Raw genomic sequence first — 72,089 nt, 5'->3', positions numbered from 1 at the left:
ACATTCTTATTAGCAGTCCATTCGCTTGTGTGCTTTCATAGTCATAATTCATAAAATGGGCAGTGTGGTGGTGAGAGAAGAGAGGCCCCCAGATTCAAACTCTGCCGCCCCTTCTCTAGAAATCTGAACTACTCAGACTCTCTGAGCCTCAGTCATTTCTGCTTTAAAATGATGATAATGATGGCACCTACCTCATAGAGTTCTTAGAAGGAATGAATGAGACCATGTATACTGTAGGCTTCTGTTATCTGGCATGTTGTAAGTGCTCAAGAATTGTTAACTGTTAATATTTAATCATTCTTTCAACAAATGTTTGCTTAGCCTCACCTGTACTCCACTGGATTCGTGGAAATGTTTTGGATGACCTAGGAAAGAGATAAGATAACATTCGGAAGTCAAAGATTTTAGCTACAAAAACCCCTAGCCGTGAAACGTGTTGATGGGTAAGAATTTTTGAGAGAGAGGATTGCATAACTTGTCTAAGTACGGATATAGATCAGGAGAAAGGGAATGGATGCATGGTCCACTGGGGAAAAAAAGCATTCAGAAGCAAGGCCTTCCCACTATGGATTGCAAATTGTATCTCTTTTAGCTGCCTGTGATAACAAAACAAAACAAAATAAAAAAAATTAGCACTTCTCTGCTACTCAGGGTTAAAATGGGATTTCCGTCTAGAAAGCAAATGGTTACACCTTGTCTCTGGGGAATTGGCTAAAGCTGAGTTGAATGAGTTGGAAAGAATTTGGGCCATAAAACAAGGTGCCTGAATTAGCAGATCACCCTGTGTCTCTAAGATGACATTTTGAACCACTTTTTATGCAATTAAAAAAAAAAAAAAAAGGAAAAGCATTAAATAAAGGCCAAGGAGCCAATCAAAATCTTTTAAAACTCCAAACGAGACATTCTACTAAGTATTATTTAAAATAAATTGGAATTTGAAACTGAAATTACTGTATAAGCAGCTGTTATTCATGCAGCGTGTGCTGAATACTAAACTCTGCATCAAGAGCTTGATATGTCATTTTTTCTTTTTATTAATATTTTTGTTAAAAAAAAACAGATTTAGGTTCATAGCATAATTGAGAAGAAAGTATAGAGATTTCCCATATACTTCCTACCCCAACATATACACGGCCTCCCCCATTATCATCAACACTCACCAGAATGATACATTTTCTACCAAGGATGAACCTACACTGATATTTTATAATCATCCAAAGTTCATAGTTCACCTTAGAGTTTGCTCTTAGAATTATGCTTTCTATGAGTTTGGACAAATATATAATGATATCTGTCATTATGATATCATCTACAGCATTTTCACTGTCCCCAAAATTCTCTGTGTTCCCCGTATTCATTCTCCTCCGTCCCTGGTAACCACTGATCCTTTTATTGTCTCTATAGTTTTGTTTTTTTCCAGAACGTCATATAGCTGGAATCATACAGTATGTTGCCTTTTCAGATTGGCTTCTCTCACTTAGTAACATGCGTTTAATTTCCTCCATGTCTTTTCATGACTTCATAGCTCATTTCTTTTGAGCACCAAATAATAAATAGTCCATTGTCTGGATGGACTCCACTTTGTTTATGCATTCACCTACTGAAGGACATCGGGTTGCTTCTAAGTTCTGGCAACTCTGAATAAAGCAGCTATAAACATCGTGTTCAGTTATTTTGTGTGTGGACATACATTTTCAACTCCTTTGGATAAATACCAGGAAGCTTGATTACCATGATTTCATTTTAATCCTTTCAGCAGCTCTGTGGTATGATCGTCTTGATCTCCATAGTATGGATGAGAAAACTGGAGTTCAGAGAAGTCATGATTTACCTAAAGACACACAGTTAAGAGTTGGAGTCAGACTAGACGAGAGAGGTTCTTTGTCGTCGAAGTGATACACTGAGAGTCAGAAGCCAGTCCTACTCCCAAGCTTTGCCCAGACACTTGGGATGTTCTGGATCTTCTAACTCAGCCTGTCTTCTGCAAAATAACAATATGTATTCAACTGCCTCACAATGTCTTTGTCAAATGCAATCCTGGGCAGAAAAACACTTTGAATTTCTCTGGTTTCCAGTTATCACTGTGGACAAATCACTTGGCCTGTCCGGGCTTCACAGTTGCATCTGTGCAGTAAGAGCATTGGGCCAGCTACGTGGAACTCCTTTCCAGCTTGGGTAGTGTAGGGTTTTGCATCTTCACACCCCTTCCAGTTGCTCAGTGGTGAACCGGAGACACTGACTATTAGAGGGGAGGGTGGGAAAACTGTAAATGCTTCCGCTGGAGCTTTGGGGTTGAATAATGTGGGCAATTCCAAAGACTCATTATCTTACTCCCTAACGTTTTGCTTCCAAACGACTTTAGTTCTTGAGGAAGGGGGGTTGGGATTACATATTGGAACTAGTTCCACTGGGGAAGACGAAGGGTATTTGGAGTTTTAAATTTAGAACCTCAGTGACCAAATGCTACTCAGAGCTTGTCCCTGGGGCACCCAAGTCTCCATTGAGCACTGTACGGTGTTTGGCAGGGAGCATGTTTTTAAGAAGGGACTGGGTGGTGGGGAATAACATAGAAAGGAGTAGGGGCAAGACACTACAGTTACCAGGTTGGGCTTGGGGGCCAACGGCCTGGTTCTAATCTGTGCTTTCTCACTCCGTAGTTATGTGACCCTAAGCTCTCCACACCTGGCTCTGCATACAGTGAGAATGCTAACATCCTCCTCCTAACTGGGTGTCTTAGAAAAGAGGTGTCAAACCTGCAGTCTGGTGCCTAGTTAACTGTCGTCCAGTTCATACTCTACAGAGGATGATCTGGCTGAGATGCAGATGTAGTATTTAGCAGTTATCTACCGCTGCATAACAAGCCACTCCCTAAAAAAAGTTAGAAAAAAAGTAACTTTACAGTGGAGAAACGTGGCAGCCGCTGGTCTGAGTGTTAAGGTTAGCATCACCTGGAGTCACCAAAGAAAGCTGCAAAGAATTGCTTGACTTGCTGTGGACACTGAGTAAGAATTAAATGTTTATGTTAAACCACTGAGATTCCAAAGTTTATTTATTTCTACAGCATAGCTGAGCCTATCCTGACTAATAAAAACCAGTGTTTCTCCTTCAGTTGACTTCCTAGAGTGGTTGCTGGCTGAGATGTATTTAAATAAGATTGTCATTGTGTATACGTACCTACCTTCTGATTCCTGGTTTTTAGGCTTTGCCTTGCAATACTTTGAAGCAACAGAGCTGGCTTGGATCCCAGCTCTGATTCACTGGGCAACCTTGGGCAAGTGGCTTCACATCTCTGAATCTCAGTTACTTCATGGAAAAAAGTCGAAAATGATTGGGCTTCTTGGGAGGTTCCTCCACTTATCGTCTATGTAACTTGCAGCAATGTCCTCATCTATAGAAAAAAGATAATAATTTTTTTCTTTCAAAGTTGTCCTAAGGATTAAATTAGAAAATGTAAAGAACCTAGCCCTATACCTGGCCCAGAGCAGGCGCTTCGTGTACTTGATTCTTTTTCCGTCTTTCTCTCTCATTGAGCTCTCCTAATTTTTTCTTTCATTCTCTGTTTTATTCATTTGTTTGTTCATTTTCTGCTTTCTCAATTCATACTCAGGTACAGAAAATTTCTTCTTTTTGAAGAAAACGCTGACTCTTTTGTGCTTGGCTTGGTGTCACTGGTAAAGAGTAAACCTTCCAAAATAACTTGGAGCGAATGTGTGTGTTCAAACAATTCACACCTTAGTTATGGAAAGGAAATGGCTGCTGGAAGAGGAGGGCAAAGTTGAGTCCACACCTGAAGGACTCACTTAATACGCTGATAAAGACGGAAGGACCTAATCATTCGTCTTGAAGAAAACCGAAACAGTCGCACTGATAAACGGACCAACTGAGAACAATGAAAATCTCTGCCACTTATCTGCATCCAGACAAGAACGCCTTCCGTGAGTTTGAAGGTGAGAAGTCGCTTAAGCAGAAAGTCAGAGTGCAGGGTTCTTTGAGAAAGAGAACATTTATAACACGGTTTCTCCCCACGCTCCTCTATATACAGAAGCAGGTCATCTACCGAACCCAGAGTTTAAGGTGGGAGTCCTCTGTCTGTGTGCCAGGTGGGGTGGGGACAAGAATGATATAAAACAACCTCAGATCATGACAAATTTGGTTTATGTACAGATTCTTTCTTTTCTTTCCTTTTTCATTACTTCTACTTGAACTTTGTGGTTTTCCTTGGAGAGATTGGCGCCTCAGAAGGAGGGTAAAAAGAACCAATTGACTGTTCTCAAAACAAAACAAAACTCAACAAAGGGCCTTTCTTCCTCAAGGACTATTCCCATGGAAAGCAAAAAGTGAGCCCACTTGGAATTACCTGACTGCAAAACAATGCCACTTTTATTAAAGGGAGTTAGTTTTTCACTCACCCAATTTAAACATGGCTCCACAGAAATTGCTAAAGTCTTCGAAAAGGATATGGTCCTCAGACTAGAGACCAAGGCAGAGAAATTTAAGGCTGAAAGGAATACTTTTTTGAACAAACCAAAATCGTGGCTTTAAAAGGGGGCTACTCTTCTCAAATTATGTTCATAGTAAGATACATTGTTTAGCTATCCAGCGGTGAGGAGCGGGACCGTGTCCCACAGACTTTTCTCTAGTGTTCTGGAAGGGAGTAGTTGCTTCGGTTCTCAGGATATTTTAAACCAGCCAATACTTTTTTTAAAAGCCCATCTAGGTTTGTTTTTGGGTTCTGTACAGTGTGTATTTAATAAAACACATTTGTGTTGGGATGAGCGCACTTGCCAGCTTTCCCTCTGAAAAATGTACATCTCCCTCGGACTCATGGTGAGTAAAGAAATACATTGTCCCATCTGTGTGAAGAGGGATATTTTTATTTTTTTAAAAAATTTTTCTCTAATTAATTCAAGTAGGAAAAATCTGTTATAACTTGTTCCTAGCTCTTTCATTTTTGTATTTCAGGAAATTCTCCCCTCCCTTCCCTCCAGAGCATGATCATTCAAGGGGGGCATGGAAGGCTCAGCTCATAGAGCTAGGGTTAACAAAGCTGCCAGCTAAGCTTGTCCGCTCTTCTGAGGGTTCATACTATCTCTTGTTTTCATTTAGACACGTCTCTTTAGTGACAAAACAGCAGGATAGGTCTTGGTGTGGGTTTTGACTTAGTCGCGTAGGATACACACATTTTTTAAACAAAAGAAATATCTAGAATTTGAAGAAATCCAGCTTATTTTTAAAAAGATCCAAATGGACAGTGGGCGTTTCAGGGACAAACACTGGGTCTTGGTCACCATTTTATCTTCCATACCAAGCACAGGAGGGTTCAGTTAATGACCGTTGAAGGGATGGAGACTAGCTAATGTCACCTCACGTGTACCTTACATACTCAACGATGTGTGAGGCGGATCCACTCAGCATGAAGAAGGGTGCCGACAGCAGCATAGTTCTTCCTTCTCCCTTGCCTCAAGATGAACACAAAGGGCATTTTTATTTCGAAAGAATCGTATCAGTCATCCTCATGGGGAAAGGACCAGGAGAAATAACCAGCAAGGGCGCGGACGATTTTTGAGACGTTTGCAGCCATGTTCTCTGCACTACAAGCACTTAGCAGTTATCGCATTTTTTAATAAACTGAAGGTAAAAACCTTTCCTCATGCAGAACGATTACAGTTCGCCGAAGGCCCAGATGATGGTTAACATATTTTAACAATAAAGTGTTCTTTAATTAAGGCATGCACGTTGTTTGTAGAGACAACACTAATGCACACTCAATGGACTATAGTTTAGTGTAAACCTAACTTGTATCCGCTGGGAAACCGAAAATTCATTCGACTTGCTTTATCGCGATATTCCCTTTATTACTGTGGTCTGGAACAGAACTGGCGATACCGCCGCCGAGTACCTGTATGCGTTCTGGTTCCAACACTCGGAATGTTCCATCCGGCCTCCCTCGCACCTCAGAAGCCAGCGGATCTGGTTACTACAGATTTGCATTTCTCGAGAGCTCCAGCCTAACTGACACCCCTTTATTCGTCTCCTGCCCTGTACATTGCCTCACACAGTTCAATGGCGTTAATCAGTAATCCTCCCCCTTATGCAAAAGGTATGTCTATTCTCCTGGCATCTATACCAAGCAAAATGTTTGGCAGGGGCGGCACAGGGATGGATAAGACACGGTTTTTAGCCCTCAGGACACTCGCGAAGTGAAAGCGAGAGAGACACGTGTAGGAGCTGTTACAGCGCAAAACGGGAAGCTCCCTGAGTGGGGGTTAGCACAGAGCGCAGGGCGGCAGAAGGTGTCGGTGACTGACCTGGGCCTTGGTGCCTCTTTCCTTGTTGTGTTGCTTTGGTCACAGGGGGAAGGACGTCGTAAACAAGTATCAATGAGAAGATGTGTGGAGAAGGTTATTCGACGTGTGGACGCTCTGTGTCCTCTGCCCCAGGAGGAGTTGTCCACCCGGCCTCAGAGCCAGGAATGACTCTGCCTTCCTGAGGAGCGGTTCATTGTGGCCTTGGCTGGGACAGGATCAGGTGTCTTTTTCCATATCAGCGGCTGGTGAGTTTAGAGTACAGTGGGGTCCCCTCCTGCAGCACCTGCCGGTAACTGAATTATGCAGAGAGCCGCGGACATAGTCTCATTCTGTTGTCAGTGCCCATCCTTTTGAAAGTTCTCTTTCTTTCCTAGTGCCTTTTATGTCATTTCTGTTCTAATTAAAAAAAAAAAAATTCTTTGGACATTTCTGGTCTAAGGCAGACAAAACGGTGTAATGATAATCATACCACCCCTCACCTCCTCAGGAGGATACCACTGAGCTGACAGTGACAGAGGAGCAGAAAATCGGATGGTGGAGACGGGGGTTTCAGCAGAATAAACAGTATGGAAAAACGAAAGTCTGTGAAATGGGCACGAGTTTTGGCTTCTGCTTCAGGCGTATAAAGGCGATTCACGTAAGAACACATCCCCCCCGCCCCCGCACACACACACCCTTAACGCTGAATTTTTGTTCTACCCAGTGCATTCTGGGTGTTTCTAATGTATTCTCTTAGGTTGTGCCAATAGGACTCGAGGGAGGCAATCAGAAAGAAGCTTCATTTGGTCTGTGTCCCCCTCCTTTTAAGTCCTCTCGGGGAGGGGGGCCTACGAATCCCCACGGCCGTAGGAAGAAACTGAGGCAGGACCCAGGATTTTTCTGCTCCCTCTTCATCCTGTCAGCAAAAACGGCGTGTCAGTGAAGGAACGGAGGTGCCTCAGCCAGCATCGTTCTAAGCCGTGCAGATCTGGGACTGGCCTACGTGATTGCTAGAATACTGCAGAAGTGCCAGCGTGGCTTCTGAGCCTAGGTATTGCGGCTCTGGCCCCTTGATTTGCTCTTTGTGGGAGGAAGCCAGGAGCCATGCGGTCAGGACCCTCAGGAAGCCCTCTGCAGATGACATAGGGAAGAACCAGCCAAAACCCAGCACCGGCTTGGCAGTTGTGTGGCTGAGCCACCTTGGAGCGGGTCCTCCAGCCCCAGTCGAGGCTTCGGATGATGCAACCCTGGGTGGCATTTGCCCACAGGGTCATCAGAGCTCCAGCCAGAGCTGGCCAGCCAGGCTTTTCCAGAATTTCTCACACACAGAAAAACAAGTGATCATGTATTACTATTGTTATTTGAGCCATTAAACCATGTTATGCAGCAATGTATAACTAATAACAGAACAGTAATAGAAAGAAAGCTCTCCTTTGGGTGGGGGAACAGCTTTCGTCAAAGACATCTTTTTCTGGCACCCTCTCTGTCTCCATATCACCTATGGGCCAGAGGTGCTCATCTCTGGGAAAGAGACTTTTTATGGGATCATTTTAGGTCCTGACCAAGACCAACTAACCCTGGGAGAGAAAAGCTGCAGTTTTCTGGGTGGTAGTAAGCCTTTTAAAACACTCGATTTTGTCTGAGAGATTAAAAAACTTAACATACAGACCTTTGCCACTTATTTTGAATTTCCTTTGCAACTTGTTTGAAGACCTTATTTTAGAACACGCCACAGCTTTCATTTGTACCTCCAGTTATATTTTCTTTACCCAACTTGAAAATCAGTGGGACCAATGTCCCATCAGGACATTCTCCTTCTCTATGTCCTCAGCGATACCATCTCTGTGAATCGCTTTTGGAAAAAGTTCTGCGGAACTTAATTGATTTAGTGTAACAACATCCGTGCCACAGCCAGGCTGGGTAGCCATGGCCTTGGAAAAACGAGAAGTCCAAAACAGTAGGAATATTCATTATAAAATACAAGGCTGGAGAGCTGCCCAGGTTCTGGGAAAAACCTTTCAGCCAAAGAACTCAAATCCCTGTTCGGATTTGCATGAGTAAAATTCCAAAAAGTCTTTTCTCAGAGAAAGAGGGAGAGAAGGCGGGGGAGAGAGAAAGAGCCAGTCGCTTCTGTAGTTCTGACCTGATTCTGCTAATAAGGAATTTATTATGAAGGACTAGATAATTGGTTTAGCAACTAATCACAGACTTCTGTCCACCCAATGAGGACCTGGGCTTTATGGGAGCATTTGGGGAGCTGAAGTTCCAGTTATCATGCTTCTTCTATGTGACTCAGTGTAACATGTGTGACCTCTCTGAGCCTCAGTTTCTTCCTCTGTGTGAATCTGAGAATATCTGTTGACCAGAGAGAAACTATCACAGGGCTTTGAAGTGTTGTAAATGCTTTACTTATCTGAGGTTTCATTATTATTTTGTCTTTTATATTTAGAATCGTTTTCTGGAAGAGGGGAGAAAACCAGCTTCTATGACATTATAAAAACATTAAAAGTCAAATAAAAAACAAGCTAATGCATGATAACTGTTAAGTAGATTTCTGTTAATTGAATCATATTTCCCCATTGATTTGCATAAAGAATAGTGATTGGTTTCCATGGGGGAAAGGGTTTACAACGAAGCAAAATCACACTCAGAAGTGTAGGAGATATTTAATCAGTTATTTAAAATACCAAGAATTGGTCGGAAACGGAAGTTGAACATGAGTGCGAACATACTGGATTCTTTGAAGAAAGGTTCGTGAGTGGGGGGAGCTGCATGTTTAGTTTGGGTGCCCTTAGATAACCAGGAGAGTCTCCTAACTCCGAAGGAAGTAGAATCCTCCTCTTTATCCAGGAAAATAGATTTTCTTGGGTAAACGAGATAAATAGACATGTTTAAGTCAGGGTTTGGCTAGGAGAATAGAAACTACCCTGGAGATTCCAGGGAATAAGGGTTTTCCTGAATGAAATTGGGGGCATGTAGGCCTGCTGAACAGCTGGAGGAGGGAAGATTAGGGATACTGCCCTGGCCGGTCTCAGCTCGAACACCCAAACACGTTCTCATGAGCTCTAATTCTCAAGAATGTCTGGGAAGCTCCCACCCTAAGTGAGACTAAGGCGGGAAAGCGGAAGGTTCTCAGGAACCCTCTGGGAAGCTGCTGTGAATGTCACAGGCCTGGCTGCTACCGCCTCCAAAGCAAATAGCCCGACCTGTGCTTTCCAGGTCTAGCCTGGTCCTCTCATTGGCCGGCTCTCGCTGGGAAGTTCTCTCATTAGCTGCCTCTCCCTGGGAAGTCTTCCCATTGGCCAGCTATCACTGGGACCCCTGCCAGGAAGGGTGATTGTAGGAAATGCACCCCGCTTCTTTTGGGCAAAGCAGAAGAGAACTGAGAAGTGAGGGGTGATGCCGAGTCAGTGGAGAGTCCAGTGCAAGTAAGAGGTCATTAAGGCACTCCTGGGTGGGTGCTACCCCTTGTGCCAGCGGGACCCATGTCATCTCAGTGAGTCCACCAGCAGTTTTAGGAAGAAGATAGTATTCATTTTATACCCTTCTAATTTTTTTTTTTTAATAAATGATAAAGTGAGGCTCAGAAAAAGTAAATAACTGGCCTAGGGTCCTACAACTGGTATTTAGCCATCATGATTCAAACTTGGGTCTGTACAAGGGAAAATCCCTTATATAAGGGAAAATCTGGTATGTTATACATCTAGAATCGCGGTTCAAACTTGAGCCGTATCAGAATCACATGGAGGAATCAACCCGCCCCCAGAATTTCTGAGTCAGCAGGTCTGGGGTGGGGCCTGAGATCTGCATGTCACACAAGTTCTCAGGTGATGCCACTGCTGCTGGCCCAGGGTGCCTCCAGAGCAGGGAGGTGACCCTGTTCCTTATCTCAACCTCCTGCTGCTCGGGGCCAAGTAGAGCCTACGAAATACCAGATTTGCCTGAATTACTTTTCTGTCCTTGCATATGGTTCCAATTCAATAGCGTCAGGGACACACTTGGTTCTGCGTGTACGTGTGTGAATTGGTGAGTGTGTGTATTTTAGCCACATAGCAGGTCCTCTCGGCTGAATGAAAATGGACGGCTCCTGGTTTTGAGTGCTGCCTGCCTCATCTGGGAACCAAGGAGGTGCCTGGTTCTATGCGTATTTTCCTGATTGAGCCGGAATACCAAATGAAACTTTCGAGCTGATGACTTATTTATTATTTCATTGTGAGTTTTTAAAAATCAGCATTTGATAAGTAAATGGCCCAAATCTTACTCTGGCATTCATGGAAGGAGCATTAATCTTGGCGAATTATTTGCTTATTCATTGAATATGTAATTTAATTCTATAGAAATCGCATGGCAATTTAGCATGCATTAATGAGCGAGTACTGTCTCATAGCTTAATGAACCTGCCATCTTTTTTTTTTTTTTTTTTGTAAGTAGGGGAAACATTTAAAGTATTAACAATTTACTGGGAAGAAGACTGTTCAGAAATTGAATAGACTTAACGGAACTTTATGAGCCCTTTCAGGTACAGACACTCAGATTGCCAAAGGCCAGGTCAATAGCGGAGGTGGGGGTGGGGGGGGCAGCTGCTTTCCTCTTCAAAAGAGAGTCAGAAAGAACTGGGCGTGGAACCAAGCAACGCTTCCAACTAGCTAGAGGATGCTGGGCTGTCACGTCACCTCTGGGGTCCTCACCTATCAAATAGGGCATTCTAATACTTACCTTACAGGCTCACAGGGAAGGTTAAATGAGGTAATAGAAATGTTCCGAAGTGTAGGTGACTCTCAACAAATGATTATGGTTATTATAGTGTTATAACGCTGCTATTTACCTTAGAAGATATTTCCCCTCTTTCCTTCCTTTCCTTCCTTATTTTCTTCCTGCTTCTCTGACCCTCCTGCCTTCCTTCTATCCTGCCTCCCGTTTGTTGAGCGCCTATTATGTGCCAAGCACTGTGCTAGCTCCTCGGGATACGGTAGTAGGTGTGATGGACCAACCCCATCTTCACTCTCGGAACTCCGGTGAGAACGAGGATGGGGTGGGGGAGAATATGCATGAAGAACTTTGCTTAAATGATTACAATACAAAAAAGGTTAACTTCTGTAAGAATGGCAAGGACAATCGTTATGGGGATTAGGAGACGACTTCTAGTTGGGAGGAAGGACAGAACTTGCGGAGGAAGTGGCATTTGATTTTCTTGATAATAATGTAGGCAATGCTGTCGGCATCTCACCCAGATCCCCTTTCCCGGGCCAGGCTCCGGGCTGGTGCACCCTTCCTTGTGCAATTGCCCTCTGTCCATGAGTGCTGCCCTCCCTGAGTTACCGGGGAGGTCACATTTCCTCCGCAGGTGGCTCTGCTTCTTCCTCATGGGTGGCTCACCCTCCAGGTGGCCGGCGGTGCCTTGCCTCAAACTGGGACGGTTCCGTGATGCCATTCACATCCCAGGGCTCCCCATCGCATCAGGCCGAGACGAGATTTCTGCGGACGACGTCACCCCGTTGCGCGGCTGTCCCTCTGCCTTCTCTCTCCTCCCTTCTCCCTGCGGGTTTCCCTCCAAACCGCTTACGCAAGCATCTCCGTGTTGTAGCAACTTCTAGGGATTCAGGCTTAAGACAAAAAAACAACAGCAATGACGACAGTATCGCTCCCGATAACTCGATACCGGGAGTGTCGCAAGTGCTCATTTATTTAATTCTTATAAAACCCTGCGGGCTGTTGTCTCCACTTTGCAGATGAGGAGACCTAAGGTTCGAGATGGGGGAGGCGGTCTGGCCCAGTGCACACAGTTGCTGAGCTGGGTGTCAACGCCTGGAAGTTTGTCCTTGGGTCCCTCCTGCAAAGTGCTTCTCGGCCAGCCGTCTCCACACAGCCCCAGGCCTGTTAGCCTCGGCAGAAGAGCTTTGTCTGTCGCTGTCGGGAGGGTGCAGCGTGGGCACTTGGGAAGGCTGAATTCAGACCTGCCCCTGTGCCTTACTGGCTCTGTGACAGCCCCTCCCTGAGCCTTAGGGTTTGTTTGTTTGTTTGTTTGTTTACCTGTGGTGTTGTCTTGAGCATTTTGTGGGAACGGGCATTCCTTGCCCCCTGCTGGGCATCCAGCGGGTGGTCAGTTCGTGGCTCCTGTAAATTGGGACCACTCTGATGGTGGGGCAGAGAGGCTGGCCCTAAGTGTGGGGGCGTCAGGGGCACTGGCGGCTGGGGCACAGGCTCTGGTTCTGGAACAGGGGCGGCTTGGCAATCGAGCCTCGTTTATTCTCTCTGCTGTGAGAGAATGAGTTGACGCCGCCCGGGGCCGGGGCCGGGGCGCTATCTCGATGTCCCTCAGTCTCCACCGCGTGGTTTCTCTCCCAGGGTCCGAGGTGGCTGCCTGGGAGCCAACAGAAGGGGCAGGGAGACGGGCCTCCCCTGTCCGTAAGGACGCTTCCCGGAGTGTGTGCTCTTCGCACTCACGTTCCTTTGGGCAGAACCTAGTTTATATCTGCATCTTGCTGCCCGGGAACCTGGAACGCTGGGCTTTTGTTATCGAAAGAAATGGGGCAAGTAGCTGTCCGCTTCAGTGGACACGCTCTGGGACACCGATGTGGTCCCAGCTGGGAAGTTTTTATGTACACACGTATGTGCGAGCCACACGTATGAATCGCCTTCTGTGATTTTCGCAGCTGCCCCGTGAGAGGCACCGTTAGCACCATGACCCCCGTGCAGGTGAGGTAGCTCGCGGGCAGAGCTCGGATCTGATCCCAGGCCGGCCAGCGCTGCGGGCCTCACACCTAACCACTGAGCTGTACTGCAGGTCCAGAGCGGGTAGACGTGGTCAAAACTCACGCATTCGCCGTTTACTAACCACGTGGGCTTCAACGAGCTACTCCGCCTCAGAAGGTCTCAGCGTTCCTGTCTGTAAAATGGGGCCGACACACGTCCTTGACTGAATGAACGGTCTCATGACAACATGGGATAGTCCTTTGTAAACTGGCAAATGCTGGAAGAACGACGAACTTGATATCTCTTAGTGACGTCAGGACTCTGAGTTCCAACGGGGCTGGGGAGAGAGATGTTGGGATGACCTGACCACCAGCTTCCAAAACACGAGGTTGTATGCACGAAATGCTATTCTTGGGGTGATCCTTGGAACGTAGCCTGTACCCCCCATTATTTCAATCTCCTAATGCTGTGGGGGGAGGTGGGTGTGTAACCATGCTCGGTGGGATGACTCTGACTCTCTGTCCCTCTCGGCAGGAATAGCGTAGCAGACGGAGGAAATAAAAAGAAAAAGAGGCGACTATTTGCTGCGTGATAAGATCTGCTCTGTCCCTTGGAAGAGCCGGGTCCTGGAGCCACCTCGGGGAAGCTTCGCCGCTAAGCCTTGCCACAGTGCCATCGTGCACTTCCCTCAGGCACAGAAGGAAAGCCTTTGTCACTCTTCGCTCAGGACAGATACAAGACTCAAGCCGGCCGAAGATGGAGGTGGGTGTCGGCGCAGCTTACAAGCATCGTTTGAGGGCCCGGTACACAGTGGGGTCTCAGGGGCTAATTGGAGTGAATAAGTGAGCAGCTATAGGCTCGTGTGTCCCAAAGATTTCTCTACAGCTGCTGTGAAGTGGTCTGTGCTGGCTGGGTCGATGGGTCGATCGGGCCTTTTATATGCCAGCCGGGCTCTCTGCACGTATGTTTAGGGTCAGATCCAGGGCAGAAAAAGGTTTGGGCAAAAGGAATTCATTTAGAACCTTCCGGTGCTGATGCCGCCTGTATGAGGGGGTTGTTCATTATTTATAGATCACATGATTGTGTTTTGTGCAGTAACCTTACTTGGGCATATAAATAAGCAGAGGATAAGAGGGGAAAACAAAATGCATTGGTTTTTTTTTTTTTTTTCCTCCTCAGATGAAAGGTAGATGAAGCGATTTTATATTTGAGGTTGCCTGGATGGCATATTACCCAGACAGCAGGAATTAGAATAGATTTAATCTTCTAATCCATACTAATGGGGACATTATAAAAACACTGTTTATTAAATTTATCTTTCTGACGTTTTTAATATATCCCACTGCGGTCTGGCAGCGTGTAAGTGCTGGCGAATGGTAACAGTGAGCATTTATGAGACGTTTCTTGTCATTGTGCCTGGCACTGTGCTGTGTCCCACATGATCTCTCATTCAGTCCTCACTGCAAAAACATGGGGGAAGAGGCTCGATAATTTGCTGAGGCTGCTTTGGCTGATAAGGAGGAATGTTGGGGATTGGCCCTGAGTTGTCCTCTGTGAATTCATGCCCTCGACCATCACACTGTACGAAAGACGGGGATGCTTGCAGCGATGTGATGTGGTTTACGCTGTGGCATGCTGTGAGTGAGGGTGTGGCCGGTGAGGAGTGGACAGCCCAAGCCCCTCAGCCCCGGCCGACTGTTGCTGTGCTTGAATATAGGCCCCAACATCTCAGACCTTCCAATGCATCGGGAGAAGCCAGAAACTGCATTTTATTATAAAATCTCCTAATTTTCAAACCTAAACCTCTGTGTCCAAGTGCTCTTAACTGCCCCCCCCCCCCACCACCCGCATTTGCAATCTCTTGCTCAAGAGGAGCTTATGAGTCTGGGGAAAACTTAGCTTTCCTCATGTGCTAGCCAAAAATCTTTGTCCTCTGCCTCCAGGTTAGCCTGGGTTCCCTGTGATTGGTGCAATGATTAACCGCCTCTGGTTTTCTAAATGGTGGCGATTGACACCCAAGCTCCACTCACCACCTGTGAGAAGAAAGGAAGTCAGTATTAATCCATATGCAGCATTCCAGAGCCCCTCAGCAAAGCCGCTTGTAGCCTAACACCCTTACACGGAGGCGTCCAAGCAAACTCGCAGGATGCAAGGGGGTTAAGTCCCAAGGACAGTGAGCCCCGTGTGCCTTTCTGCAGGACGGTGCTCATAGGAAGGCTTCAGGGCTGGCACTCAGTGTGAGTTTTTGAGATACTGGTATGTGTCCATGGGAATGTTTCTGTCCTAGAGTGAGAAGCCAGCGAGTTCATTCTGACCTAGGAAATTAGCACCATCGTGAGCCCATTTCCCAGATGAGGAAACTGACTTGTCCAAGGCCTCGTGGCCACTGAGAAGAAGGACAAGGATCTCTTTCAGGCCCCCCACATTCCTATCCACCTTTGTGTGTTTTCCTTCTTTGCATCAAAAAAAGAGAAAGCAGTGGGGTATCCGAGTTTTTATTCGAAACAGCCATAACAATCAGATCGAAAGGCGGCTAGTCCAGGGAACTTGTGAAACTATTTGCAAAGAACACGGTTGTTGTTCCCACCCCCTTCTCCCTCCCCGCCCCTCCCCCCCCCCGCCTTGTCATGAAGTGTTTTCCCTTCCTCTCATTCCAACTCCAAGTCACCTCCTTGGTGACACTACTGACAGGGACCTAGTTATGAAAGGAATTTCGAGGACATCCCATACGTCAGAGTTAATCACCTACTTTGCACCGAGCTTGTGAATTATAATCAGGTGAGTCAGAATTCTTTCCTCGTTGGGCCACATACCTCGATCCGTGGTGGAAGGCGACTCCAAGCTGAGGAAACGCTACGGGTTTTAGAGCCCAGGAAATGTGGGTCTCGATTTGGATTCAGCCACTAACTTGCTGTGTGACCTTGGATGAATCGTATAACCCGTCTGACCTCAGACTCCTCTTCTGTTACGTGGGGACAAGGGTACTTAATTCGCGGTGTCCCCGGTGCTTCACGCGGTGCCTGGTACAGTTGGCGCTCAACGAAGCCTTGTGGAACGAATGGACAAACGGATGGATGAGTGACCGGTTAGGAAAGGCTGCAGAGCAGATGGGACCTGGAGCGTTCCTGGAGACAAAAAAGAGGGAGGGAAATGACCTGCAGCAACGCGATGGCAAGAACGTCAGATTTAGGGGACAGTTGAAAGGCCAATGCGGCTTCTCCTGGAGGAGCAGGTGGCCCAGGAGGGGCCGCCACTGAATTCCTCATCCTGATTCAATTTCCTCTGAGACCCAAAACCCCTAGGTGCTGACGGTAACAGGCCTTTTCATCTCCCATCTCAAATTGCTTTGCAAGTGTTAATTAATTCGCCAAACTCCCAGAGAGGTAAGTATTATTTATCTGCCTTTTGTAGGTGAGGAAACTCAGACACAAAGAGAAGTGGTTTGCCCAGGGCGATGCCTAGTTGGGAGCCTTCCCGCTCTGGTCTCGGAACTGCCAAAATTCAGCAGGAAAACACCATCGGATCCCTTTCCTGCCAAAATTCAGCAGGAAAACACCATCGGATCCCTTTGCTTCTCTGCCTCCTACACCTTCGCACGTACAAGAAACAGAACTAGGACCGGAAACGTGAAAGTCATCATCAAATACTATCTCTTATTTTAATTTTTTAGAGGACCTCCAATACGTTCTCCAATGTCCTCCTCCCTGCATAGTTGTCTAGGATTTGTGGGCAGCGTGGATGGGGGATTGTTCCGTGGCGTGTTGTCCTCATGTAATTCAGATTTAAAAGGTGTGCTTTATATCTCTCGTCAGTAAAATAAGAATCTTTCCTCAGTGTGTTGTTGGGAGGATTAAAGGAGCACATATATAGCAGGCGTAGATCTATTGGAAGCGCTTGGTAAGAGGTGGTCACGATGATGATTTGCATGAAGCCAGCAGAATACCCATCCTGATCTTTCAAGTGGCTCCTGGATATTTCCACTCAAGTGTCCTGGTATTACCTTGGTTTATTTATGTGACCACACTTTATCATCTTGGAGGCACTGTGCTAGATTTTCGGAATACAGCAATGCGCAGGGCACGCAAGGGCTCTGGTCTCTGGTTCCACTCTGTCTTATTGTTCAGTTTAGGAGCCAGATGTTAAAAAAAAAAAAAAAGAATCTGATAGTGTAATAGTCACGCTGAGGCAGGCGCTAGCTGCAAGAGATCTGTCTGCGATGCTCTGTGAGGGTTTAGGAGAAGGGCTTCCAAGTCACCGAGGACAAAGAGGCCACCTCGGGGGAAGTGATGCTCTCGCTGGGATCTGGAGGCTGATGGACATAAGCAGGAGAAGGAGAGAGGAAAGAGGCTACAGATGTGCAGAAACGCACCGGACTCAAGAGATACAAAAGCATTCATCCGACGGCCATGACCGAGTGTCTCGTTAGACGGGATGTCAGCCCTTGGGAGGAGAGAGAGGCTCAGGTGCGAAACTAGCCTGGAGGAGCGGGATTCAGGCTGTGCGAACTCAGTTCTCACACTGCAGTCCAGTTTGATAAGGAACATAGAGAAGGAGCTAGAATTGTTCAGAGACCTCCGTGCGTGGCTCTGCCTGGAGACGTCGAGGGAGGCTTCCCAAAGCTGGCACGGGAGCTGGGATTTCTTTCACTAGTCAGTGAAAATCATTGAGTTTCTACAAGGTACCAAGCAACAGACTTCGCCCTGGGGTAAGGGAGGGAGCAGGAGATGGTCCTTGTCCTAAAGGAGGTCACAGTGGAATAGGAGAGAAGAAGGGTCACATGTGTGTGTGTGGGGGGGGGGGCGGACAAAAAGAGTGTGATCTGGTTTTCCTGTCTGCCGTAGGGGCATGATGGAGGAGGGGCAGCCAGCAGGCGCAAGCTGATGTAACTGAGCCGTGAAGACAGTCGTGCTCTCCAGCTACCTAATGATAGCGAATGGCGCCTTGCGTTGGTTTAGCATGGCACAGTTTAGAAGGCATGCGCATTAATTGAGTCATCGGACAGTCACAACGGCTCAGCAAGGAGAGAGGAGGGGTATCATCACCCCCATTTTATAAACAATGACCTTGAAGCTCAGGAAAGGGAAATTAAATGAACAATTTGATTTTTTGTAGATATAGTGCCCCTTGTTAACAGTGCATCGGAGGACTTGGGTAGTGTACTCATCCGTTATGAATGTGCTTCCTGTGAGTTGTTTTACCTGAATCTCGACCCTCCCTGGGGTTCCTGAAAGTTCACGGCTGAAGATGAGATTCTGGCGCACACACCAGACCGTCCATAGGAGCTGCCCAGACCTCTCTCCAGTTCACCTGCCACAGGTGGTGTTTACCTGTTTCCACAGTTACTATCTGAAGAATAATGAAGCTGAATTTCTTTGCAAAACGTACTCCACATTGGGGGACCATCTCTGAGATCATGTAAGTTGGCACACTTCTGAGAGTGAAAGGGTATTGTGATTCATAACCACGTTAGGACAACAGGCGTGAGCTGGGACTGTCCCTGGCAAGCTGGGACATCTGGTCACTCTACCTATGAGTCATCCATCTCACTAATTGGATTCAGATTCTTTCCTCTGTTCTCACTTTTTCTGACTCATTTACTAAGTTAATTATTGGACAATCATTGGTGAATGTCCCAGCCCTGGGCTGCCGGGGACAAAGTATCCTGGCCTCTTCTCAGGAGAAGCACTCAGTGGACATTGACCAACTGCCTTGGACACGCGGACAGGAAACATCCGGCAGGTTCGTGTGGTGTCTTCACATGAGTTAATGAGTAAATCAAAGGCACCGTTCCCAGAGGGCAGAGGCCATGCCCGCTGCGCCTACCGCAGCACGGGGCACCTGCGCATGCGCCCAGGAAGCTCCGCAAATCCTGCCGGGCAGGGCCTCTCAAAGCGGAAGAGGGACCAGTCCCTCCCCGAATACAGCAGTGCTCAGCTCAGGATTCCCGGCGGCCCCCCCCCCGCCCCCCCCCCCCCCCCCCGGGCTCTCAAACGCCTTTCTGCCTTGTCTTTCCTTTGGTTTCTTATGTCTTGAAACACTTATCACAGAGCCACTAATTATTCGTGGTTTAAGGCTTGTTGGACTGGAAGGTGGGAGTTTATCCTCGGTGACCAGCAGAGGCCTGGCTCGGGCAAGGCTTTGCAATATTTGCTTGCTGACCGGTTGATTTAAAGTCCAAGGCATAGACTGCCTCTAATGAGGACCTTGGAGAATAATGAGCCTCCTGGGAGAATAATGGGGTGCAAGAGGAACTGGAAAGGGGCTTATGGATCAGGCGCTGATGAACAAAAATTACTTACTTGAGTGAGATATCCAAAAGGACAGTCTGGCTAAGGAGAAGGAATGAAATGCCACTTCTAGGGGTCCTTCTTCAGGTCCCCAGGTGGAGGGGCAGCCCTTCTGCATTATCCAGAGGTGGGCATGCCTTGACACTAGCTGAGCAGAGAGATGGGATAAGGAGCAGGATTTCCTGCCTGGACTGAATGGAGGCCTTGCTTCCAGGATTCCAGATGTCCAGGTGTGGCCAGGGGCCAGGTGCGTGGTGTCAGCCCAGCTGGCATGAGGTGGCATTCCCAATACACTCACTCATCGGAAAACCCCAAGTTGGCATTTCCCCACCTTTTCGATTCTGGGACAGGTGTTGCTTGCTGGATGTGCTGCAGGAGCATACCTGCTAAGTGGTCCCGGAGGGTACTTGACTGGGGGGATCTTTGAAGAAGGCTCTTGACTCTGGTAGTGAGCGAAGGGGGTGAAGACAAGGGCTGGGCTCCTCTGGGCCAGAGAAGGAGAGGCCGAAGCTCCAGTGAGGGTCTGACCCCCGTGGGTATTCATTTCACAGGCCGCCTCTGCTGCGATGCTCAACCTAAATGGAACCTGGGGCCCAAATGTCAGGTTCAAATCCCACCTCTACTTCCTGCCGGCCCTGTGGCCGAGGGCAAATGCATTACCATTTCTTTCTCAGTTTTCTCATCTGCAAAACGAAGATGAAATAGTGACCACCTGACAGGGTTCTTGTGCGGGGTAACTAATATAAGATGTGTTAAGCCCTGAGAGAATTTTCTGGCACAAAGTGTTAGCTAAAGGTAGTTTTCCAACATGCTCTATGCTCTTGTATTCCTTTACTCTTAACCTTTCCCCAGTTCCTATCTGCCTTAACCTTACTTCTCCTTCTAGGCATGGGCTAACCACCTCATTCATTCATTCATTCATTCATCTGTTCAGCAAACCTCATTGGGTACCTACCACTTGCCAGAAATTGGTCAGAGTATTCTGTAACGAACAGGCCAAGTTCTTGTCTGCAAGAAGTCTACAGTCCATTGGGATAGATCAAACAGGGCCCTGGCCTCTTCACGTGGGGCCCCTCCTCCTGCTGAGACCCAGGGATTCCTCGATCCAGGGCTGCCGCACCCTGAAATGTGTCTGGCACTGTATGGACCACGTGCGCATCGGCCATCCTAGCCCTAGCTGGTCCCCATAAATACCCGCGAAGTGAATAGCAGTGAGCAGTGTTTATGGGCTGCTTACCAGATGCTAAGCCCTCCTCTAAGAACTCTCCATTATTAACCATTCATCCTTCTCAACCACACTGTATAGGTGACTGTTAACACCTCTATTTTGTAGACAAAGAAACAGAGATGCAGAGAGGTTACGCTACTTGCCTGAGATCACATAGCTAGAGAGTGGAAGTCCTGGATGGGAGCATTCTCCAGTCTTCCCAATTCTGTAAGCCTGTAGCTTTGTTTTCTAGGTTTCTCGTTTGTTTTAGGTGTTTGTGGTTCATTTTTGCCACGCCCCTCTTTGCTAAGGTGAGAGGAATTCAGCCTGGGGTGGGAGTACTGACAGGTGGCCCAGGCAACCTGGAAAGATCCTGAGGGTGGGGGTGGGTGTCTGGATGCCCTTTCTCAGGTTTGAAAAACCTAGGGCTTGACAGGATTCAGGAATTACCTGCATTTTGCTGTTGCTGGCTCAGGGAATTAGGCTGGCACACTCTGGGGACTTGCAAAGCGTACTTGTGTCCGCGCGAATATTTGGGAAGGAGGTTAGTGAGGGACGAGTCCTAGGAGGCCAGGCTTGCAGAGACCCCGCTATCAACAGAAGCCCCCGGGTTTGCAGAAACCCCCAAGTGTAAACGCTCCCTTCCCCTGTCTTCCCCTTTCTGCACATACCTGTCACTCTCTCCCCACATTGAGGTCTGCTCTGAAGGCAGGGACCAGATCTTGTTCATCTTCACACGCTCCAACCCCACCAAGCACCTACACAATGCTCAGACAGAGTAGGTGTTGCAAACATATTAATTAAAATAAAAGTGCTGCGCACCATGTGGCTCTCGGGGACACTCCCTTGTGGCCGGGGTGTTCTGCCTAGCTGTGTAAGCTTCGCTGCTCCTTTTGCCTCTCTGGGCCTCCGTTTCCTCCTGACGTGAGGATTAAATGAGATAATAAGGGATTTAGAACAGTGCCAGGCACGCGGTAGGTATTCCGCTGGTGTTAACTCTTCTTAAGGTTATTAACACACAGTTAACATCTCCAGACTATTTGCCATATGTGCGGGGAGCCTGCAGTTGAAGAATCCTGGATTTGAATCCTGTCTCCTTCCTGGTCTCAGGTGAGTCGCTACACCTCTGTAAGCCTTGATTTCTACGTCTGTAAAGTGGGGATAAAGTTTCGACCTTACAGGGTGCTGGAGATCTGCATGTAAAGTCCTTAGTTTAGATGGGACACGTGGTAAGTGGTCAGGGAACCCCGGTTGCCTTGGTGATGCCCGCAGCAGTGATGATTCTGCTGGTGAGAGTTTGCATACGACGCCAATTTTAAAGTGAGAAACAGGCAGCGAAGAGGTCTGTGGTTCGTTTGAGGGCTGCCATCCTCCGGGAGAGCTACGCTTTCTTATTGTCTTAAGCGGCTTAAAAATAAATTGTAAAAGAACCTGTGTTGGGTCATCCATCTTGCCCTCCTACCCCGTCTCATCCCGCATCCTCTTGGCTCCTTTAAAAAAGGCTTCTTGTCCTGTGCAAGCATCTGTGCCTTTGGACATCTTGGTTCTGAAAGGCGATGTTCTCAGAATCGTGAAGCATCTCCTTTCTTCATCCTCCAATGGAAGCTCCAGACTGCACTGGGCTCCTGTCAGCCTGTCATTGGTCAGCCTGTCATTTCAAGACTGATCTGTCTGTCTTATGGGGGTCTCCTTTTGACCTCGCCCTTCGGGGAGACGTAAGCCTGAGAGGAAGAGCAGAGGCCAGCATTGCCGCATTTTTATTTGTGCGGTGGCAAGGCCTGGTGCAATAAAACCCAGGCTAAAGGGACGAAAAATCACCTTTTCTCTCTCTCTGCCAGGCCTTCCCCCAGGCCATCCAAGCTGCAGAGCCTACCCTTGGACCATTTGCATCGCTAGCTTTGGCACTTTATGAGGGTGACAGCCCCGCACAGTTGAGCTGCAGGCCCTCCCCGGGTTTGAATAAAAAACTGCAAGCCATAATACACATAAAATCCTAATGTGCCTTCAAAATTACCTCATCTTTTATTTAGAGGTTATTCCGCCCTTGTCTTCCTTTATCGCTCTTTATATGACTGAAGTGGGTGAGCAGCACCAAATGAGGCCATCTCGGTGGCTGAGCAGCGGGAGTGTTTATGGCCCAACTTTGGCAAGGCAGCGAGGCCCCCAGAGTCCCTTCAGTCCGGTCCCCGCCCCCTCTCTGAAGCCATGTGGATGCTGCTGCTTCCCAACCCGGCCCGTTTTTACACTGTCCTTCCAAACATGGATTTTTATTGTATTGCTAAGCGAAAGGGAGGTGCCTTTCAGAGAAGCTGTGATTTCTGAGTGGGCTGCAAATGCCACCCTGGCCAAGGCTGAGGCTTTGACACTCGCAGTGCACGGCTTCGGCTCAGCATTTCCTACGAAGGTCCTTGTTCTCTGAGCTCAGGATCCTTGACATTTAAAGGCCAAGACGAGCTGTGATTTACTCTTACGCTCAGTTTGGAGGAGGGGGCGGGGGGAAATGGAGAGATCACTTTTTTTGCAGGCTAACGCAGGGGTTTTCAGGCTTTAGCATTACGTGAGAATCGCCTGCAGGACTTTTTGAAACATGGGGTTCGGGGGCCCCACCCCTAGAGGTTCTGATTCTGCTGGTCTGGGGTGGGGTCTGGGATTCTGCATTTCTAAGGAATTCCTTGGTGCTGCGGATGCTGTGGCTCCATGGGCCAAACTTGGAGAATCACAGGGCTAAAGAAGTCAGTGAATTGAGGTGAGGATGTGTGTGTGTGTGTGAGGGAGAGACAGAGAGAGACTTGACGAAGACCACGCCCTCCAACACACACGCAGTGACTTTTGCTTTCAGAGGGAAGTTTCCTAGCTAGCGTGAAGAGGGGCTTAAATCACAGTGAATTAGAGTCTAGATTTAGAACTACGAGGCCCTGGAACGTAGAACTAATGCAGCTCAAAGAGTTTCCCGCGGCAGAGATTTAAAGGGCCAGCTACAGCGGGCTTTGGGAATGCCCAGAGACTGGTCCTGCTGGGAAGCAGCCTGTGGCCTCCATCTTTCACGAGTCTTGGAAATTGTAAGTATCTCCAAGGACAAAGTGGCCAGTGCTCTTTAAGTAGTGTAGTGTAGTGGTTATGAGCCCAGAGTCTGGGGTCAGACGTGTGAGAGTTTACCTTTTTGATCTTGGGCATGTTAGTAAACCTCTCTGAGTCTCGATTTCTTCAGCTGTAGAATGGGATAAAATGAGTATCAACCTCAGAGGGTGTTGTAAGGATTAAACGAAATAACACATGTAAAATCTCCCATCACAGTGCCTGGATGTGGCCAGTCTCAACAAAGTATTATTTTAAGTGTGTTCTCTTTTCCGAGAATCTTCTAGCATTTTCTTAGATTTGATGAGCATCTACTGAATACTTGCTATGTATTAAGATTTTTTATACTTATCATTTCATGTAATCATCCAAAATTGTTGAAAGAGGTGTACCATCCTAACTTAGAAACGAGAAAACAGCTACTCGGAAGGTTACAAAAATCGTCCTGCTTATTTAGAAGTCATGAGGCTCACCAGTGGTATGCCCGAGATTATACCTAGCCAGACTGGCTCCGTTCCCCCCACGACCCAGGTGGAGCTGGAGTTTGCTCTCGGCTCTGCTGTTAGAGAGCCGGCCCTCTCTGGTCCTCTAAGGGCCTGGCTGGTGTTTTGCAAAGATTTTCATCGGACCTAATCAGGTTCCCCTCATGTCATGAATTCAACAATTTAGCAATCATCGATCGAGTGTCTGCTATGTATCCAGCACTATTCTAACCACTCGAGATGGTGCAGCGAACCCAACAGTGGAAAGTGACGTCCCTCCCGAGTTTTTGTTCTACTTGGAGGGATGGCGGTGGATGTGGTAGTCACAAGCATATAAGCAAGTCTTTCAGGTAAAGGAAATGGCAGGACAAAGGTCCTGAGTTGAAGGAATGCTTAGAATGTTCCAGGAACAGCCGGGAAGCCGATGGCAGGAGCGGAGTGGACAGGAGGAGGAAGGGCAGGGGGCGGAGCATGTAGGACCTCACGGGTCATGGCACAGAGTTTGGCCTCTGCTCTTAAAGGAAAAGCCGTTTTTCTTGGCGCAGGTTCCACCGGGCGACCATCCTGGGATGAGGATCTGAGTGTGTTGCGTGGGAAGTGATTCCAGGGGCCACCGAAAGAGGAACGGAGAAGCGAGACAGAAAAGAGAAAGAAACCGGCCCAAGGGACGTCATCGGACTGGTTACCAGAGCGAGCCGCCGGAGCTCAGCCCTGCTGGGGCTGGAGGAGCCTTTGGCGCTATCGTGATCCACCAGCGCCCCAAGTGCTGATGGCGGGGGCCATGCCGGGGGCATTAGTCATCTGGCACATTCCGTTTGCCCCATACTTGGCTCTGTGAGCTTTTTCAGCCGGAAACGAGGCTCCGAGAGTTGCAGGTAAATGGCCTTTGGCTTGGACAACTGAATGCACGAGGGACACCGAGGCTTTTATGACCCTGCTGGGGAGTGACGTGGCCCGACGATATGCGCATGCGCACTGTAGTCCCGATCTGGTTTTTAAAAATTACGTGTAGGTACCGAAAAAAGGCATGACGAAAACGAGGCTTAACGCTGTGTCATTTTCTTTTTTTGTGTGTGTGTTGTCGCGTGCATTCCTTTTATAACGGCAAAGAAGGGCATTTTTTTTTTTTAGGAAACTAACCATTTCTGCTAAGCATTGAGTGAAGGGCACTCGACCAAAGCTTTGAGGTGAGCCGAGGGTGTGTGGCTCTCGCAGGAAGGCAGTCTGCAGTGCGGGGTTTGCGAAGGATGCGTCCCAGAGTGATGACCAGGCATCTTTGTGAAATATTTATGTTTTCTTCTCTGCTCAGGTCTCTGTTGGCAAAAAAAAAAAAAAAAAAAAAAAAAAAAAAAAAAAAAAAAAGCTGAAGGTAGAGAAATTTCCCAGAGAATCTAGTTCTAAGTTGCAAAATTCTCCTATCCAAGCCCGCAACACACACAACTGCCTGAGAACTTTTTGCAAATTTGGCCTCCTTTTTCTCTGTCTCTGTCTCTTTCTCTCTCCCTCCTTTCCTTCCTTTTTACTTCTACCTCCCCACATACCTCCTTCTCCCTCTCCCTCCTTTCTGCCTTCCCCCTGTTTCTTCTCTCTTCCACATCTATGTTTTAATCTTTCTTTCTTTCTCTTCATTCATTCAACAAATATTCACTGGGAGTCCACCATTTGCCAAGAAATATGTTAGATTATGGAGATACCGTTCATTAATTCATTCACTCATCATTCATTTGGAAAATATGGAGTCCCTATGACGTGCCAGACACTGTTTCGAGCGTGGAATGTGCTGTAATGAGCACAACAAACGAAAGCCCTTACTCTCTTAAAATTTATACTCCATAGGGGAGAGACGGACAATAGACGAGACAGATAAATAAAAGGCGTAGTACATTAGATGGTGGCGAAGTCAACGGAGAAAGACGAGGTAGAGAAAGAGCGTAGGAAGCACTTCTGTCTCCTTTTTAACTTCAAGTGGGCTGGTCAGGGAAGGTCTCACTGGACGAGAAGCAGCGTTTGAACGAAGACGGCGTGGGAGGTAGCCATATGGATAACTGGGAGAAGGGCGTATTTGAAGAAGCCGGCAACGCTGGTGCAAAGGCCCTGAGGTGGGAATGTGCGCGACATGTTTACGTAACGGTGAGGAGGCTGATGTAGCTGGGGGGACAGGAGGTAGGGTCGGAGAGCTACGGGTGGGTGGGGGCGGGGGGCTGGGCGCATTTCACAGGGCCTCATAGACCAAGGTGAGGACTTGGACTTGCCATGTGAGTGAGGCGGGGACCAAGGGAGGCTTTTGAGCAAGAGAGGGGCGCGATCCGGTTCGTAGTGCACCCACTGCTTCCCGGCTGTGGCGAGCCTTCGTAAGTAAGGATTCAGCCCTCGAGGAGCTCGTAGCCTCGTGGGTGAGAAAACCCTTCAAACTCTTCCGAGGTAGAAATAAAATGCTGTGCCAGCGTCAGGCCTGGGGACAGAGGGCATGAAGAAGAGCATTTGTGCCTGGGTCGGGCGTCAGGAAGCGCTTCACAGGGGTGGTGTCCGTGGAGCTGACGCCTGAAAGCTGCGTGGACCATGCTCCCCGAGGCGTGGGGAGAGAGGCAGGAGGCCGAGCACAGCAGAGGCGTGGCGGCTGGAGGGACCTCTGCTCCTCCGGGAACCGCAGGCGGTTTTCAGCAGGGCGAGAACGAAAAAAAGTATGAAGTAGTGAGTGGCAAGGGAGAACCAGGAGCGGGGAGAGTCACAAGGGGAGAGAAAGCCAGAAGCCACGTCTGGAAAGTCTTGTCAGCTCCGGGAGACGCCAGAAAAGAAGCAAAGGGGGTCCCCGGGGGGTGTCAAGCAGAGGACGGCCGTGACCGGATTATGTCCGGAGCCGCAGCGCGGACACAGGTGAATCTGCACAGCCTTTGTCTTTCAAGCTGCTGCCCCATATTCTGCCGGGAAACGGTCTGAGGAGTGTGATTTTGCCGGAGTGTGGTGGTATCTCAGCTACACTCCACCCTCGTGAGCAGAACGCAGTGACTGATGGCTCGAGAATGGCCTCTCATCAGGTGCCAAGAGATAGGTGGCTTCTCCAGCCCAGCCGAAGACCCGGGAATTTCACGAGCAAATCTCCATGCCCAGGACCTGGAGAGAAAGGGAAGGTGGATTCTGCCGTTTACCTTGATCCCCCGGCGCCTGCCCCCAGGAGCAGGAAACTGGGGCTTCCAGGGAACATCTCGCTTAAGAGAGTCTCATTGCATGGGTGGCCTGGGACAAGCCCAAGGACCCTGGGGGCAGGCGCCGAGTGTGGGCAATGAGCAGTACCAACTAGGAGGCTGTATCTAACGGTGCCTGTGCTCTGTGACATTGAGCAGTGCTGTAATAATAGCAGTAAAGCAGGGGAAGGGGTCACAGGGTGATGGAGGGTGCCATTTCAGGTAGAAGGCCAGGAAGCCCACGGTGACCTGAGGAAGAGAAGAAAAGTGACAGGCAGGTGTCAAAGGGCAGAGGGAGCAGCAGGGGAAGGCGGCCAGGTGGGAACACACCTGGTAGGTTTCAGAGCCGGGCAGTGGGGCTGGCAGGGGTGTGGGGAGTGGAGGAAGATGGGGCAGGTACGCGAATGGCCTAAGGCACGTTCACACAGGGCCTTGGGGGTCATCGGAGGGACTCGGGTTATTGTGCCAAGTGTGGAAGATTTTGAACTGGAGCGATGAGACTGGATGTGTGTCATGAGGGGTCATACCGGCCTCTGTATGGGGAACAGAGTGGGGAGCAAGGCCAGAATCATGGAGACCAGGAGGTGGCTCTGTAGAGTCTTGGGGGCCTTGCATGCTAGCAGGTGGGGTGGAGGGGGGTGAGCGGGCCAGACTGCGGCTCTGTTTTGAAGGTGATCCTAAGGTCTATGAGGTGGTGCTGTGTCCTCCCACCTGGATTTACTGCATTCATTCCATGAGGATACAGAAAAGAGGCCACGTGATTCCTGTCCCCATATTCCCTGGGGGGAGGGGGGAGGGATACACACAGCAAAACAGACCAAAATATGGCAGAACCGGAGGGTACGTCATGAGGAAAGGCCGGGGATGACCTCACACGGCAGACAGCTTTTAGTCCGAGTCTCGAGGAGGGCGCGGGAGTCTGCTAAGTGGGCAGGAAGCACGGGACGGAGGGTGTCCTGGCAGAGTGGCCCCCACTGGCCTGCTGGGGGGATCAGAGAGGACCCGTCCCGACCACAGCTCCCCACGGCATCAGCGTTCTCGCCGGCGCCCAGAAGAATTGGTTTGATGGATAAAACATGGTTTGATGGATAAAACACGGCATGGTGTGTTCGAGAAACTGCAAGTTGATTTGTCGCCTGGATCCTAAAATGTGACGAGGGCGTGGCACTGTGCCTCTAAATTCTCTGTATTCCAGGGGACTCAGGGGTAACTGAGGTGACCAGTCGGCGCGGCTCGCAGCATAAGGTTGGGAAGAGCCAGCAGCACACACCACAGAGCGGGATGCTGCTCAGAGGTGATGGGGTCGCCGCTTCCCACTCACTCGAGGTTCTACCTTTGAACTTGGAGGCGAGCCCGGGGAGACCAAGAGTGGGCATGGCAGGGTTGTGTTCGCTTCGCTAATGCATTCTGACTAGTGCAGACAGGGAGGACCCGAAGGTGAGTGAGAGGTTCCAAAGAACCTTCCAGAGAGTTCACGCGGGGGCGCTGAGGAGGATGGAGAGGATGATGTAAGACTCGTTGAGGGAGAAGGCGGCTGAAAGGTGCAGACACCCACTCCTCCTTCGTAAAACCTTTGGGATGCATCCTCGATTCTAGTCTCTGCCGACTCCTCCCGGGCCCTCAGGAGGGGAGGCTCTCCAACACGCAGGAAAATTCAGACACGTGGAGAATGGAGAAAGGACGGGACGCACAGTGGCTCCCCAGCACCGTCTCCCGGGCACATTCAGGCCGGCTTTCTTGGCAGCGGGCATAGGAATTGGCCCCGGGCGAGTTCCCCAGGTAAAAGGTGCCACCTGGGCGTGGGCCTGTTTCCTTGTGAAGGCTCCTGCTCGCCCTCGGGCTCCTGCTCGCCGCTGCTGAGTAATCTGCAGGCTGCAATCTGTTGGCGCAGAGCGCTTGCAACACCGAGTGTGAGGCTCGTCCCGGGTAAACAGCCCGTGTGCGCGCCCAGAGAGGCGCTGACGTCTGCTTTTGGGGAGCCTCCCTCCCCGCTGGCCTTAGGGCCCTGCCTCTCTGTCTTACTCTCTTAGGCTGCCCTGTCCTTCCCTGGGAACCAGGTCAGGGGCCCTGCTGGCAGGTGTCACAGGGCATGAATCAGGACCCTGTAGGAGGAGACGGAAAATCTGGGCTGAGGCCTAGCAGGAGGGTTAATTGGATGATTTATTTGGTCAATAGCCCATCTATTAATCTCTCCTTAGAGGATTAGGGACTTGCACATATGATGGGTCATCTCTTCGTGGGAGAAGTTTAGGTAGCTGGAAACTACATTTTGGTCGAGAATGACTCATTTTTTTTCCTCCATGCCTTTAGCGGAGGATTTAATTTCCTATAGGTGGATGACTTTAGAGTGGAGAAAGCTGACCATCATTTTGGCTGGTGGCTCAGCAAAGCAGTTTATCCCTTTGGCTTGCGATTTTCAGGGCGGAAGGACTTTCGGAGGCAAATTTCCTTATGCTGAAGCCCAGGTCAAGGCTTTCAAATGTTTCGTGTCCGAGACCTGACAACCTGTGAACTGGACTCATGTCCACATGATTCGACGGACCCTCACTGGGCGTTGTCGGCATGTGCCGGTCAGAGTGGTAAATCCCGAGGGTTGGCCAGGGCAGACGGTCCTTGCCTGGGGAGTCAGCTCACGGTCCCATGTTGGACTTACACACAAGCAAGCAAACAGAAATGGCGGTGCAGCATGGTATGCTGAAGGAAGAGGGTGAAAAGGAATCTATGCTTCGGATAAGGCAGAGAATCAAGGAAGGCCGCCCAGGGGATGCGAAATGTCAGATGAGTCTGGAACGGTAAAAATAAATGTAAATGAATGTTCTCCAAGTGCGGTTTCTCTTGTGTCCTCGGAGTTGGCCTCTTGTCATGCCGGTTTGGAGTACAAATGGTTAATTCATTCGTAACACTTAATAAAAAGGAGAAAGCATTTGCTGGCATTGCAAGTGAATTTACCCCAGACTTCATAGTAATTTCCCCTCCTGTACCTCTGTCTATGGGATCCATGGTCTTTGCCCTTTATGAAGTGGTCCACGGTGTGAAAAGTTTGAAAGGTCTTACGAGAATGACTATCTGGTAAACAAGCGAGTTGGAAGGATATATTGGACATGAAGTTAGGGTGTTGAGCTATGCAATTCTTTCCTCTCAAAATCACTGTGATTCCTCCGGGAGAAGTAGAGCGGGCTGAAAGCATTCCAGGCAGAGCGATCAAAAGTGAGGAGGTAAGGAGAGAGAGAGAGAAGAAATAAGTGAGTTTCAGCAAAGAGAAGGAGAGCAACAAGGAACGATGTTTGACCAGGTGAAGGCAGAGGTGAAGGGTACCATCCCAGGGCCTGGGATAGGCTTGGGAGGGAAGGGTGAGCTCATGTAGGCAGAGGGAATGTCTCCTAGAGAGGAAAAGAGGCAGGAATCAGTTGGAAGCTAAATAAGTTCACCCGGGCTGCCACACTGGGAAGCTTAAAACATCAGACATTAATGTTCTTATAGTTCTGGAGGCTAGAAGTTTAAAACCAAGGTGTTGCCAGGGCCATGCACTCTGTCTGAAGGCTCCGGGGAGCATCTGCTCGTTGCCTTTCTCCTGGCTTCTAGTGTTGGTAGCGATTCTTTGCATTCCCTGGCCTGGAGATGCATCACCGCCATGTCTGCCTCCATCGTCACATGGCATTCTCCTCGTGTGTCCCTCTCAGTGTCTCTTCTCATAAGGACACCGGTCATGTTAGATTAGTCTCCACCCTATTCCAGAGGGGCCTCACGTTAACATGATGATATCTGCAAAGGCCCTTTTTCCAAATAAGGTCACAGTCATGGATCCTGGAGATTAGGACTTCGGCGTATCCTTTTTAGGGGACGCCATCCAACCCATCTCAGACGCCTTGCAAAACGTCGTCGTGGATGGAGCATGAGCATGAGATGGTGGATTATCAAGAATATGAAATTTAAGAATCTTCTCGACTGATCTTTGGGAACTAGCACACAGCGAAGCAGGTTAGAAGTGACAGTAACAGAGGCTGTGCTCTGGGACCAAGCCCACACTCCTCGGTCGGCCTCTCTCTGGCCCCAGGCTGGGGTTCAGAGATGGCCGGGGCACTTTCAGCCTCCACTCCTGTCTGCTCTCCTCTGCTCCTCGTGATGAAATGCGGAGCAATTATAGGTGTTTGGTCTGACCTCCTGGAAGATGCTCCTCTATGGGCCTACCAGGCTGGTTTGTTGATGTTATCTGAGAGACGCTGTGATGAGGAAGGCAGAGGAGTTCATGCTGATCAAACCTGTGTGATGAAAAGCCATCACTGAGGCTCCATGGTGCTGCTCAGGGTGTATTTCCCTTGAAATGCTTCTTGAAAGACAGCAATTTGAAAGAATGGGCAAGATGAGATTCACAGAGATAGCATTTCAGAAAGGAGTGTGGGTACAGTCAAGACTAGCTGTGACAGAAAGGGAGAGAGCATCTAAAAGAAGGAAAGGAAGAAAGAGAGGGAGGGAGGGAGGAAGGAAGGGAGATCATTGAATGCCTCTGCCCTGTAATGTTATGGGCGGCAAACTTTCTTTACAAAGTTTGTGTTCGTGTTTGGAATGACTAAGACTCCAGAGACAAGTTTAAACATACATAAGTCCACTTTAAAAGTAAATAAGATAACATTGGAGGAAATTCATGATTCAATGTTCCTTTTTATATACACCTTTTCCTTTGGAATTTAAAATATAAACTGCTTTAATGCAACCCAGCAACTACTGTATAGTTGACAACCTAGCATTGGAAATGTCCTCAGAGGGAATCACTCACCTGCTTTCGTCTGGCCAGGAAACGAAATGGAAAAGGTCTTTGTTTTGGAGTGAGGTAGGAGATGCCCCCTAGCAAAGTTCCTAAAAGTCAGTATCAGCCATGAAAATAATAAACATTCATGTGTTCAATAAGTATTTCCTGAGCCCCGAGTGCCTGCCATTGAATTATACCAAGCGTCAGAGCTGAATGAGCTCATCTGGTCCTCCCGGTAAGTCTACGAGGGGGTTACTAATATCTTTCCCACTTTATAGATAAGCAAATTGAGGCACAGAGAGGTTAATGCTATGGCCAAAGCCGCACAGTTAGGAAGCGGTGGGGCCGAGGTCTGACCCAAGCAGTCCGCTCCAGATTCCAGGTTCCTAGTGTGACGCGATGGTGTTATAAGGCATGAACAGGCTGCCCTGTGATAGGCATTGCCACAGCTGATTCCCTTAACAGAAGGAAGGTGTGAGAAGTGAAAGGAGTAAACGGGTTTGGTGAAGGAAGTACCAGGGTTCCGAAGAGGGGTCCGACGAGAGTTCCTCTGGGATGCTGGGAAGAAAGCGCTGGTGCTGAACTATAAAACCCTGGAGGTTCTTGGGCAGAAAAAAAACAGCTCATTTTAACCAGTATGGTTCCTCCCTTGATGCTGGTCAGTGATACAGCAATGAAGTTCCGGGTAGGTCTTGAATGTCTATGGTCCACCTTAATTCAAGAAGAGCACGCAGTAGAATTATGGAGAAAATGACTGGGTACTTCGAGGGGGAGCATGGCCTCCAGCGCCTAGCACAGTGCCTGGCTTCGATCCTCCTTTTGATTGTGTTGGCTGAGCTTTACTAGCCACAAATATTTATTGACCACCTACTATGTGCAGCAGTGCACTAGGCCCTGGAGAAAATGAAGTGACGTTTCAATCTTCATGAAACTTACCTCCTAGTGGAGAAATTAATTCAGATGTTGTACATGTTTTTTGAGTGCATGCTATGGGCTAGGTATAGGCTCTGGAGTTATAGTAACAAACAAAGATTTGGTCCCTCGTCTTTGCATAGTTTATAGGCTAGCATCACCATAATGTACAAAATAGCTGATTGTCCCTCCTCCATTGAATGACTTAAGTGGGGGATGTCTTGGCTATTAAACAACAGATGGTTTTCAATGGTTGTGGCATGGACTGCCCTGTCTTCACTCAAACTCATTTCCTCTCCATTCTGGGAAGAGAACTAGACTACGTTTCCCAGCCTCCTTTGCAGTTAGGTGGGGCCACATGACTGAATTCTGACCAATGGAACATGTTCAGATTGATGAATGCCATTTCCAGGCCTGGCTCTCACATAAGCTGAGGGTCCTGCAAAGGGAGAGTTAGACCCTAGGGAATCGCGGAGCCTCAGGATGAGAAGGGAGACTTAGTCCATGGACAAGTACGTTGAAGACCTTTAGACCATACACAATGAACTGTGTGATGTGAGTGAAAAATAAACTTTATTTCATAAACGTTGTTTATGCTACCATTAATAATTTGAGTAAGCATTACTTATGCCAGTGGGTTTCATTTGGCAATGTCTGGGGACATTTATGGTGTCACTATGGGGGAAAGGGCATACTGCTGGCATCTAGTGTATGTATAGAGGATAGGGATGCGGCTACACATTCTATAGTGTACAGGACGGCCCCCACAACTAAAATCTCATGTGGACACACATGTCAATAGTGTCCCTGAGATTTTGAGACTTGTTACAGTAGCAAGCATTATTACATATCTAAACTAATACGATGGTGAACTTCTATGGTAGGATCATTTATTTATTCATCCAGTCAAGTTTTTCGGCATCTACTATGTGCCCACTGGGATACGGCAGTGAACAAAACAGGCAAAAATCGTTCCTCTCTAACATCAATGTCCATCTATTGTTCCCTGATCTACTTGTTTTTTCCTGTGATAAACTTAATGTAAAAAAAAAAAAAAAGATCTTTGCTCTCATGAAGGTTACATTCTATAGTGGAGGCAGGTGAATGATAACATCACTCAAATAAAATACATAGTGTATCAATGATAACGACTCCTGAGAAGACCATAAAACAGGAGGAAGGACTGCATGAAAATAGTGCCGTTGAAACATTTTATTGAAACTCGACTCACTGTTCGAAATCCCATATGATGAAAATGGTGCCCATATCCATCTCTATCCCTGGCCTCTTTCTCTCTGCCTTAGACTCAGACATTCACCTGTCTTCTGCATGCCTTTACCTGAATGTCCTCAGGCACCTCAGACGCCACATGTCTTAAGATGAATTCATGGTCTGCATTATCTCTTCTCTCTCGGCTTGATTCTATTAGTTAATCTGAATCACAGGGTCACCACGCATCCAGGCCTCTCAGTGTGAGTCTGGATCCCTTCCTGTCCTTTTATCATCGCCACCCAAATCTTGCTGGATTTACTTTGAAGTCTTTTTTGAACATTTCCCCCCTTCTCCATCACAGCCCCCATTCTGACTCCTGCACTCTCTGCCTTAAACAGCAGTAGTCACCTGTGAAGTGGATTGGCTAAAACATGGAACCGAGACTCAGGGAGGGTAAGTCATTGCTCAAGGACACACAGCTGGTAAAAGTAGTACCATGGAGTTAAACCTCGGCTCCCATGTTCCAAAATCCAGCCCCTTAGCATCTCAGCCTTCAAAGAGCCTGCCCAGCTCTCAGGAGAGAGGCTCAAATGCCCCTGCCTGCTCTCTGCCCCTGGTCATGATGAGGGCTAGAAGGTTGACCAACGTCACTGCCACCTTTGGAAAAGCCTGCCACATCCATGCCAGGAGCCAAAATATGAGCCACAACTAGCCCTTGGCTAACCCAGCTCTGGTTAGAAGAAGAATTATGTTAAACCCACTTACAGGCACACTCCGGTTTATACAGTTGGTGAGTTGAAGAGATCATGGATTTCATAGCACTTCATTACTTGCAAAGCTCTCTGTGGATACAGATAATAATGATAGGGCATCTTATTTCCCAGGCTTCATATTTGCATGGGGAAGGTGTTCTGTGAGTATAGCTTTTCTTATGCCTCTCCCACAATCACTAGGGAGGACAGTTTAGGAGAAAGACTGGGTAGAGGGTGATGAAGTAGCACACACTTCTGTCACTCCAAAGCTCAAAAGCCCAGATCTCCAGACTTATCAGTAACACACTGAATAGCTTGGTCTCCATCCGGGTCTTCTGAGTCTTATTTCTCCCCACGCCTCCCAAGTGAATAATCACGACAATAAATATCAGATCGGAGTTCTAAGAACGTTGATATTGTTTCAACATGTGTCTACTGTGTGCTTACTTCCTATTGGGAACTAAGCTAGAGGGTACAAAAGGGAATAAGGCTTAGTCCCTGCACTCAGGGAGTTCACAGCCAGACAAAGGACTAGTCTTTCCAGAAAATTGTGAAAAGACAACTAAGATACAAATAGGCACAGAACAGTGCGGGTGCCCAGAGTGTGAGCACTTGGCCACAATGGAGGAGTCAGTGGTGGGAGGTCTTAGGCCATCATTGGCAGAAAAGATAGAGTCAGATCCAAGACTCGAGGAGTTAATTATGCCAAGAAAGTGGAGAGGAATACTCCAGGCAGAGGCTAAAACCTATTGGGTGTAAAACCATAGCAGGAGTAGTAAAAATGAGGAAAGAAAGGGAAAAGAGCCCCAGGTCATGGATGGCCTTGCATGTCATGATAGGGAGTTGGGATTTTTTTTTTCTAGTAGGTGGGAGGTAAGTGATGGGGAGGCATTAAATAAGTTTAAACCCATGGGCTGATTTCCTTATGTGAACAATGGATTCGAGGAGGCCAAGGAAGGCAAGCGTGGAGGCAGGGAAACCAGGAAAGGCGTGCGGTTGAGTGAGCTAATGCCCATCAAATGCTTAGGACGGTGCCTCGCAGTCACCTGGGTGTGTAAGTGTTTGTTACTGTTGTTGTAATAGGTCAGAATGGTCTGTGTAAGGGCCAGATAGGAAGCGTGTCGGGTCTTTCATACCATAGACCTGTCTCACAGATTCTCAGTTCTGTTGCGCTATCGTGAAGTAGATAGTACGTAGCTTTACTTATCAAATGACAGCCCACAGGCTATAGTTTGCCAACCCCTGGTCTAGGTTATGCTGCAGTTACAACCTCCAACCATTAGTGGTTTACAAGAGTTCACTCTTACCTCTGTAATTACCTGTCAGAATGGGCTAAGTTATGCTGCATTAACAAACAACTCCAAAACAGTAGTGGTTTATAAAAACAAGGGATTTTTTTTTTTTTCTGGCTTACACTGCACAGCCACTGCCAGTTGGCTGGGAGCCACACTCCATGACTCCTCACACTGAGATCCAGGCTGATAAAGCAGCCAAATGTTTCAGATCTCTAAGGGAGAGGGAGAAAAAACTTTTGAAGGTCTTGCAACAGCAATTAAATGATCCTGCCTAGAAATGCACGCAGCACGTTCACTCATAACTCATTGGCAGGACCTCAGCACATGAACCCACCCAGCCCCAAGGGGCCCGGAAAGTGCAGTCCTACTATGTGCCCGGAAACAGGGAGTTGAAAACGTTTGGGAACACATCACCGATAGTTTCCACACTACCTACCACTAAGCTTCCACGTTAACGAGTTACAGTTCTGGCCATGTGGAGAAAGAGACATTCTCTTAGTATAATTCCAAAATCTTGAGGAAAAGAATCTGATTGGCTCAGCCTGAGCCAGAGGCCCACTGCTGGTCCTATCTACTGAGGCAAGATAAGATACCGTATTGTGCAAATATGGTTGGTAGGAGCCCATTGTTTGGATAGGGGTGTGGTTGAGAAAGTTAGAGTTATTTTAAGTTGGGCAAATTATTTCAGTGTTCACATATGTTGGTAAAGTGATAGATAACAGAAGTTCAGCTTTCTGAGAATACAGTGAGTAGAAAGACAGCCCCACGTATACATGAGAGTAGGGAGAGCTGGCCCGGGGGCACTGAGGCACCCGTCCTGGTTCTGTGGCCACCCAGGTATGTGACCTGGAGTAAAGCATCTCAAACAATCTCCGTGCCTTGTTTTCTTTGTCTATGAAACACACACCTTAGTAAAATGGTAGACCAAAAAAAAAAAAAAAAAAAAGTGCAGTTTTGTGAGATAAATGAATCTTGTTAAGATGTTTTGAAGATCGCATGGGGAAATGGATGTGCAAATGCTTTGCCAGCCATACTCCGGTCTCTTACGTGTACAGTCCGGGGACATCGCGTACAGTCTGTGGGTCCCAGCCTCTCACCTTTCACATGGGGACCAGAAGATCTGCTTCTCGCTGTAGTGAGGATTTGAGGTAATGAAAGTTGAGCATCGGGTCCAGCAATGCACCCAGTTCTCGTTGCTACTGGTCTGTACTGGTGGGCTTGGGATTTAAGCGTCTCATTAGGCTGATGTGACTGGTCGAGCACATTTATTTTCTCTCCTTTCTTGCTGCCATTGACTTCTACGGCATGTGGTATGAACAAGGCTGATGCTCCCAACAGATGTCCTTCTGTGAGATGTAATGGTAGAGGGATAGCACCCCGAATTTCCAACCCCACCCCCACCGATGTGTCTGGGATTCTCATCCCGTCCGCTAGCTATCGCGAGCCCATTAAGACACTGTTCTGAGAGGAACCTCATGACAAAAACACTTAACCCATCACGAGGTAGCAGCAGATGAGACGTCTGACCACTTGGGATGGGGTTGGACCTTGGAATGGGACACAGGACAGATGTGGCCGCATATTGGAAACGAGAACTACCCAAAGAGTTAAAATACTGAAGCTCGAGACCTGCTTGCTGAAACTCTGATTTAATTTGTCTGGTTTCTTAACTCATCTGGTTTAACTTGCCCTGGTTTAGAGATATTTAAAAGTTCCCCAGATTATTCTCACGTGTAGCCAAAGTCGAGAGCCACTCGTTTCGAGCACAGGATGCTGATCAGGCAGATCCGTTTGGGGAATTGAGATGGGACCAAGGACAAACAAAGGGGTGCTCAGGTAAGGGGCCAGCGTCTCTGCGAGAGATTGTGAAAGACGGAATATGAGAGGAAAGGAGAGGAGGAAGATAGGGAAGGGATTTTACCCAGGCCGAATCGAAGCATGAAAACTGTTGTGAAATTAGGCAGGAGGATGTGTTGACAGGGAAAAGGAGAGGTCTACTTTCAGAGCATCCCTGTGAAGATCAACTTGATGCGTCAACTTGGCTGGGCCTCGGTACCCAGATATTTAATCAAGTATTAGTCTAGATGTTTCTGTGAAGGTTTTGTTTTTTGTTTTTGTTTTTGTTTTTTGATGAGATTAACATTTAAATCAATTGACTCTGAGTTAACCATATTACCTTCCATAATATGGGTGGGCCTCATCCAATCAGTTGAAGGCCTTAATAGAGAAAGACTGAACCCTTTAAAAGAAGAAGGAATTCTGCCAGCGGACTGCTTGAGGACTTGAACTCTAACTTTTCCCTGGGTCTCTAGCCTGTAGATTTTAAACTTACCAGTTTCCACAATTGCCAATTCCTTGAAATTTCTCTCTCTCAATCTCTCTCTCTTTCCACGTATACATCCTATTGGTTCTGTTTTTCTGGAGACCCCTGACTCACACAACCCCAAGAAAGTGTTGTTATTAGTTTGCTCCACTTTACAGATGAGGAAACTGGGGGATTTAATAATATGTCGAACTCCCAGGAAGTGGAGGAAGACGGGATATAAGGCCGGGTTCTACCATCTCCAGCTCAGGTTCCTGTGAGGAGGCGGTCAGTGTGGCGTATGGTCGTGAAAAGCTAGATTTTTGTGACGAAATTAGTTATCTGCTCAGGGCGCCAGCTTCTTTATCCCCCAGATAAGGGGTACACTCAGGTGAACTTTTTCAGCCCGTTTTAACTTGTACCAACGTATAAGCAACACTAGAAGCTGATGTTCGTTCATTGGCAATTTCAGAGGTCCCTGTGGGCCACACGGGTAACCCGCACTTAGGCTTTGGCTTCCCTCTGTGTCCCTCGGCTCAGTCTCATCCCCCCTCCTCTTTATGGGCCGACACTTCTGCTCACGGAAGACCCCTGGTTTCTCCAGTCACATTCAGATCTTCCCAACCGAACTCTTTGAACTGCCACCGTCTGACACGTTCGCATCGTCAGAGGCTCAGAACGATTGCTTCCAGCCCAACGTTCGGTCGGTTTAAATCCATTCTCGTCTTGTCATCCTGTCACTGGTTACTGGCACTGTTTTTAAACTTTCGTGAGTGGGTGTGTGTGTGTGGGGGGTGGTGTCGGGGGGCCCACGAGCATGTGTGTGTGTGTGTGTGTGTGTGTGTGTGTGTGTGTGTGTGTGTACTCCTTTCTATTTAAGTCGCCAAAATTTTTTAATCGCATGCATCTCCGAGCAGACCAGCTCCGCCTAAATACTTTGGATTTTACTCAAGGCTATAGTGTATTGGTCTGTTCTCAGAATATTTTTCGGCCTACTTTCTATCTGCCTGAACTCTGGTCAAAGTCCCGTGCTGGCAATAAAATATTTGGGGAGCCCATCTCTGCTCTGAGAAGGGCACCCGAAATTCAGCTCTTCCCCACGCCCTTCCCCTTTATCTCATTGCTTTTGTTTCTTTTCTCACCTGACACTTTTTTTTTTAGTACATCAGGCATCTTTTCTTTTAAACTTTGCTTTGTTGAAGTATGTAATTAATGCACAATAAATTGACCTATTTAAAGTGTACAATTCGATTTTACATATATATACGTCAATGAAACCATTGCCACAATCAAGATAGTAAAGCTATCCATCACCCCAAGAGCATCCCGTGCCCCCTCGTGATCTTCCCTCCTCTCCCTGCCGCCTTCCCCGCTAGATTTTGGTTTGCATTTTCTAGAATTTCACACAAACAAAATCATACAGTGTGTATGTCCTCCTTTTTAAGTCTGGCTTCTTTTACTCGGCATAATTATTTTGAGATTCATCCATGTCGATGCAAGTCTGTTCATTTTCATTACTGAGTAATATTCCACGGTGTGGCTATACCACATGTGTTAATCTATTCACTATGGGCGGATATGTGGTTGTTTTTAGTTTGGGGATAGCATGACTAAACATTCTACAGTCATTTATGTAAAAGCTTGTGTCTAGACATATGTTCTCAGTTTTCTTAGGTAAATATCTGGAAGAAGAACATCTGGATCATGTGTCAGGGATATATTTAGCTTTTAAAGAAACTTCCAAATTGTTTTCTAAAGTGATTGTACCGTTTTACACTCTTGCCATCCGTGCACAAAAGGTTAGCTGCTCCACGTCCTCGCCTACACTTGGTATGGTCAGATTCTCTAATTTTGGCTTTTCTAATAGATGTGTAGTGGCATCTTGTTGTGGCTTTAATTTGCATTTCCTAATGATTAAGGATGATGAGTATATTTTCATGTGCTTATTTGCCATCCATGTATCTTCTTCAATGAAGTTTCTGTTCAAATTTTTTTCCTTTTTTTGGGTTTCCTTATTGTTGACTTTTGAGACTTCTTTATCTACCGTGAGCATAAATCCTTTCTCAGATACGTGATTTGCAAAGATTTTCTTCCAGTCTGTGCCTGTGTCTTTTAAAAAGCAGAAGAATTAAGGGTCACATTTTTCTGTTTTTCTGCATGACTGGTAACTCTTTTACTGATGTTTGGTAGCGTGCCAGACATCGTGACTCGTTTGTTGCGTGCTGGATATTTTCGTGTTGTCAATGTTCTTAGCTTGGTTATCAGATGCAGTTAGGTTGCTTGGAAAGAACTGATCCTTGCAGGTCTTGTGTTTAAGATGTGTTACGTGGGACTTGGGCTGTGTTTAGCACAAAGCTAATGTTTCCTCTGACCGGAGTAACACCCCTCTGAGGATTCCACGCCTCCCGTGTAGTAAGGCGTTTCCTAGCCTGGCTGGGGCCAACGGGCACATCCTCTGCCTCTGTGTGCTGTCCTCTCTGATCTCTGCGACTGGCTCTTTTCTGGATGCAGATAGTTTTCTCACACGTGAGCTGAATTGTTCTTTGCTAGTCGAAGGGAACCTGTGCAGATCTTTGCACCTCTCTGTCGGTGGGCAGGTGCCCCTGTCACCATAGAACGAGCCCTGAATTGATGAGCTCTCTTGCTTTGACTCACAGTTTTCAGCTGGTCAGTGGCAGAGCTGGGACTGGAACCTACCTGTCTCAGGTCGAAAGCCAACCCTCCTAAGCTCTCCACTACAGGTATTTGTTTTCTCGCCAGATCACATTAGATCGCGGACCCCGCAGGAAGAAAGAAATCTTTGTGATCATAAAGGCCACCTCCCTGCCCCTCCACGGCCCTCTTCAGATGCTCAAATCCCTCCTGTGCCATCTGCCTAAACATCTCCAGGGACAGGGGCCTCCTTCCCTGCCCAGACATCCTGAGACAACTTTCGACACTAGCTTTATGAGAATTTTATTCTTTTGGTCAAGCCCGGGTGAACGTGGCCCACGTTGCTTCCTCTGAGTCTCTGCTTGCCCTCCCTCCCCCTGGCAGCACCTGGTGATATGAACTGTGGCTCCTGGGACAAACTCGGACAAAGTCCGCCTGGTTTTTCGAGGAGTATTCGTCACACACGAAGCCTCACGAGGTGGCCAGGTCTGTGCTAATTGGCTGCTTTTGAACTATAACAGCGTTCAAACCCAGCAAGACAATTAAAGCCGAAAATGATCAGCTGGGATTAGAAGGATTCAAAGGGTAATTGCTACATAACAAGCTACATTGCTCCAAGTAGCAGGAAGGATCGAGGGACTGGAATTAATTATATTGGAATACTTGTTTATTTTTATAGAGTCTTTTAAAATCATTTGGATTTGGCCAAGTTGTGCCTTTCCACAGCACACGCGGCTTTGGTTAACTGCCGTGGACTTCTCTGCCAAGTGCAATTACTGCCGTTCTCGGAAACTAGGAGGCAAGAAAACACACTCACCATTTATCAGCGTGAATCCTTTTCTTGCCTTTGTAATAATGCCGCGTACGTTTGCACAGTGCTTGTAATGGTCTCAGAATGCTTTTACTTAGGTTATCTCAGTTTGTCTTCACACCAACCCGATGAAATGGCTAAAGGCTGAAGTTCCCATTTGGAGATGATAAGACTAAGAGAGAAGTTAAGCCATACTACAGATTCACAGGTGAGCTCAGGCTGGAGTCTGGAGTGCCTTGCTCTTACCTGACATGCTTGTTCTCTTAGACTAGGAAAAAAAGGCATCTTATTTGCTAGTGAGGCAAGGCCAAACACTGCTGTCATGGAGGGAAAAAAATCATTGCTAGGGTTGAAGTGGATATTAAAACTCATTGACGAATTAGCCGTTTAAACTGAGGGGAAAAAAAGATATCGTCGGTCAGAGAGGACAGGTGCTTTTGGAAATGAGTTTGCTGTAATAAGGCCTAAGGAATAATTTGGAGTCAGCAGCCTTGAGTTTATGGCCTGACAGGTCCCCTTCATGGTTCTGTGTCTTGTCATGTGACTGAGTATTCCTCAAGTCATCTCAGTTTCCCTTCAGGACAGTGACTCTAACAGTGACCTTCACTGGTGTTAGAGTCAAGGTCAAATGAAACATGCATGCACCAGAGCCAGAAGAATGTGAAATACTTTTGTCACTGGCCTTTTTTAGAAACCCCTGTCCGAGGTGCCTATGTTAATCGACTGTGACGTAACAACCGAAACACTGGGCACTTTCGCAGCTTGTTTCTCAAAAGACTTCACTCTGGACATTTAAAAGTGTGTTTCAAGGCAAGTCTTCCAGTTCCAAATTCAGCTCCCGACCTTGATGGCGGCTCCTCAGACCATGGAAGGAAGGAAGCGTGCTTACGCTTCACAAGTGTGTTTGGATTGTCTGGACCCGACATCAGAGAAACCAGAACGCCCACGTGACCTCCGGCAGCCTGGCTCCCGTTCCCAGACGGGCCCTGGAGGGTGGCATTGCTGTCAGAAAGTTCGTCCCTGATCTGAGCTAGAACTGGGGAGGACAGCTCCACGCTGAAGGACTCAGACCTGGCATCCCTGCCTGGATTCGGAGCCACCTGTGAGTAGGTGCTGAGCTGGTCCCCCAGTGGCTCCCTGTCATAAGTAAAGCTCCACGCAGAGGCCTGTGCGCCGGCCGATGGGCGCGCACCCCTGCGGGCGGACTGCGTCCTGCCGAATGGCTCCCAGACTCGCTGCAAAACTCCACGCTCACGTCAGGACCCGTACAAATTCTCGTACCTCGTGACGCGTCCGCTCTCGGTACTGTCTGACTCGGAAAGGTTCCCAAGTCCATGATGTCGCTACAGTTTGAATTTGTGTTTTCGAGATGACTCGTAAGGGCCAACATCTTAAATGTGTTTATTGACCGGTTGTGTTTCCACTGACTTCTCTTATTCTTTGCTCATTTTTTTCCCCCTTGGGTTGTGTATCTATCGTTTTCCTGTGGATCGCCTAGGAGTTTCTTTTATATATTCCGGATGTATATTCATATGTATGTGTGCATGTCTATAGACAATCATATGGAAGATTACATGTATTCTGTTGATTAAATGCATGCACATTTTTTCTGGTCTATGAATTATCTTTTCCCGCGGCTTATGGTGTCTTTGGGAGAGTGAAAGAAAGAGAAAGCGAAAGGAAGAGAGAGAGAGCTCTGGCGTCTCTGTTTCTGAGGACACTCTTCCTGCCACGGGCATTTCATCGCCACCTTCGTGACCTCATCTAAACCTAATCGCCTCCCAAAGGCCCCGCCTGCAAACCCCATCATACTGAGCCTTAGCTCGTGAACATGTGAATTTGGAGGGCGACACGGAACATCCGGTCCATGCAAAAACGCGCGGGAAGTTTCCGCATCCCCGACCCCCAGTTTCCCCCAGCAGTGACGTTTCTCATAGTTACAGTTCACTATCAGAGTCGGAAAGGGAACATCGGTTTGACCTGAAGAGCGTATCCAGACTTCACGCGTTTTACTCGCCCTCCTCTGTGTGCGCGCGTGCGTGTGCGTGCGTGCGTGCGGGCCATTCTAGGCAATGTCATCACTCGGAAAGATGTGATCAAATACCACCACAGTCGAGACACAGAACTGCTGAGTCATCACCGCGAGGCTCCCTCTCGCTATCCAATCCTAGCCTGTGATTTTTATTTCGAAGCCTCTTAAAGATGCCGCTGGCTAAGTCAACTTTCTGCTTCTCTGGGGGACTTCAGAAGAGTGCGCTTGGGTCTGCAAAGCTTAAATATGCATATAATATACAAAATGGAACGAATACCTGGGTTTCGGGCAGAGCACAGGTCTTCAGCAGCAGGGTACCCTGGAGTCGCTTCTCCGCGCTCTGCGGGTGAAAGCGGGTGCCAGTCCCCGCAGTCAGGCTCAGCGTTGCCCCTCGGGGGCCGGTGAGCACCTGCTGAGCCGTAGTTACTCAAATCCGGGTTTTCTTCCACATGCGTAGAGCTCACGGCCGTTCTGGTCCCCTCTCGCCAGCTGAGCTGATGGCGCACCGTATCTGGAAGGCTCTCTTTATTTTATTTTTGTCTCCCTCCTCTACTTGGCGCTCCAGCCGGAGCGGCGACGGTGGCGGAGGCCTCCGAAGCTCGTTAGCCGGGGGCGCGCATCTCCTTCCCTCCTCTGCGCGTTTCACACGTTCTCGTTTCATAGGGGAGCTGCTGGCATTTGCCGCCTGGCTGGGCCAGCCCTCCGCGTGCCAGCGCCCACGTGCTGGCTGTCCTTTTAAGAGGAACACCATGGCGTGATGGCTTCTGAGCTGAGCAGGGAGGGCTGAGCTGGGAAGAGTCCCGAAGCATCCTTCCTGGGGGAGCCGTTATTCTGGGAAGCAAACGCTCCACGCATTTCATTAGCATAACCTCAGGAATTAACGGCTTGATTGATGTTCCATGTTCCCTGGCAGTTTTCTATAAGTGATCATGTATTAAAACGAGGCGGAAGAAAGAAAACATGACACGACATATATTATTTAGGTGTTTGCAGAGAGGCTGACATACAAACACACACAATTTATCAACAGTCATTTTTTTTGCACGGTGTTCTGAGCCCCAAGCCTTCAAGATGTGAAATTAATTTCATAGCAGGTGATTCTAGACTATTTCACATGGGCCATCTGGCACTTCTGCATCTACCTTTCTGCTGTTAAAATAATTAATCATTTCAGGGACTGGCTTGGCCCCAGAAAGCCCTTTGCGGCTTAGAGCTCTACAGGGCTGAATAGCATTGGAGTGTTTATTTTGAAGTGAGGTGTTTCCACGAAGCAGGTGTGTTCAAATATTTTTCTTACTCACTTTTATCTGCCCATGTCAGTCACTCAAAACCTGGGGGCTGCTTCAGAGAGCGTTAGATTGTCGTTAGTGAAGCTGTTCATGTTCTTCCTTTGCAGTTGAAGAAACCACGAGTTCAGAGAGGTTACTTGAATTGTCCAGGGTCACACAGCGAAACCGAGAAAGCTGGGACCAGAACTCTGGCCTCTCCGCTTTACATGTTTTGTTTGGTCTTTCTAGCCCTTGATCTGAAGTGGTTCTTCCACAGAAGGAAAGATATTACACCATAAACAATAAGAAGATAGCTTTAGGAGCCCTAGGAGTAGCTCAGTGTGAGACATTTGGGACGGTCAAATTAAATGCTACGAGTCAATGATTCAATCATTCCAGAAGTGGACGTTATGCCCCACTATAAAGGAAAACTAATGTTAGAGGAAATCAAGCCTTTGAAGAAATATAACTTACTGGTCTACCATGTTCATATAATAGTGGGGGAGATAAAACACCAGGCCATTTTCTTGACTGAGACACATTTACATGCTGACATTTATTGATTTATTTTATTAATGACACACATATTTATTGATTGACAGTTCATTCTAGGCACGGGGCTGGGTGCTTCCGACATGATGGTGAGGTCCCTGCACTCATGGAACTGATATTCTGGCAGAGGGACATAAAACGAAGGAGAATTAAACAAACAAAAACAAATTAGGATAGATGTTTCAAAAGAAATAAGTAAGGGACAGAGACGGAGAAGGACTGGTGGCATTCTTCCCTCCATGTGGGATCCCTTCAGATGAGAGTGTCACAGGAGGCCCCTTGGGGGAATTGCCTTTAAAACTGGATGAGAGCTGAGCATGTGACAAGTAGGAAGGAGAGACTCTCGGATGGTGGGAACTGCATCGCAATGGCCTTGGGCTGGGACAGACGATCAGCATGACGAAAATGGAGCGAGGGATGGGGAGACTCGTAAGGAGGGGGTTAGGAGAGATGGGTGGGGGGCAGATTCTCTGAGACCTTCCCTATGGGTCACGGCAAAGAGTCTGGGTTTGTCTCAAGGGAAGCCACCCGAGGGGTTTTCACAGGGGAATGACCGAGTCTAATGTACATTCATTCTTCCCATTTTACAGATGAGGAAACTGAGGTACAGAGACACGGTGTAACTTCCTGGAGGCCACACAGCAGTAAGTTGGGTCGCTGGACTTCTAACTCAGCTCTCTTTGACTCCAGAGTTCAGGCTCTAAGCCAGAGGTCAGCAAACCATGTCCTATGGGCCAAGTCCAGCCGCCCTACGGTCTGTTTATTGTAAATAAAGCTTCCCTGGAACACAGCCATGTCCATTCACGTACGTCCTGTCAATGGCTGCTTTTTCACTACCCCAGCAGAGCCGAGTAGCTGTGACAGACACCGTACGGTCTGCAGAGGCTAAAATAGTCACTATCTATCCCTCTAGAGGGAATGTTTGCTGACCCCTGCACTAGCCTATCCCCTCGGCAGGGTGGGGTCATGTCTACCTTGCTCCTGGCAATTCCCCAAAGTCACCCAGTGACTGGTATTAGCCAGGATCCAATAACATTTGCTGAATGAATGGAGGTTGGGAGGCGAGTACATAGAACCTAGAAATCAAAGGGCCGGGAGGCTGGGTGGGGAGGGATCTGCATGAGATAAGAAACACTTCTGGGTGACTACAGCTTCTGCTTTGGTGCAGCAGGTGGACCAGCGTGGCTGGTGGGGGAAGCAGGATGTCAGCTTGCCGAGATCCCCCTCCCCACCCGGGGGCAGTTGAGAAGAGCCTTGAATGCCACCATCATTAAGTGCGGAGACCTTTAAGTGGCTGAGTTAGCAGTCACGGAGGCTCCGGGAGAGACCTGCTTTTCCAAGATGGAGACCGTAATTGGTTATTGATGTCCTATTTGTATGCTAATGCTGTTCAATAAAGTAGCTAAACCATAATTAACACTCTAGCTTCCTCTCAAAAAAAAAAAGCCTTCTGAAAGGTCAATGGATTTTATATAATAAATTATTAAATAATGGGAAACACAGGAAGTTAAGTTTCTGAGCTATAATCTTTTCAGGTTTTATTAACTATCATTTATTAAAAGCGCTGACAATGTTTACATTTTGCTTTTGCCATGTTCCCGCCAGCTCCAGGAATTTTTGGAGCCAGAGTCAGTGTGTAATAAAAAAAATACATGGTTTGTCAGAATTCATCTGCTTGGAAATCAAGACTTCTCATCTCTTCTTGTCAGTGTTAAGTACAATGGCAGCACTTTGACGGGTCTTATGTTGTATGGAAACGAGGATGACTAAACTGTGATGCCAATAACACTAGCTGGGAAGAACGAAAATGTACCAGGATTCTTTGTGTATAAAATTCTTACCCCTGTCCTGCAAACTCTGCCATCAGAAAGAGCTAACTCACAAGGGGTAGGCATGGCCAACGGATGTCTGGGGCTTGTGCTCTGGGGTCAGCTTCTCCTCTTAGTAGTTGTGGACCTTGGACTTAGCTCCTTCGTGCCTTATTTTACTCAGCTAGAAAATTGAGACATGAGAGATACTGTGTAAAGTTGTGACGACTGAGAAAAGGCTAATAAAATGCACCATATAGTACCCGGTGCAGAGCAAATGTTCGTTGAGTACTAGGCATTATTATAACTCTGTGAGGTTTAAAATGTTCACTCTGTGACCCACAGCGAGGCCGAATGAATTGTTAAATTAGTGAGCTTTAAATTTTCTTTTCAAATATCAATCGATTTATTGGTAGTTTACTTAATCTTATACTGTGTGTTTTGGGAAGGTGCTAAAAATATATATAATCTGAGATCATCCTGGCTGTCAAAAAAATCCACAATTCTGGGTGAGGGACTCATTGGTCATTTATTGGGCATACTCTGCATCAGGCACTAAGTTAAGTACCCGTGACATAGATATGAACGAGAGGAACGCTGCTCGGGCTAGTGGGGTCTGTAGACAAGAATTTCAGCAAGGGGCGATAAAGTCAGCATTTAGAGCTCTTTCCCCAAGAAGAGAATGGAGACCTGAGCTCGAGATTTTAGTACTGATTCCCCTAGTGCCAGGACTTCAACAAAATTCTTACCTTCATTTCCTCATTTTATATTTGAGCTTTAGATATCAAAGATATTTGCCGTACACAAGGACTCATTCCCTAAGAACGCATAGTATGCGCACAGAATCATTGTTCAAAATTCAAATGGTTTATGATTAATTTCCAAAAAAATACATTGAAATGATGAAAGTCATCTAGGTGTGTTAAAAGCACATGTAATCCTGGCTTTTTAACATCTCAACTCTTTATGATTTTTTCTTCTTTTCTTCCATCGTGGTTTCAAGTGCACTTTAAACTGAAATTCCAATCAAATTCACATACATAATGATTTTTTTTAGGGCCACAGAATCAGATATTAAATATATCTCAATTCACAATGCCCTCTCATCATCGTTTCACGCCCATAGGATTTTGTGTCCTTGTGTTTTCGTTTTAAAGCCAGCACTACCTAAGCATATGAAGTTGCTACTTAGTTTTAATAAATATTAGTATCATTGATGTTGCTGAATGTATGCATTGTCTGGCTTTTACATTCTATCAGATGCTTTACATTTCAACTTATTTCTAACTATGTGAGTTTTTCCGAGAGTAAAGGAACTGGGGAGCAGGCAGAGTTCGAGTAGGCAAAGTCTCAGATGGCACCGATCATTTCTCTTGGCTGTGGCCAAGAAAAGAACGTATCAGAGATGTGATGCTCTGTTAGCCATGGCTGGCTTGCTCAACTGACCTCTTAACCATGTGAGATGCCACCTGTGTAGCAGAGATAATATTGCAGCCATCAGGTAGCATTATCCTTTAAAAAAATTAATAGACTATTTTTAAGGGCAGTTTTAGGTCTAGAGAACATCTGAGCAGGAAGTAGAGTGTTCTTTACATCTCCACACTTCCACCCACAGTTTCTCCTATTCTTACCATCTTTTATTAATGTGATATATTTGTTAGAATTTATGAACCAATATGGATGCATTACTATTAACTGAACCTCACAGTTTACATTCGGATTCACTCTTTGTGTTGTACATTCTATGGTCTTGACAAAGGAATAATGTATGACATGCATCTACCATTATAGTATCATTCAGAATAGTTTTGCGGCCCCGAAAATCCTCTGCGCTCTGCCTATTCATTCTTCTTTCGTACTTAACCCCTGGCAACTGCTGATCTTTGATTGTCTCTGTAGTTTTGCCTGTTTTAGAATGGCATATAGTCGAAATCAAACAGTATGCAGCCTTTTCAGATTTACTTCTTTCACTTGGCAACATGCTTTTAAAGTTCCTCCTTCTTTTCATGGCTCAATAGCTCATTCATTTTTTTTTAATCACTGAATATTATTCCATTATATGGATGTAGCACAGTTTATCTATTCACTGATTAAAGGACAACTTGGTTGCTCTCAAGTTTTGTCAGTCATGAATAAAGCTGCTGCAAATGTTTGTGTGCAAGTTTTGTGTGGATTGTTTTCAGCACATTTGGGTAAATAACAAAGAGAACAGCCTGCTGGATTGCATGGTAGGATTTTTTGCTTTTATATTTTTTAACTTAAAAGTGTCCAGATATACCTTTATTTTTGACAATTCTCTACAAACTTATATAAGAACAGTGGGGACAGGAGGGTGGGTATATAGAGGTGAATGTACCAATTCCTACTTCCTTGAAGCTGGACATAAGGCAAACATTCTGGCATATACATTCCATCAGGACTTTCCAGACTTAAATATTTTAGTGCATACTGTTTTGAATTAGGTTATACCAGTGCACTTTGCCCATTCTACCATCCTACAAATTACAAAACTTTCTCTGCAGATAAGGGGTATCATTTATCATCATGTACAAAAAATTAATAAAAATTCATATAAAACAAATATTTAAATAGTTTTCAGAGAAGTTAAACTGGTGTGACTCCCATCTCATTTTTTCTTGATTATTTTAGAAGGAAATCAGTCTGATGAACACTAACATTTTTATCACTTGGCTTTAACAATTATTGATGTTTTGCTTTGTCTACCCCTACATATTTATTATTTTAAAGTAAATTCTACACATCATATTTACATTATTTATAGCAGCTGTCTAATATTGCACATCACATTGAGTGACTTGTTCCCCCAATTTTTCATCGTTGGATAAGAAATAACTTCACAGGATATTTTCAAGTCTAAAGCTTCTTGATGTTTGATAAAGGATAATATATGAAACCTTTCTCTTCCTCTTATAAGATATGATACAGATGAGAGGGCGGTGCTTCGGTCAGATAGACAAAGAATAAGATATCAGCTGTATAGATTCTCTAACATATTTTTTTCTCTGAATTGAGCTTCACATCTCTTCTCACTCAATGTAGAACCAAACGAGCCCCTGGAAGGCAGTGCGAAGAAAGGGAGATCAACGCACACACGGAGGCTCTCGTTGGGCTCCCTCTCCCAAATGCACCCATCACCTGAGCTCTTCTCTCTCACTTGGGGCAGCTTGGTGGAGAAGGGGATTCCAACTCTTTTAGGATGTGGAATTTTCCCCTATAAAAAGAACACAGAGGACTGGAACATAAATGGTCCCTTTACAAAGATTTTGGATCAGTTTCCAGGTGTGTGTGTGTGTGGGGGGGGAGGTTACTGAGTCAAAGAGTGCATGAAATTTTATGACATGATGGCAATTTGCTTTTCAAAAAAAAATCTGTAATTCTGTATACTCCTATCAACCATACATGAAGCAGCCCAAATTTTGAATTGGCCAAATATCAGAAATAGCTGGGCAGGTGTATTTAGTATAATTTCCATAATGAGATGACTGAGCACAAACTGTTGACCGTTCCCGAGTAGAACTTGTCAAAACCTAAGTAGTCAAATAGGGTATAATCTCCCTTACATGGAGAGTGGGGGCTGCGTGAGTTGAATCAGGCACCAGTTGGAAAGTATGGATTTACTGACTTTGTTTAAAACTAACTGCAATGCCTCTGTAAGAGCAGCACTGAAAGGTGACATTTGTCTTAGTGAGTTTTCCATTCATTTCCGGAGCTGGAGTTTATCAGTCATGCAGCTCAAGTGCACGATACACGCAGATGAATATTTATTATAGAAGATGGAGTATCCTTCTGGCAACATAATACACTTCATTCACTTGAAAAGGGAATTCAAACAGATCCATGATAAACTGCTCGCGTGACTGGAAGGGACTTTCACTGCCCTTCCGGAGAAATCCGTGGAGAATCCACCATTTTTGTGAAGGGAGAATCCAATTGGTTGTGTGTCTGCATGTAAACTGGCTTTAAAATATTATGACCAGTTAAATTTAGGTAAGTAAATTTTATTTGGGAAATAGTTGCTGTCTCAAAAATAATTTATTAAAGGTTGGTGAAAAAGTCAGTTATATACCTGAATCCAGCCGATAGTTTTGAAGCATATCGGTTGTTTGGATGTAACCCGTTGTTTGAATATTTTTAAGTTCATATGTGATGGTACAGATTTGGCCTGATTTGCAGAATTTCTGTGTACTCCAAAAGGATCTTAAAATAAAGTATGCATTTCCAACATTAATCTGACAGTGGAGGTTAAATGCTTCCTTCTTAGGAAATGCAAGATCAAAGACAATGAAATGACAAGAAAAAAACACTCAGAACATCATTTTTTTCTTTTTAATTTAGAAGCCATTTCTCTTCCCAGGAGAGTTGAGCAGAAAAATCACTAGGAAAATGGCTTCTTTGTGCCCATTAAGCTACCTTTTGTTTTCTTTTGATGACTGATGGGAATTTTGTTCATTAAAATTGTATGGATACCATCTCCTTTCCTCCCACTGTTTATTTACACATAAAAAATAGATGATTTCAAGGACGCAAACATCATGCTTGCTAATGCTGCTGCAAACCTTCATGCAAAGAGTCATTTCCGTTTGCAGAGCCATCAGGAGTTTTTTAAAATACATAACAGCGCATTCAAGTGGGTGTATTTGTGGAGATGTGGACAAGACTAGGTACCTCAGGAAAACCATTATTATAACCAATCTTCCTTGTCTTGTTTAAACAAAGAAGAATCACTCTACCTTCCCAGTTTTTGGACACATGTCTTTCCCATTACGTGCTGAATGGAAGTTACAGGGAGCAGAGTATGGGAAGATTGAAACCAAAAGTACAGCCATTGAGGAAATTAAACTCAACTTGACCTCCAAGGCTGATGGACGAATGATGATTAGAAAAAAGATATGAATATCTAAATTGCTTTCTATCTCTATTACGGTCTAACGATATTACTAAAATTGCTGTTTGATAATTCATCAATGCGAAAATGTGTCCTCTTATCTCTGGCTATAAAAGCAATCATTGATTCAGCCCTTCAATGTGAGTCTTGCCAAATTATCATGGGCAGATAGATGGTCAGACCTCTGAGTTAGAGTTGGACTCAAATCACTTGTCTTTCTTCGCTCTCTCCATGTCTCCTCTTTCTATTTCCCCAGCAGGTATTTATTGTGCTCCTGCTGTGTGTTTAACACAGTCTGGTTTCTGGCCACACTACTTGCCCGCTGGTGATCTTGGCCAAGTCACTCAAAATCTTGGTGCCTTGATTTATTCTCCATGAAAGGGGAGTGAAATCGACCCTGATTGACTCACGGAGTTGTTGAGAATCACAAAAGTCAGAGCATTTCGTAGGCAGTAAAGCACTGTAGAAACATGAAGATCCAGGGCCCACTTGGCTATAGTGTTCATTTATGTATTCAAGGAGCACACACTCTGCATTCAAGGGATGTGAAGAGGAATCGAACATACTCCCTGTGCTTCACAACTTTTCTGTCCAGTGGGGGAGGCGGATGTATAAAGAGTGTAGACAAAAGGAGATGATATTGGGAAGAAGGTCTCAGATAGACACAGGAGCATGTGACGAGGTACACAGGAGCAGAGGTGACAACTAAGGGGTCATCTTTTGTCTCGTGAGCAATGCTGTGTTCGTTTGTCTAGACGCCATCCCTCTTACCCATTCTAGAACCTGGACCGCTGTATTCTTTATGACCCTGGCCAGCCCATTTAGGTGGGGCCCATCTAAATAATCTTGGCAGATGCCGTTGTTGTTACGGTATCATCATGCGGCAGCTGATGGGGGACAGAGGTGAAATTAAGAGGAGCCGATGAAGAGTGTGGGCGTGAGAACGACTTGGGACGAGGCCAGTTCTCTTCCACTTGCCATTTTAGGATGATTTGGTCCACCTCTGATGGACCGTGTGACCTGATGGTCTCTGTTCCGGTCATGAACTTACCTGTTCTCTGGGAAAGAGGGGCTCCTATAACAACTCACATTTCACAGCTGGAGCACTTCTTGGCCCCAGGTGCAGGTCCTGTAGTATAATAAGCAGGAGCGGAGTCAAATGGAGTGACTTTGTGTTGTAGCTTTGATACTCACTATCTACATGATCTAGAGAGAAAGTTAAACTCTTTAAACCTTGGAAAAATGAAAATGATAATAACAGCAGCAATCTCATGGGCTCAGCACCTAATAACCATTCGCAAAGTGCTTCTGTCAAAGGGATTACTTGTCTTCTGCATTTTGTGAGAATTAGCAGGGAGAGAAAGAAAAATGGCCTCATCTTCTCCATGGGTACCATTTGCTTCTTTCAAAGGGAGAATTTTTATATTTTTTTTTGGCAAGACAGCAGTCAAGAGGGAGATAGTTCAGCTGTTATGCCAGCTGCTGCAAATGAAATTTGCCTGCAGGTGCTTCTTTGCTATCTTCCCAGCAGGTTTTTCTAGGCTGCACTTCCCAGCCCAGGGGCAGTCTACTGGCTCTCTTTCCAGCTGGGCAGGCTGAGCTGTGCTGCAGTAACAAATAACTCTCAGATATTAGCAGTTTATCACAATGAAGGCTTACTTCTTACTCATGCTACCTGTCCATTGGGGTCTGGTAGGGGATGCTCAGGTTGTCACTCAGGACCCAGCTGATAAAAGCTCCATGAATTTGGTTCTGTGAATTTCTAGGCAGGAAAAGGAAATATGGTAAATCTTGCATTAGCCCATAAAGCTTTTCCTGAAAGTGATACAGATTACTCTCACTCACATTTTACTGGACAGTGATGGGAAGGGCAATCCCATATGGATCTAGAAGGGGTGGAGAAGTAGAACTATGTGGTGAACAGCGTTGATAATTCTTAAGGCCCTCAACATCCATTTCCCTTTCTTCCTTGTGAATGGAACCCTGATTTTATCAGGGTGGCAGTGTGCCAAGCTGTAGGAAACAAATCACTGTTGCTCTAATGTGATCATGGCAATTCCATTCCTCATCGTTGGTGGTTGGTCTAGACTAGAAGTTAGCATGTGACCCAGCTCTGACCACTACCCTGCTTGTGGGCTTTTAGGAAATCTCTCTCCCTGGTCAAAGGAGAAAATGGTACAAAGAAAGGTTACTGTCACCCCCTTCCCTGCCCTCTTTTTTTTTTTTCCCCCTGCTTGGAATATTGTTAGGTAAGGATGTAATATTTGGAGCTGTGGTAACTATTCTGGAACTATGAGGAAAAGACCAAGCGAATTGCAAAGATGCTGATCCAATGCAGTGACATTACTGTGCTGCTAAGCTAAACCTAGGATTACTTATCTCCAGGTTTCCCATTGTGTGAGATAGTTAAACCTTTATATTATTTAAACCTCTCTACATCAAACACAGCTGAATCTCATTTTAACTCGTGGGCTCCGTCAGTGTTTCCTAAACTTGCCTAATCACAAGAACCACTCGAGGCGTTTATTGAAAAGAGATTCCCAGTTGCCTCTCAGATTACTTATAAGTAGAGTGAGGGTGGGTCCAGGAATCTGAATTTTTAACAAGTGTCCTAAGGTGATTTTTATGATTAAACAAGTTTGAAAAATACCTAGACTGTTTATATGAATATATGTATGCCCGTCAGGTTTATTTTTTATTTTATTTTATTTTTTTTATTTTTTAGGTTTGTTTTTACAGGCCGACAGAAGCAGTGTGGTCAGTGTTTTAGAGGAGCCAGGAAGCGGGTGTAAAAGAAAAAGTGGCCATAGAATAAATTTGACAAGTTCGGTGACCGAAAGTAACCTCATAGAGTGATCTATTCATAAATTCTTAACTGCACAGGGCATGGTGGGTAGTCAGCCCCAGGCCTATTAAAGGTTTGTCTTTGCCTGGAGCAATCCCTATCCGTTTTTCTTGTGCATCTAGGTTAACACACCTTCGAAATGCTAGAAGAAATCCTCTTTTCTAGGCCTCCTCAGAGGTGTAACCACCCTCGAGGGAGCCCATAATCTTGTTAACTGTTCTGTAACCCAATCACAGATTTCCCTGCCTTGCTTTATCCCACCTTAATGCAATCTTTCTTACGGTCTCTCCTTAATTCCAAATGTGTAAAAAAAGAACTGCAAAACTGTCGTTCACCGGAGCATTTGTGATCTTGCTTCCAGGCGTGTTGTCAGTTTGGTTCAAATAAACGCTTATAAAATTTATCTACAGGTTTGGATGATCTTATGTGAACACGGAGACAGTGAGAGTAGTGAGGGCAGCTGCTGATGTTCAGATGAGAGGAGACGAGGGCTCAAGCTCAGGTCAAGGGAGCCAGGAAAGTGAAGAGAAATTTCACGTGTCAGTTGGACTTGATGACTAACTAGGTTTGGAAAGGAAGGAAGGAATCTGGGATAATTACCAGGTATCTGGGTTGGGTGACTTGGCAGAGTGATGCTTCTACCAAGATAATCAATGCAAGCGAAGGGTCTTGAATTCTGTTTTTGGCAGATAGCTTGCCTCCATTTCCTTTAGTTCTTTCTCTAAAGTTTTGTCCTGTTCTTTAAATTTAATGTTGCGTTGTCTCTTCATTTTGGCTGCCTCCCTGCGTTTGTTGCTATATATTAAATAGATCTGGTGTGTCTCCCAGTTTTTCCAGAGTGGTCTTATGTAGTGGAGTTCAGTGGAGCCATGTCTTTGGTCACCTGAGCTGGGTGAACCAGGGGTGTCTCTCGTGTGGGTTGTGTGTGCCCTCCTGTTGTAACTGAGCCTTGATTGCTGTTGGCATGTCAGTTCATGGGACTGACCCTTAGGCTGACTGGCTGTGAAGACTGAACATGACTACAGCTGATGAGCTATTGTGTGGGGCTCGACCCCACAGAGAGGGATTCACTGTGGCAGGCTCTGTGCCTGCCAAATATGCCCTTTTGGATGTGTTATTTGTGGAGCTAATCGGCTGATGCTCTGGTGTGGTCTGAAGCTCGGCACTGGCTGTGTTGGTTCTGAGGGCTTTTGGGAGGGGCTGTGGTGCAGGCCAAATTTAGCTGCTGCCTGTGCTTGGCCCAGGGCCAACTGGTACGAGCTACAAAGGGATTTGTGGTTGGTAGCTGCCTCTGCTGGACTTGGAGGCACCTGGGAAAGGCTATCCTCTGAACTGAGGCCAGCTGCCACAGGGTTGGGATTACTCACCAAGAGGTAAAGGGCATGCTGAGGCCAGCTGTTGCTTGTTTAGGATTTGTGCACCTTTGAGAGATTTTAGGAAAGTTATCAGTATAGGCTGAGGCCAGATGCCTGTGTGGAACAAGTGCTGAAAGAGGTTCAGGCAAGACTTATGAGTCGGGTAGAGCAGGGTCTCAGGGAATCACCAGGGTGGGGTTAGCAATGTTAGCTAGGTTGATGGAGACTCAGATTTGATGCCTGCCTGTGCCCAAAGGCTGGACAGGAAGAGAGCGCCACAAAAGAACAATGGTGCCTGTTAGCACTTCAGTCCAAGAGAGAGCTGTCACTTTAGCCTGCACATGAAGCTAGGAAATTCCGTTTGTTTGTTTTTTCCTGTATGTTTCTGGTGCTTTTCAAGCTGTTGTCCTTTCACTGGAGTTTAGAGCAAGTATTGGTAAGTGAATGAGCCTGTGCTCAGGCCCTTTAAGGGGATGCCTAGGTCTACAGCAGCTAGTATTCAGGTGGTTCTCTGGGGTGGTTCTTCTATAAGATAGTTGTAATTTTGATGTGGTCATGGGAGGAGGCGAGCCCAGCGTCTACTTACTTTGGCCATCTTGACTAGAAGTCCAAGAGGCTGATTTTGGATAGCGTTAACTTGAGGAACCAATGGACTGAGCTTTCCAACTTGGTTCTGGGGCTGCAGCCATCCTTTCCCTCGGAAGGGTTCGAGTGATGATGGTGGTGGTAGTTCTCAGAGGAAGTGAAACATTTTGGCCATATGCATATCATTCATCTAAACCTCCTGGTTCGGTCTAGGCCACTGGGTCTAATTTTCTTTATAGTCTAAAACTTTCAAACTTCCTTATATGGTCATCGTGTCTCCCCAACATAAAGACAGATGAAAGAATAAAGGTAATAATTGGCTCAGTTCATTTATCCATTCATTCATTTATTCACGCATGTGTAATGCTTAATATGTACTAAGAGCAGAGAATAAATTGATGAAAAAGAGAGACATGGTTCTAAGCCTTCGTAGAGCTTAGACTGATAGAGAAATCAGATGAGAAAATAAGAAAAAAATAAGTGAAATTTTGAACTGTGAGAAGTTCTACGAAAGAACCAAACTCTGTTCAGGAAGCAGATAGTGTAGCGAGATGAGCACAGCATTGCAAGTCGTCGCGTTGTGCGCCTCGAACTTAACGCATGTTATACGTCAATAGCATCTCATTAAAGCCAGAGGGGGGGGGAAGGAATAAAAGAAATAATTCTGACTTCCCGCAGTTCCATTTAAGGAATTACCCCAGGTTATGGGTTAATCCAGGAAATGATATATCAGCCACCTGCCTGATGGTGGGAATGAGAGTTGTGAGGATGGCTAATGGATCAATAGGAAAAAATAACATATTAACATCTTCATTTTTACTGATGGGGAAACCGAAATTCAAATACGTTCCATAACTTGCTCGAGAGCACACAGCTAGGATTTGAGCCAGACTGGTTAGTACAAGACTCCATGTTTACAACCACCACACTCTGTGGCAGCTGTGGGACTGAGGTAAGCCACAGGCAATTCAAGTCCTCAGGCAGACGCTCTCTTGAGAAGCAGGAACAGCTACTCTGAGGCCCAAGCTCTCTCTCTGACAGAATAGAGGTGGAGTCCCAGGGCCCCTGGAGACTCTTCTTACATTACCTCCAGCTCCAAAGATTCAATGGATAATTACCATAGACAATGGTGAGGCAACCCCTCCACTGCTAATGACCTTGACATGGTTTGCAAGGGCACAAGGTCATGTTGCCCAAACCAGTCCTCTTTATTAAAGAGGAAGGAGGTAGATGTAGCCTGGGCCCCTTCGAGTCAGAACTTGCAGGAGCAGGGCTGCTTTTCCTCTTGGAGAGAGCGAGAACAGCCTGTCCTCCCAGTAACCCAGGTAGGTAGTGGAGAGCCTGGAGCCCTCCGCACTTACCTCCCTCCTGAAATCCTTCACTTAGTCATTTTTTGACAGCTGGGTGAATTTTTTTTCTCCTTCCAAAGCCAGATTCAGATGCCAGGAGGCTGAGTTATGTTTACTTGTCTTGGGCACGTCATTTGCATTTGTCACTAGAGTTAGCTTGTCTATGATCGAGCAGCTTCTAAAGGAACAGTTTGTTGAATCTGTTACTTGTTATCTTTTTCTTTGTTTTTCTTCCTCATTTCACTGTAGACCCAGCTGTTTCTAGACTGAGAGATGCAGATTTGCTGAGAGAAAGTCAGACTGGTGTGAGGAGGGGTGAGAATCATTGGCACTTGTCAGTTTTAGTTTGCAGACCACTGACTTCGATGCAAAGAAATTCTGGCATATTTGCAGTTGCCATTCACTGAGGATTTTACTATATCAGGCACTGTGTTAAGAACTTAAGAGTTATCTCATTAAATTTTTGCCACAACCCTAAGAGGTAGGCACTATTGTCCCCATTTTACAGATAAGGGGCCGAGGATTAGAGTTTCTCCAATATCACTAAGACCACCCAGCTAACAACTGGTAGGGCTGAATTCAAATTCAGGTCGATCTGGCTTCAGAGTCCATCCTTAAAACCCCACACAATGCTGTTCTTCTTGTCCCCATGTCACTGTATCATCCACAATTCTTCACTCCTTGCCCCTTCCATGTAAGATGATTGCATACGCCCCTCCTCCTCAATGCCATGTGACTGGCAGTGTCTCCTGTAGGAGAGAGGAGGATATCTCCCTACCACCTTGACCGACTTTCAATTTGGCCATGTGACTTGCTTTGGCCAAGATAGAATAGATGTGTCACCAGCGCATCTGAGAAGAAGTCAAGGATCATTATGAGCTTAAGTCAGTTCTCTTGCTTTTGTCCTCTGCCGTGAGAGTGCCACACGCCACACGGGCGCTGTTCCCTCCGCCTGGACCCCAGCATGAGAAGACATGCGGAACGGCGTGTCTCGGTCCATTCAAGCTGCCACAACAAATACCATAGACTGAGTGGCTTATAAACAACATAAATTTATTCTTACTATTTTGGAGCCTGGGGTGTCCAAGATCAGGGTGCTGGCAGATTTGGTGTCTGTTGAGAATTTCTTTCCTCGTTCTCACTGTTTTCTCACATAGTGGAAGGGATGAGTAATCTTTCTGGAGCCTTTTTTATAGGGGCACCGATTCCATTCATGAGGGCTTCACCCTCATGACCTAATCACTCCCAGAGGCCCTACCTCTGAATATAATCTGGTCATTAGATTTCGATGTATGAATCTGGGGGTGGGTGCACAAATATTTAATCCATAGCACCCGACCACACTTGCTGACCTGATGCCATCAACCTACAACGTGAGCTAGAAATAAGTTTTCGTTGTTGCTCTGAGCTGCTGAGATTTGGGGCCTCTTATAACTGTACCTAAATCTAACGAATACATCCGAGGATGCTCTAAAACACATGGATCATGTAGATAATAACAGGATGGGTTATAACAATCATGTAGATAGTAATTATCATCTCAGGGATGCTAGATTTGATTCTCATCTGTGTCACCTTAGATGGGTTGACATCCTTGACAACCTCGCACTGGTGGATAACACCTGTAGGGGATCAATTTAAGTAATTAGTTATAGAAACACTTAGTTAACCATATGATTTCATATTAATATTCATTGCCCCAGTAAGCACTGTTCTCGGTGATATGGAATTTCATTCCATTACTCGATTAAAGTCCATAAAGGCAAGACTGTTTTGCTCAAAAGTATGTGTATATGTCGCACAGTAGATGCTCAAGAACTATTTAATGAATACACGATGTTAGGAGGTGTTATGCAATGAGAAAGTGCCCTGAGAAGATAAAATTTTGATCTGTTAAGGGAGAGTAGCGTATTTATTGCAGGACTTCTCGGAGCCCTCAGCGCGTTAAAGGGAATCGTGAATCTCCAGGGGAAGATGGGGCTGGTAGGCAGCACTTCACAGAAGTGTTTGACCTTGGAACTCTTTTCTTCCCCAGAACATCCCATCGGATGAGATGCTTTGCTTCCCATGCTATTTCATAGAGTTGATCTCAGATAGGGTTACTATCTGTAAGTTGACTAGAATTGGTATTGGCCCTATAAGTGGCTGGTTGCATTTCTGATCATCTCTATCCGAGAAGGGCTTTTATGCTGACAGGAATATCACATTACTAAATGTACTTCGGTTTCTCAGATTTTGTCTGTACAAGGAGAATGTCTTCCATGCCTGTCTTACACTTTGGAGGAAAAAAAAAAAAAAAACCAAGTGAGATAGAGCAGCACATTGAGCTACTTGAGGACAGGGTCTGTAGCTTATTTCCTGTGTCCGCAGCACTTGGTTCATGAGCTGTCACGTGATGAAATTCAACACATTTCTGTTGTTCGAGTGAATAAATTGACAGCACCAATCGAAAGTGAGCAGTAGGTCGCAGAGGGAGCTGGGCTTCCATAGTGGAAAACTAGCCAGAGGTAGTAACTTCCTCCAACAAACCAGCCAGTTTTTGTTCAGGTTTACCATGAGCGAGAGTTCATTATTTAGGAGCATAGTGAGTGCAATCTACTTGCATGACTGAGAAAGGTTTTTTAATCTTAAAAAAGAGACATCAGAAAGGGAATGTGTTCCATTCTTCACATTTCCCTTTGCTGACGTTGCTGTGTCCATGTGTGATCCTCGAGACTGTGGTCGCTACCTTGTAATCATAAGTGGAATTATCACTGACGAGGAGGACAGAGTGGGCCTATGAAACGTGCAGTTTCCTCCTTGAAGTGTTCCTTGGGGTTTCGAATTAAGCAGTCCTGGGGTCTCTGTACTCCAAGCTTTCTTATTTTGTGAGATAGTGAATGTGTTTATTGTTTCAACAAGTTAGTTACATTGGCTATTACTTGCGGTTGGAAGTAACAGATACAAAATGACGCAAAAGTGAGCAACGTGTGGAACCCACCTATCCTCAAAGATCTCACAGCTCAGTTACGACACCAGTTACGACAGTGTGACATGTGCCTTAATACAGGTATAAACCAGGTGCTTCAGGAGGGCACGGGGGAGTGGACTTGGTTTGCAGTGGAGGGTCAAGGAAGGCTTGAGAGAGGAGGTGCCTTTGGGTGGAGTTTTAAATCAGATGGGCTGTGCAATCTGGGTGGAGGAAATGGTCGTTTAAAGGCAGGGAAATCCAGGAGAGCGTTGTTTGATTAAGGTTTATTTGGTTTGGCACGACTGGGCTGTAAAGGGGGCACTTGAGATGGTGAGAACGAAGCAGGAGGAAGTAGGCAGGTCCCGAAGGACCTTGTGAAGGACGCACAAAGAGGCACTGCAGCAGAAGTATGGGGACACGAGGACTTGGGACCAGGGAACCTGACTTGCAAACATTCAGGCCATCAACGATGTTTATCGAATACCTGTTGTGTGCTAGGGCCTGAACTGGGAGCTGGGGCTGCATTGCTGTGTGCTGGACTGTAAGTTCCTGAAGCCCTGATAACATCGTGGTCACTGCTGAGTCTCCAGTGGCTTGACTGGAGCTTGGCACTCAGGAGACACATATGCAGTATTGACCCAATGAACTAGAAAAACAGTATCAGTACCTGTGGGGGCTTTGCTGACTGGCCTGGGGGTGGGTGGGTGGGTGGTGGAGGAATAGGAATTTAACAGAAAATGAAACGAGTTGTTGAACACAATTTTGATGAGTATAATTACATGAACATGTTTGCACACTGTGGAAAAAATTCTTCGGGGACCCAGTAAGGCCAAGAAAGTCCATCCCAAGAAAAGAGGCAGTATGCATTTTTTTAGCTTCAACTTCTCTGGGTCTCAGTTTCCTTATTTGCAGGCTGAGAATGATAATTCTTATTTCCAAGGGTTGTGGAGAGCTTAGGGAAAATATTTAAAGTTTCTAGCACATAGTACACTCAATATGTTATAATGCAATTCAGGTAAGCCCTCAGGAAAAGTCCCTTATGTGGGCTGTGTCTTGGGATTCTCTGGCATATTAATTTGTCTAGACCCAAATCTATAGCCATGGCTTTCCTTGCAACTCATTTCCTGACAGAGCTGGGAAAGTAAGGCATTACTACATTTCATAATGAAAAAAAAAAAAACTTTTGTGAATTTGATTGATATCAGAATCATTCTCTCCTTAGCCTTTGGCAAAAAATGAGCGAGCAACTAAATGTTTATGCCTCACACAGTCAAGAAGTGGATTAATGGATTAAAAACTACCATTTAAGAAGGATAAAGAAAACTCAGTTTCAGAGGAGTAAATGCAGACATGGGTGGGGGAGGGTTTGTGGCTGTGATTGCTTCTTTTTCCATCAAAGTCACTGGTTGGTTTTCATCATACCCAGAATTTTGCAGGCTCCCCCAAGGGCAAAGCTCGGGGGCTGCAGTGGTGAAGCTCTCTTATACAAAGACCTTTCAGTAAATTGTCTCTACTAGACTGAGCCCCAGGCTTCCCTATGTTCTGAACCACGTCGATCCATGAAGGCCTGCATTGGAATGAGCGTCCCGGGTATAACCGGAGTGCTCCTTAATGGGTCAGCATGCAGAAAACACTGGCTCGAAAGCCCCTGTGCCAAGTACTTGCTACTGTGAAGGCTGATGGGTAATTAAGTTGAAAGGGGGAGACAACTAACATGTTTTGAATGTCATGTGCCACTGTACTGGGTGCTTTTGATGCCAAGTACTTCGCAATCTGCATAGCAACCCTTTAGTATAGAGATGGTCCCCATGTCCAGGTGAGAAAACTGAGGCTCAGAGATGGTAACCAAATTAAAGCGATAAATCTAGAAAGTGGCAAAGTGGGATTTTAACTTGTCTTTGTTGTTGTTGTTGTTGTTGTTCTAGAAATCTGAGTGCAGAGAAGAATTATGGGCATGTTCCCCACAATTTAATTTGCAAGCATGTCTGAACTATGCAGAGGTGCGCTATATTCTGTGTGCTCCACGTGGATGGATGACGATGTCCGTGTCTGCGCTGCCTCCGGCTCTACCCCTAGGATCCTGCACTGTGCCCAGCACGCAGGACGGTCTCAGTCGAATGTGTTGACTAATGACTGGACGAACTTGTAAGCTTTCGATTTTAAGAGGTCACTAATCTAAAATAAATAAATAAATAAACAAAAATAATAATAATAAATAATAATAATTAATAATAAATAATTAAAGCTATCCAAGAAAGAGGCCCATGGTAAGAGAAATACTGAAGATTACAGGGACATTGGCTGGCATCTGGAGCAAATCCTGATCCATCGGATGAGTCTTCCAATGACTCATTTTGGACCTTCATTTCACGGGACAGGAAGTGACAGGTGTTCCAGACATCTGGGCCATAGTAATCATTCAGATTTAATGGCAAGTATTTGGCTCAGCTGTAATAAGTGTCTCCAACGTCGATCAGTTGATCTGTTAGTGAAGGTACTGAGTCACGGAGGAAGGACGGAATAAGTAGACATCTCCCAGGGCTGAACGGGAGGGAACCGTCAGGCCATGGGCTCGTCTGACCCGTCTGGCAGGTGAGTAGCAGCCAGGGCTCTGGCTCACCGAGGTCTCTCATTGGGTCTCCTTGGCACAAGGACTCCAGCATTGGAGACTATGTGAAATGAAAGGGCCCGCACCATCCAAATAAAAACCTATCATTGCTCGCTCAACCGCTTGACTATCGATAAGGGGAAGTGTCAGAAGAGCTGACAGGGGCCTTTTTACAATGCTGAACTTACTTAATTGTTATTATTAGTAACAGCAGCAGCTGTCATTTACTGAGTACCTACAATGTGAGGACAATAATAGCATCTATCTCATCGAGTTATTGAGTGTCGAAAACATGTAAATTGCTTAGTACAGCCAGACCTGCTCCAACGCGACATATGTGCTCCTAAAAATTACTGTGCTATAAAAAGCACACATTAAAAAACACAGGGCTTATGGAAAAAAAAAAAAACAGAGTTGGGGGAAAAGCACTCAAAAACTTCATCTTATTAGATAAGGACCTAATAAAACGGTAGCAGAGTTTTACACATTATGCTATGATCAATATGGCACTTTATCTTGAGACCTAAAGCTTACTTGTGTAGTGAGTATCAGAAGGGCCGTAACTTCTGATAGGAGGGTTATTTGAAATTCGATGGCGCGTGGTCACACCAGATGTGCATGGGCGTGGCTCATCGCGCATACCCTGTGTTTCCGTAGCTGGGAGCTGTCTGACGTGTGCTGTGTGTACTCTCACGCAGCTTGGTTCGGCTGGGTGCACCTGGCATTTCTCGAAGATGAAATCTCACGTAAGCAAACGCGAAATTCGCATGATGCTCAAATTATTCTCTAACTTGTCGATTGTGCTGGAATGAATTCCTGTTTCCCAAATAATCATTATAGCAGAACTGACTATACAGGATTGATGGTAAATGCGCAATAAATGATAGTCGTAATTGTTATGTGGAGTATCCTTCATCGATGCGTTAAACCCAGTAAAGTAATTATAAATAATCCCATTTTACAGTTGAGTAAAACTGAGACTCAGAGAGGTTCAATTACCTGCTCAAGGGTACAGAGATAAGAAGGGGCAGGAGCTCTGTCTATACCTCTGTGAATTTCACCCCGGGGTAAGTCTCCACTTACACCCCAATATGGGGCAGTGTGTTAGTGGCAGAGAAAGCCACAGGATGGGTGTTTGCTTCTGGATTATTATCTTTGCCAGCTCAAGGTATCATTGCATAGAATGCACATCACATGATTTTTAAAGACTAGACAGGTTTCTGAGAATTTTGAAGTCTGCGCTGCTGCCACAAGGAATGTATTTATTCTCCTACTTTGCTCTTAGGGATAATAAAGTAGAAGATGTTAAAAAGCTCTGCGATGTCCCATGCTGCTTCCTGATGTGGAGAAAATCCCTCCGCATTTAGCCGAGAGATTCAGGCTCATTAAAATATCTTCCAGTGGTCTTATCTCATCAAAGTCCATTTTCCACCAACTTTTTATCATAAAAGACTTCCGAGTTATTCAAAATTAGAGAGGCTAATAGCATAATGAATCTGCATGAACCCATCACCGCCATGAACTTCACCATGAACTCATGGCCGATCCTGTTTTGTGAAGACCACCATTCACTCTTGACCTTGCATCTCCCCCTCCTCAACTGTTTTTAAGCAAACCCTAGACACCATACCAGTTCACCTATATTTCAGTATGGATCTGTAAAAGATAAATACTCTTTTTGAAAACATACTTGCAAGATCATTATCATGCCAAAATTAATGAACAGTATTTCCGTAAAAACATCAAATATCCAGCCGGTGTCCAACTCACCTCAATATGGATACAATATGGATACATCTTTAAGTCTCTCAATTTTACAGATTTCCCCTTCATTTCTCCTTTTTTTTTTTTTTTTTTTTTTTGCTCTGAATTTCCATTGTCGAAAAAACCAGATTGCTTGTTTGTAGAGTTTCTTAACTCGTGAATTATTTTTATTGCATCCCAGTAATGTCATTTAACATGTTACTCTGCCTCCTAAGATGATCAGATCTGGTCTTGATTTTGTTAACTATATTTTTATTGTAGTAAAATATAAATTCATAAAATTTACCGTTTTAATCATTCTAAATGTACCATTTAGTGGCTTTAAGTATACCTGCAATGTTGTACAATCATCACCACTATCCATTTCTAGAACTTGTTCATCATCCCAAACTGATATGGCAATGAGTGACATGTGAGCCAGTTGAGAAGTGCAGATGAGATCTGGTTACCTTCCACTGTATTTTAGAAAAATTTTTGAAATAGTTATTAAAATGCAAAAGTCAAAAGAAATCTCTGGATTTTTCTAATCCTTCTGAAAAATAAGTCAGAATATTTAGCTAATCAAGGTGCCCATTTCATTGGGGAAACAGTGGGAATTAAATAGCAGCTGTTCCTTGAGACGAGGCGTGTTTTGGTTGTCTATAGTTGAGTTACAAATTACACCCATGCTTAGTGGCATTAAGCAACCATTCCATTAGGCTCACGGATTTTGTGGGGCAGAAATTTGATTAGAACACCATTCAAACGAGGCAGCTCATCATTGGTCCATGATGCTTAGAGCCTGAGCCAGGAAGACTTTCTGATGGTAATTCCAAAAGCTGGAGGCTGATAGCTAGGGCTGGGGGGTCTACCTCCAAACATGACTTCTTCACTCCTGTGTCTGGCCTTTGGGCCGGGATGACTTGAAGGTGGGGATCAGCTGGGAAGCAGGTGACTCAGCATATCCAGGCCATCTCTCCAAGTGTCTTGGCTTCCAATCTCACAGCATGACAGCTGGCTCCTGAGAAGGAGTGTTCTGGGAGGGAAAATTCCTTCCATCGTGTAGATTCTGAAGTCGTGCAGCATTACTGCTGCTGCATCAATGGAAAGAATCAAAGAATTCGAGGCCTTTCCCTGCCCCAAGTCTCCAAAGAATGAGTGCTATTTTTTCTTTTAAGCTGATCCTCAGATGCAGATGATAGAGTTAAACTCTGTAGTTAATTGCACACTGTCATCCTAACACTATTGGTCCCTGCAGAGCCCCGTAGACAATGTTCTAGTGTATTTGACATTTATCTTTCTGTTTGTAAGAATTCTGGTATGATATATGGTGCTTTGCATGTGCAGAGTTTAATTTACACCAACAGTGTTATTGTGGAAATCTCATTCAGAGTCTTACTCTTTGGACTCTGCCTGGGATTTTAAGATCCGCCGTGTGTGTGCGTGTGTGTGTGTGTGTGTGCGCACGCGCGCGTGTGCGCACACACATGTCATAGCTTCTAACTGCTGCCTGTACTTGGTCCACTGTGTATTCCTATCTCTCGCTCCAATGAGGACCACATGGAAGCTTCCATTTTCTGCTGCTGCTGGATGAGCGAAGCAACCCATGTCCCCTGGTGGCCTGTGGGAGGAATTCTTTGGGGAAACATGGGAGTGGGAAGGCTGGGTCACATGACTGCCTATGCATCTGATTTCAGTCTCCAGAACAGCTACGACATTTCACTCCCACCAATGGGGTATGGACGTTCCAAAATCCCAAGTTCCACCGGCTCTTGGTGTTACTCGGCTCTATTGACATCTCACTTGATTTTAATTATCATTATTATTATTATTATTATTTTTGATTACTAAGGAGTTGGAACACCTCTACACATGCCTGATAGCCATCCGCACATCCTCTTGAGTAAGTTAGCTTTTAAACTCTCTGTCCATCTTTCTACTCTGGTTCCTATCTTTTTCTTGGTGTTTCTTGGTGCCCTTTGATTTGTACAGGTCTCCGTCCAGCCACCTTCTACAATGAGGTCATTTGCTGTCCCTGGGGGCAGGTGAGGCTGTGCCACCTGATAGAGAAGTTCTGTAGGAAGGAAGCACAGGTCCCAGCTAGGACCACCTACCTGAGGCTTAGAGGACAAGGTTGTTACGGCAGACTTTCTAGAAAAAATGTGGTAGTTTCTTGTGGCAGCTGTAATGAATTAGGTCATCTTGGTGGCTTAAGAGGACAAAACTTTGTTCCTTCACAGTTCTGACTGCCAGAAGTTGGAGATCAGTTGCACTGAGCTGAAGTCAAGGGGTTGTCAGAGCCGTGGTCCTTCTGGAGGCTCCACGGCCACATCCTCTTTTTTCTCTTCTAGCTTCTGATGGCTGACTGCATTTTTTATTTTCTTTTTTCTTTTTCTTTTTTTCCCTCGACTTGTGGCCATATCACTTCAATCTCTGACTTTCTGGTCACGCGGCCTTTTCTTGTCTGAGTCTATTCTCCCTTTGCCCCTTTCTCTAAGGACACTTGTGATGACGGTTAGGGCCCTCATGGATAATCCAGGATAATCTCCTCATCACGAGATCCTTAATTTAATTACACCTGCAGAGGTAACAATCTACAAGGTGACATTCACGGCTTCCAGGGGTTAGGAACAGATAGCTGTGGGGGACCCCTTCAGTCCTCTTATATGCTTAATTTGACTCAGGAATGCACGTAAGAGTAGTGGGGAGACATTCCAGTAAAGGAGACAGAGGCAGAAGGAAATGTAATATAATTGGGGGGAATTGCAAGGAGTTCGGGATGGCTGGCGCCTAGGGGCTGGGTAAAACAGAAAAGAAGTTGAATCTGGTTGCAGGAGAAAGACGAGATTGGAGGGTCTTAGCAGATGACCTGAGCAGGTAGAAGTAGAAGAGCAGGTGTTCACGAAGGCTGACTAAAGTGGGCTTAGAAAGGGTGACATTTCTTTTGATGGCTTTTATAGTCCTGCATCGACAGAAAAATGTTCATTCCCAAATTATGCCTCCTCTCATTGTTGTGAGAGCGAAAACCACCTAATGCCTCCTTGAGATAAATTCAAGAATTTGTAGAGATAGGGTTGAGAGCATTTGAAGAGCTTATAATCTCCGTCTTTGAGGCAATGGTTGAGCTGAACTTAATTTTTACAGATTGACATGTTGGGAATTTTAGAGTTTCTCTAAGTATTTGATATTGGTCAGATAAACAACAAATTTTTTTAAAACATTTTTTGAGCATCTATTATGTGCTAAGCACTGTCCTCGGGGATAGCGACAGAACAGTGAGTGAGACAAAGTCCCAGTGTTCCCGTGTCACGTCAGGAATGATCAGTGCTGAGGATAAAATGAAATAGAACAACCAGGATAGAAAGTGTTGGAGAGGGGAATGTGATTGCTATTGATACAGGATAGCGCAGAAGGAGTAGAGTGTAATCATTAAAAGCCAGACTTAATCTTTACCATCCAACTGTATGACCTTAAGTAAGTTACTGAAACACTTTGTGTAAGTTTTCCGTTCTCTGAAAAATCAAGTGTGGGTTTGGAACATGGCTTCACGTTCTTTGAGAGGTCTCTGTCCCCTCCATTTGCATTTAGATAGAATTAGGTTGAATTGAATTGGGATGAATTTGGTGTGACTCTTTTGACCGATGTGGTACAACTGTGACACTGTGACTTGTGAGTCGGGGTCTTAAAGAACACGCAGCCTCCGCCTCCTTTGCTGTGCCATTTGTTTGCGGAGCTCTGAGATGCAGATAGGAGGGCCAACGAGTGCCATTCCGGAGAGGCTACTGGTAAACAGCTTTCAAGGGTGTCATCCCGGCCCAGGAGCCAGACATGTGAGTAAATAAGCCTGAGGGTGACTCTAGCCCCCGGGTCTTCTAGTTGTCCCCAGCCATTTCTTTCCGCCCAGCTGAGGCCCCAGACATAATGGAGCAAAGAGGAGGCATTCATAACATATGCCTCCTGTGTTTTAACTCACAGATTCTGTTTGCATCATAAAATAGTTGTTATCTTGTCCCTACCTTCAGGGTTGTTTGTTATAGGTAACAAGGCCTTTGTGTGGCTTAAATGAGTTAATGGATTTCAATTTAAATGAAGTTTTTAAATTTAATGACTCCAACCTTTGACCAGTTTAGGACTGGAGATTGCCGAGGACTGTTTCTTTTAAAATAATGATTTGATAAGATTGCCAGAATTTTAATCTTGATATTTCTCTGTCCTATATATTTGCTCCATTAAAAACAATTGGACCCCTGCATTCCTCTTTTAGAATATTATAGATAATTGGTGTCATGCCCGCCTCAGTGTGGGACACTTTCAACATGGCCTCTTTGGTCTTTGTAACCATAGGAGGTCCAGCGTGTCATGTCCAGGGAAGTGTCTCATTAATATAGACCCCTCGATAATTAACTAGTCAGCATGGATCAATCAATAGACCATTTGTAGCTCTCAGAAATTAATGTTTCTTCTCTACAACTATTGTCTCTGGAAAATAGAATTAAAAGAAGTTGACGTTTGTCCTTGACTTTGGATGCCCACCAGCAGCCACCCCATTTCTCTATAAACCTTTATAGAGAAACTCTGAAAAGAATTGTCTAGATTTGCTGTCACCACTCCCCCTATTCCTACTCCATTTCAACTTATTCCCAGGAAGCCTTGGTCTACACAACTCCAGTAAAACCAGCTTCCATCAAATTCACCAGTGGCCACCATGGTGCTAAATCCAGTCACCGATTCAGCAGCCTCAGCATCCATCCTCAGGTGGTCTCACTTGGCCACTTGTGTATCAGCTGATACACTTGATCATCCTCTCCTTGTAGAATCATTTCTTCACTTGGCGGCAAGAACCTCCTTCTCCTTCGGTCCTCCTCCGTCTCACTGCCTGCCCTCAGCCTTGCTTGGTATAGGTATCCTTGCCTTCTAAATCTTTAAATGTTGGAGGGCCCCAGAGAGATTCTGTTCTTGTCTTTGTTTTCCTCCCTGTCTCCAAACAGTTGTGCATTTTTAAATGCCATCTGCATGCTGATGACTCCCAAACTGTTACTGAAAACCTGAATCTCTCCTGTGGACTCTAGACTCTTATACTGAACCCCCTGCCTAAATAAGCATCTCAAACAGAACATGATCAATGCTGAACCCCTGGTCTCTCCCAAGACGGCTCTTCATAAACAACTATCCCCCTTTTCCAAGTGATCAACCTAGAAATCTGGAGTCGTCTTGACCTCTCTCCTTTCTACATCAGGTCCATTAACACATTTTGGTGAAATGACCTTCAAAATACACAAAGGATCCGACCGCTTGTCTCCACCTCCATTGTTACACCCTGTTCTGCGCCACCCTCCTCTCTTCCCTCCTCCACTGCAGTGGCCTCCTGACTCTTCCCTTTGCTTCCACTGTGTCCTTTTGTGGCCCATTCTCTGAGTGATGTTTTAAAAATATACATTAGATTATTGCACCGCTAAGCTCAGGCTCCGCCAGGAACTTATCACCTCACTCAGAGTAAAATCCCCGATTCTTCCGGTGGTTCGCGCGGTTGGTGTACGCCTCTGACTCACAGCTGCATCTCTGATCTCGTCGCTCGTGATTCTTTCCTGCTCCCACTCTGCCCCAGCACACGGTCCCCTCGCCGTCCCTCAGGGCCTGGCATTTACTGTTCCTTCTTCCTGGAATGCTTGTCCCTGGGATTTCTCTGTGAGTGACTTACCTCTAACTTCATTCAATCTTGGTTCAGATGTCACTCTGTCAGGGAGGCCGCCCATGAATACTCTCTTGAAAGAACTTTCTATTATGCTCCATCTCTTTTCCTGCTGTATACATGCATGCACGTATGTATGCATGTACATCGCGGCGTATACATATACGTATGTATGCATATGTGAGCAGTTTGAGACTCACAGAGAAATTGAAAGGGAGGTTTAATACAAAGACTTTATATCCAGGATATAGCCTACCCTCCCCCATTATCAACATCCCCCACCAGAGGGGTATGTTTGTTAAAATTGATGAACTTACACTGACACATCATTGTCCCTCGAAGTCCAGAGTTTACATTAAGGTTCGCTTTTGGTGTTGTACATTCTATGAGTTTGCACAAATGTATAATGACGCCCACCCCCTTTAGAGTACCATACAGAGTAGTTTCATTGCCCTAAAAATCTCCTGTGCTCCGACTGTTCATCCCCACCCCCCGCCCCAGAG

The 72,089-nt window shown here is 46.1% G+C and overlaps 1 long non-coding RNA gene across 2 annotated transcripts; it reads left to right on the top strand.

The window, feature by feature from the left end:
- Window positions 1-18,615: 18,615 nt before the first annotated feature.
- On the top strand, window positions 18,616-48,358 carry LOC107506201. Of its 2 annotated transcripts, XR_001595844.2 has the most exons (5): window positions 18,616-18,719; window positions 21,510-21,584; window positions 24,577-24,906; window positions 46,339-46,392; window positions 46,917-48,358. It is a non-coding gene; the product is annotated as an uncharacterized LOC107506201 (long non-coding RNA). The 2 variants fall into 2 exon arrangements; XR_004954667.1 differs by lacking the exons at window positions 46,339-46,392; window positions 46,917-48,358 and having other exon boundaries at window positions 24,577-25,296.
- The last annotated feature ends 23,731 nt before the right edge of the window (window positions 48,359-72,089 follow it).

Source organism: Rousettus aegyptiacus, unplaced genomic scaffold, assembly GCF_014176215.1.
Source record: "Rousettus aegyptiacus isolate mRouAeg1 unplaced genomic scaffold, mRouAeg1.p scaffold_m13_p_15, whole genome shotgun sequence".
NCBI classification, from domain to species: domain Eukaryota; kingdom Metazoa; phylum Chordata; class Mammalia; order Chiroptera; family Pteropodidae; genus Rousettus; species Rousettus aegyptiacus.
Note: the sequence above shows the minus strand (reverse complement) of the source record. Positions and strands in the feature narration are given on the sequence as shown.